This window comes from Mus musculus, chromosome 16, assembly GCF_000001635.26.
Source record: "Mus musculus strain C57BL/6J chromosome 16, GRCm38.p6 C57BL/6J".
NCBI classification, from domain to species: Eukaryota; Metazoa; Chordata; class Mammalia; order Rodentia; family Muridae; genus Mus; species Mus musculus.
This window is the reverse complement of record NC_000082.6, coordinates 45,086,575-45,138,381: the sequence shown is the minus strand read 5'-3', so window position 1 is coordinate 45,138,381 and position 51,807 is coordinate 45,086,575. Positions and strand designations below refer to the sequence as shown.

General features: G+C 41.7%; 1 protein-coding gene across 5 annotated transcripts; it reads right to left on the bottom strand.

Annotated features, from left to right (window-relative positions):
* Window positions 1-10,457: 10,457 nt before the first annotated feature.
* On the bottom strand, window positions 10,458-44,975 carry Ccdc80 (coiled-coil domain containing 80). 5 transcript variants are annotated; one of them, XM_006522500.2, is made up of 9 exons: window positions 44,785-44,975; window positions 43,957-44,353; window positions 41,625-43,510; window positions 33,846-34,002; window positions 22,000-22,136; window positions 20,133-20,281; window positions 15,432-15,535; window positions 12,180-12,260; window positions 10,713-11,218 (listed from the first exon to the last, which is right to left on the bottom strand). In XM_006522500.2, the coding sequence occupies exons 3-9, from the start codon at window positions 43,497-43,499 to the stop codon at window positions 10,872-10,874; spliced, it is 2,850 nt and encodes a 949-aa protein (XP_006522563.1). In that variant the 5' UTR covers window positions 43,500-43,510; window positions 43,957-44,353; window positions 44,785-44,975; the 3' UTR covers window positions 10,713-10,871. The 5 variants fall into 5 exon arrangements, with proteins under 5 accessions (NP_080715.2, XP_006522563.1, XP_006522564.1 ...); XM_006522501.2 differs by having other exon boundaries at window positions 44,824-44,923; XM_006522498.2 differs by lacking the exon at window positions 44,785-44,975 and adding an exon at window positions 44,513-44,770.
* Window positions 44,976-51,807: the final 6,832 nt, after the last annotated feature.

Sequence of the window (51,807 nt, the reverse complement as noted above, 5' to 3'; positions counted from 1 at the left end):
CATGATGATGATAGAGGACATCAAGAAGGACTTTCATAAGTCACTTAAAGAATTACAGGAGAGCACTGCTAAAGAGTTACAGGCCCTTAAAGAAAAGCAGGAAAACACAGCCAAACAGGTAGAAGTCATTAAAGAAAAACAGGAAAACACATCCAAACAGGTAATGGAAGTGAACAAAACCATACTAGAATTAAAAAGGGAAGTAGACACAATAAAGAAAACCCAAAGCGAGGCAACGCTGGAGATAGAAACCCTAGGAAAGAGATCTGGAACCATAGATGCGAGCATCAGCAACAGAATACAAGAAATGGAAGAGAGAATCTCAGGTGCAGAAGATTCCATAGAGAACATCGACACAACAGTCAAAGAAAATACAAAATGCAAAAGGATCCTAACTCAAAACATCCAGGTAATCCAGGACACAATGAGAAGACCAAACCTACGGATAATAGGAATTGATGAGAATGAAGATTTTCAACTTAAAGGGCCAGCTAATATCTTCAACAAAATAATAGAAGAAAACTTCCCAAACATAAAGAAAGAGATGCCCATGATCATACAAGAAGCCTACAGAACTCCAAATAGACTGGACCAGAAAAGAAATTCCTCCCGACACATAATAATCAGAACAACAAATGCACTAAATAAAGATAGAATATTAAAAGCAGTAAGGGAGAAAGGTCAAGTAACATATAAAGGAAGGCCTATCAGAATTACACCAGACTTTTCACCAGAGACTATGAAAGCCAGAAGAGCCTGGACAGATGTTATACAGACACTAAGAAAACACAAATGCCAGCCCAGGCTACTATACCCGGCCAAACTCTCAATTACCATAGATGGAGAAACCAAAGTATTCCACGACATAACCAAATTCACACAATATCTTTCCACGAATCCAGCCCTTCAAAGGATAATAACAGAAAAGAAGCAATACAAGGACGGAAATCACTCCCTAGAACAAGCAAGAAAGTAATCCCTCAACAAACCAAAAAGAAGACAGCCACAAGAACAGAATGCCAACTCTAACAACAAAAATAAAAGGAAGCAACAATCACTTTTCCTTAATATCTCTTAATATCAATGGACTCAATTCCCCAATAAAAAGACATAGACTAACAGACTGGCTACACAAACAGGACCCAACATTCTGCTGCTTACAGGAAACCCATCTCAGGGAAAAAGACAGACACTACCTCAGAGTGAAAGGCTGGAAAACAATTTTCCAAGCAAATGGACTGAAGAAACAAGCTGGAGTAGCATTTTAATATCGGATAAAATCGACTTCCAACCCAAAGTTATCAAAAAAGACAAGGAGGGACACTTCATACTCATCAAAGGTAAAATCCTCCAAGAGGAACTCTCAATTCTGAATATCTATGCACCAAATGCAAGGGCAGCCACATTCATTAGAGACACTTTAGTAAAGCTCAAAGCACACATTGCACCTCACACAATAATAGTGGGAGACTTCAACACACCACTTTCATCAATGGACAGATCGTGGAAACAGAAACTAAACAGGGACACAGTGAAACTAACAGAAGTGATGAAACAAATGGACCTGACAGATATCTACAGAACATTTTATCCTAAAACAAAAGGATATACCTTCTTCTCAGCACCTCACGGGACCTTCTCCAAAATTGACCATATAATTGGTCACAAAACAGGCCTCAACAGATACAAAAATATTGAAATTGTCCCATGTATCCTATCAGACCACCATGGCCTAAGACTGATCTTCAATAACAACATAAATAATGGAAAGCCAACATTCACGTGGAAACTGAACATCACTCTTCTCAATGATACCTTGGTCAAGGAAGGAATAAAGAAAGAAATTAAAGACTTCTTAGAGTTTAATGAAAATGAAGCCACAACGTACCCAAACCTATGGCACACAATGAAAGCATTTCTAAGAGGGAAACTCATAGCTCTGAGTGCCTCCAAGAAGAAATGGGAGAGAGCACATACTAGCAGCTTGACAACACATCTAAAAGCTCTAGAAAAAAAGGAAGCAAATTCACCCAAGAGGAGTAGATGGCAGGAAATAATCAAACTCAGGGGTGAAATCAACCAAGTGGAAACAAGAAGAACTATTCAAAGAAGTAACCAAACGAGGAGTTGGTTCTTTGAGAAAATCAACAAGATAGATAAACCCTTAGCTAGACTCACTAAAGGGCACAGGGACAAAATACTAATTAACAAAATCAGAACTGAAAAGGGAGACATAACAGATCCTGAAGAAATCCAAAACACCATCAGATCCTTCTACAAAAGGCTATACTCAACAAAACTGGAAAACCTGGACGAAATGGACAAATTTCTAGACAGATACCAGGTACCAAAGTTGAATCAGGATCAAGTTGACCATCTAAACAGTCCCATATCACCTAAAGAAATAGAAGCAGTTATTAATAGTCTCCCAGCCAAAAAAAGCCCAGGACCAGACAGGTTTAGTGCAGAGTTCTATCAGACCTTCAAAGAAGATCTAATTCCAGTTCTGCACAAACTATTTCACAAAATAGAAGTAGAAGGTACTCTACCCAACTCATTTTATGAAGCCACTATTACTCTGATACCTAAACCACAGAAAGACCCAACAAAGATAGAGAACTTCAGACCAATTTCTCTTATGAATATCAATGCAAAAATCCTCAATAAAATTCTCGCTAACCGAATCCAAGAACACATTAAAGCAATCATCCATCCTGACCAAGTAGGTGTTATTCCAGGGATGCAGGGATGGTTTAATATACGAAAATCCATCAATGTAATCCATTATATAAACAAACTCAAAGACAAAAACCACATGATCATCTCGTTAGATGCAGAAAAAGCATTTGACAAGATCCAACACCCATTCATGATAAAAGTGTTGGAAAGATCAGGAATTCAAGGCCCATACCTAAACATGATAAAAGCAATCTACAGCAAACCAGTAGCCAACATCAAAGTAAATGGAGAGAAGCTGGAAGCAATCCCACTAAAATCAGGGACTAGACAAGGCTGCCCACTTTCTCCCTACCTTTTCAACATAGTACTTGAAGTATTAGCCAGAGCAATTCGACAACAAAAGGAGATCAAGGGGATACAAATTGGAAAAGAGGAAGTCAAAATATCACGTTTTGCAGATGATATGATAGTATATATAAGTGACCCTAAAAATTCTACCAGAGAACTCCTAAACCTGATAAACAGCTTCGGTGAAGTAGCTGGATATAAAATAAACTCAAACAAGTCAATGGCCTTTCTCTATACAAAGAATAAACAGGCTGAGAAAGAAATTAGGGAAACAACACCCTTCTCAATAGTCACAAATAATATAAAATACCTTGGCGTGACTCTAACTAAGGAAGTGAAAGATCTGTATGATAAAAACTTCAAATCTCTGAAGAAAGAAATTAAAGAAGATCTCAGAATGGATTGGCAGGATCAACATTGTAAAAATGGCTATCTTGCCAAAAGCAATCTACAGATTCAATGCAATCCCCATCAAAATTCCAACTCAATTCTTCAACGAATTAGAAGGAGCAATTTGCAAATTCATCTGGAATAACAAAAAACCTAGGATAGCAAAAAGTCTTCTCAAGGATAAAAGAACTTCTGGTGGAATCACCATGCCTGACCTAAAGCTTTACTACAGAGCAATTGTGATAAAAACTGCATGGTACTGGTATAGAGACAGACAAGTAGACCAATGGAATAGAATTGAAGACCCAGAAATGAACCCACACACCTATGGTCACTTGATCTTCGACAAGGGAGCTAAAACCATCCAGTGGAAGAAAGACAGCATTTTCAACAAATGGTGCTGGCACAACTGGTTGTTATCATGTAGAAGAATGGGAATCGATCCATACTTATCTTCTTGTACTAAGGTCAAATCTAAGTGGATCAAGGAACTTCACATAAAACCAGAGACACTGAAACTTATAGAGGAGAAAGTGGGGAAAAGCCTTGAAGATATGGGCACAGGGGAAAAATTCCTGAACAGAACAGCAATGGCTTGTGCTGTAAGATCGAGAATTGACAAATGGGACCTAATGAAACTCCAAAGTTTCTGCAAGGCAAAAGATACCGTCAATAAGACAAAAAGACCACCAACAGATTGGGAAAGGATCTTTACCTATCCTAAATCAGATAGGGGACTAATATCCAACATATATAAAGAACTCAAGAAGGTGGACTTCAGAAAATCAAATAACCCCATTAAAAAATGGGGCTCAGAACTGAACAAAGAATTCTCACCTGAGGAATACTGAATGGCAGAGAAGCACCTGAAAAAATGTTCAACATCCTTAATCATCAGGGAAATGCAAATCAAAACAACCCTGAGATTCCACCTCACACCAGTCAGAATGGCTAAGATCAAAAATTCAGGTGACAGCAGATGCTGGCGTGGATGTGGACAAAGAGGAACACTCCTCCATTGTTGGTGGGATTGCAGGCTTGTACAACCACTCTGGAAATCAGTCTGGCGGTTCCTCAGAAAATTGGACATAGTACTACCAGAGGATCCAGCAATACCTCTCCTGGGCATATATCCAGAAGATGCCCCAACTGGTAAGAAGGACACATGCTCCACTATGTTCATAGCAGCCTTATTTATAATAGCCAGAAGCTGGAAAGAACCCAGATGCCCCTCCGCAGAGGAATGGATACAGAAAATGTGGTACATCTACACAATGGAGTACTACTCAGCTATTAAAAAGAATAAATTTATGAAATTCCTAGCCAAATGGATGGACCTGGAGGGCATCATCCTGAGTGAGGTAACACATTCACAAAGGAACTCACACAATATGTACTCACTGATAAGTGGATATTAGCCCCAATCCTAGGATACCCAAGATATAAGATACAATTTGCTAAACACATGAAACTCAAGAAGAATGAAGACTGAAGTGTGGACACTATGCCCCTCCTTAGAATTGGGAACAAAACACCCATGGAAGGAGTTACAAAGACAAAGTTTGGAGCTGAGATGAAAGGATGGACCATGTAGAGACTGCTATATCCAGGGATCCACCCCATAATCAGCATCCAAACGCTGACACCATTGCATATACTAGCAAGATTTTATCGAAAGGACCCAGATGTAGCTGTCTGTTGTGAGACTATGCCGGGGCCTAGCAAACACAGAAGTGAATGCTCACAGTCAGCTAATGGATGGATCACAGGGCTCCCAATGGAGGAGCTAGAGAAAGTACCCAAGGAGCTAAAGGGAACTGCAACCCTATAGGTGGAACAACATTATGAACTAACCAGTACCCCGGAGCTCTTGACTCTAGCTGCATATGTATCAAAAGATGGCCTAGTCGGCCATCACTGGAAAGAGAGGCCCATTGGACACGCAAACTTTATATGCCCCAGTACAGGGGAACACCAGGGCCAAAAAGGGGGAGTGGGTGGATAGGGGAGTGGGGGTGGGTGGGTATGAGGGACTTTTGGTATAGCATTGGAAATGTAAATGAGCTAAATACCTAATAAAAATGGGAAAAAAAAACAGTGATATGGAAGTTTAACCCAAATAAATATTTTCCTCCCCAAATTGCTTTCGGTCAAGGTGTTTGATCACAGAAATTGGTACCAGGATTGTGGAGTATTGCTGTGACAGACCTGACCATATTGTATTAGGGAGGGTTGTGGGAAGACTGAAACTTTGGCCTAGAAAAGTCATCTAGTGTTGAGAGCTCAGTGGACTGTTGGGTAGGAGCTTGGAAGATGAGTGTTGCAAGCAGTGTAGAGAGGGAAACCTGGCTTGTGAAGTTTCCGAGGGAAGCAAAGACTGTTTAGGGGCCATTTGTAGAATCTATGATGTCTGCTCAGCTGGAGCTGAAGAATTAACAAGAGACCAGAACCACTGAAGTGAAACCTTCATTTTACTGGAACAATTGATGCTGGTCATCTGGGGCTAAAGAATTATCTGTGATTAATAAGAAACTGGAGTCTTTGAGATGCATCTTCTGGAATGTGTTTCCTAAGACAGCACACAGAAGCTGTGTTCCAGAGGTAGCCAAAGTTGTACCTCATACTGGTGTTCCTATCTCATTTTATGTTTGGAACACCCAATCTTTATTGGTTATCCTTTTAACAAATAATGGGTTGTTATGAACTATAGTTACTCCACTGTAGTATAGAATATTGATGCCAGTTCTTTCTATGTCACTGTGTTTGGGTTCCCAGTTTCCAGCCACCCTCTATCACCCTTGCTACCACACAATTCTATTAGTTACCGTTCCACAAGCAGATCAACTTTTAAGGTTCTGTATGTGGAAGAACATGTAATTTTTTTTCTGTCTGACTTGCTTTGATCGCCACAATGTCTTCCAGATCCATTGACCTTGTGATAGGACTTTTTCCATGTCTAGATTATATCTATCACATATATAACCACAGTCCTTCAAATATCCCTCTGCCGATAGGCAGCCGTGTTGGTCTCATATTTCAGCTATTGTTATGAATACTTAAGTACAGTCCCTGATTTCTGTGTATGTGTATCCCAAAGTAGGATAGTTGGTCTATTTTTAGTTTTCCTAAGAGCTTGCTCACTGTTCTCCATACTGGCTGCGCAAACCTTTCCCTCTCCTTCACATTTTCATCAGCACATTTTGTGTTTTCTTTTGATAATGGCCATTCTGCTTTTGAAGACATGGTGAATCACCATTATCTGACAGTTGTTTCACGGCAGACAGAGGGAACAGAAAGAAGGACGAAGACTGTATAATGTCAGTGTCCATGCCCAATGGTTCATCCTCCAGCAAAGCTATACTACCAAAACCTTCCCTAATGGTGCCACCAACTGGGCCCTGTGTGTCCAAACACCCAAGCCTGTGGGTGGGGCTGGGAGTGAGGAGGTTATTTAATCCATCACTATAGGGAAGAGGAGGTAGATCTTGGGGTCCTACTCTGCTTCTTCAGTTTTTTAAACTTTTCATTGTACAAGTTTTTCATTCCCTTTGTTAGAGTTTATTCCACGATGTTTAATTGGGGGTGGGAGGTTCTGTGGATGGGATTGGTTCCTGATTTCTTTCTCATCTGTTTGTCTTTGGTATTTCAGAAGGCCACTGATGTGGACATGTTAATTGTGTTATAACCTGACTAATACACCTTCTCTGCGCTGAGAGTATTTATCAGCCTTAGTCTCCTGATGGAGTCTTTGACTTTTCCTGTGTTTAGATGCATGTCTCCTATAAATAAGGATGCTTTGGCTTCTTTTCATGTCTCCCTTTTATTTGCTCCTCTGGTCTCATTCCTCTACATAGGACTTCAAACAAAATATGAAAGAAGAAGCAAGAAGGCAACTAAGTAGCCAGTGTTGGCTCAAACTTCTGGTGTCTGACCCTGAGTAGGTTATTTTAGGTATACTTGAACACAGCACTATTTGGTGGAAACTTATTCTGGTCATAATTAACTTAATCCCACGTGCACAACCAAGCATACATAAATCTCGTTGAGGAACAAAGTAAGCTAAATACAGATTGGACACGACGACATGGAAACTGTTTACAAAATCCACAAAGGTAGCTTTACAGATTAACTGAGGAAAACAAGATTATAATAAAGGTCTGAAGATCTCATGCTGGAAAAGTCCCTAGCCACAGAGAGGGTGCAAAGGGCACTGGGCTATTAAACATGTTTGCTTCCAGTCTTTTGGGTAACAGGTTATACATTCCTTTGAGGGAACAACCCAATATAACCACTAGGAAAATATGGGGGCTTTTCATTGTTTTTAAATAGAACAGGATCCATCTATACCATTCCTGAAGGATTCCTACCCTTCTACAGAGACACCTACACACCCGTGCTTATTGCTGTACTGTCCTTGGTGGCAAGAAAATGGCATACTCATCGTAAGCCGTCTGTCTGAGGAATGAGTGTGAGTAGACTGTATGCAGCCAGAGAGAAGGTGAACGATGAGATGTGGAGAAAACGTGGTAAGGCAGTGTGGTGTGCATGAGGTGAGAAAGCTAAGGAAGGAAACCATGGTATGGGGTGGGCTGGGCTGGGCTGGGCTGGGCTGGGCTGGGTGAATGAATCAAGGGGAGACCCGGAGACATGAAGAAGGAGTAGGGAGGAAAGTCAGCCATCTTGTTTATATATTTATTATATTTTTAATATTGCTTATGATAATTAGAAAGCAAAAGAAAGCAGTAAGAAGAAAAGTAAAGGTTTTCTACCCAATGTAAATATTCACGTGTATAGGTTTGTTTGTACATGCAAAAAATATGCCTTTCCCCCCAAAGTGGGCTATTTTACCCTGCTGTTGAGCTGTCTTTTTAACAGGTCCCTTGTTTTCTGTGTACTGTAAACATAGCTTCACATCCCTGTTGAGCCTGCGATTTGCTCAACTGAATGTAGGAAGAGTATCTCTCATGGTGTCCCTCTTTGCTTGAATACCGTTTGATGGGCTTTGAGATAGATGCCTCAAAGAGGAAGAGGGGCAGAGGCTGTAGACTTTACAGTAGGGGCATGGTGGCTGGTTATTTTTCTTCTGAATTGGTAAAAACTCCCTAAGGCCCACTTCCACAAAGATAGCAGGAATGCCATCTACGGTACATGAGGCACCGTTTCACTTGGCTTTTACCTTTGCTTGTCTGTTTTGGAGTGAGCCCCCTGTTTTGATAAGAAGTCAATTGGGTTAAATGAAGTACCTTAGAGCAACTTAGCTCTACTTGGAGCTATAAAAACAATGACTAGAATTTTCAGACTTATATTTTATAGATTTTAATATTCATCGTGTGTGTGGTTTAAATAGAGTATGCAAAGTATTTTTGTATTTTAGGCTTAATACTTTCTATGTTTTGTATATAAAAACATTCCACTCTGCAAAGATTTCCCAAGTGCATATGTTGTTTTTGTTTGTTTACAGTGCCAGAGGTTAAAGAAACCCAAGGCTTCTGGCATCCTGGGCAATAGACTGTTCCCTGAGTTCAACTTTGATGAAATGGACTCTAATGTGCTTACTATTTTTCATTTGTGTTTAGTTCAAGAGAATAGAAGGCAGCATTTATAAATGAGTTAGTATTAGTATCTGCATCTTTCCTGGATATAAAACAAACAAACAAACAAACAAACGTTTTTAAAGCTGAGAAATATGTGGCCTTACCAGGGAAGTTGTGCCCATATTGTGAGGATTTAAAATCAATTGACCATTGACCATTGACCATGATGATGATGGAGACACCTGGCAAGATCATGGGAAACTTGCAGGGAAACCAGTGTAATCATCCAGATAACAACCAAACTGCAGTTCCACCTCATTTCTCCCTGGCTGGTGCATCCTCCCCTTTCTCTCCGTCTCATGCCTACCATAACAATTAGCCATCTCTGTAGCTGTTCTCTGCTTGTCTAGGTTTATGTATAAGGAGATGTATTTTTCAGTTTTGTGTGCTGTATTCTAGCAGACTGTATAGGAAGTAGCATAAATTGTTTTAATCATTCATTCTACATGGAGTCTAACCTTTAGGGTAATATCATGATTAAGAATGGTAATGTCAAATCATTGCTTGCCTAAGCCAGGTCTTTCAGTAAATCCCAACTTGGTCTTCTCAAATTTAGGAATGTTTCTAGAATGGGGCCCATTCATGTTCTCCTTTGTCTGTCTGAAGACAGTTCATGATGAGAAGCAGGCCAAAGGAGTTTATGTATGAAGTACCAATAAAAGCTACAACACATTGTGTAGCTGTGGTAGGACCATGTACTAGACAGAAGAACTAGTAAAGTTGAGTGAGCTTAAACCTGAGGAATCTGAGACTTGAGACTGGCAGGAATCAAGCGTCTCCCTACCCATTTCTGCACTTGCTCTAGAACATGTATCCATGACAACCCCACTGAGAAGACAACCCCTGTCAGTCACATAAGGAAACACTTGGAGTCCTTCCCCATGCAAATAGAGCATCACTAACATCTCAAACTGAGCCAATAAGAAACTCCTACCCCTAAATCCCACCCACTCCTCAGTGTTTATCATGGAATAAAGCTCACAAGTTATTTCATCAAGGATCATATGAGAGTGACTGTTTTTACTGAGCTGTAACACTTGGGGAAGAGTTCCTCTCCCAAAGCATTCATTGCTGGACCTTGGAACCACCTGGCTGGCCAGGCTCACACCACCACTGCTACCACTGATGCTGCTGTGGTAGGCGACTTGGGTGGGACCTTGGCTACCTGCCCTGCCCAGGCTACCCAACCTTCCTTCTTTGCTAAGAGCTGTGAAAGAACCTCATATGGCATAGAACTGTTGTAAACATTTTTAGGCTGACATTTCAAGTGTTAAGCCATCTGAAGCCAGCTATGGCAATTTACACTTTTAATCCCAGCATTTGGGAGGCAGAGGTGGGTGGATCTTGTGAATTTGAGACAAACCAGATCTACATATTGTGTTTTAGATCAGTCAGAGCTACACAGAAAGATCCTGTCTCAAAAGAAAAACTTAAGCCATCTGTTGCCTTTTGTGTCTATCCAGATGTTCTACGAAAACATTTGTACTGTGAGTTTTAATTTTTCCTTAACACAATTTTTACTTACAAATTGATAGAAATGAAGGAAAGATGTATAAACATTTTATATACATTTGCATATCAAATAATAGCCATTAGATAAGAAAAGAGATACTACCTTTTGTTTTTCAGTAAAAATTATTTAGCACCACACTTTTCTCTCTCCAGTTAGAGAGTTCTTTTAAATGTCTTAATAACAAGTCATGAGTAGGGGAAAGTTTACTATTTCTTTAATCTTGGAAGAACACTGAAAGAAAAAGTCGGGGTATGTAGAGTATGGAGAAATTCCCTTATGAAGCTGCCAGCACACAGCTTTAGCAGATGAAGGGGAAACTGGATGGGAATAAGGTTACATATTTCTGTTCAGTAAGGGTATCCATGGTGGTAACTTTCATGATGACGGTAGTCATCCTGGTAGCCATCCTGGTATCCTTGGTGATAACTATGGTAACCATATCCTGCATACTCATCTTCTGGGCAGCGCATCCCCAGAGACTGCTGAATGGCCATTTCCTGTCTCCGAAGTTGCATGGAATCAATTAAGTCATACACGATGACCATCGACCACATAGGAGAAGGATACCAAGATTTAACATTGCCATCTTTTCCAACTAGAAGCATGGAGAAGTACTCTGGGCTCACTTGAAAATAGTTGCGGATATCTTTGACCAAGTGGGCTGGCACATCTTCCCGCTCAACGATGGAGCTCCCTGGAATAGCATTGTAATGGTTGTTAGTGGATTAAAGAGTCAGAGTTCATAGATACAACAAACCAAGAGGAAATCACCGAGAGAGCAGAAAACCCACAAACCTGTTCTCTTTAGTTCAAAAGCCAGTTGTTTGCTAGGAGTGTCCAAATAGCAATTAAATGTTTGGTTGTGCAAGGTTGTTGTTGCCAAACTGTGGGACTATGGACAAACTCTGGCATCTCTTTTGAGAATATTACAAAATACAGAACCCATGCCTTAATTTAATCCTGCAACATCAACATCTGTAGCAATCTGTCAGGGACAAACAATGATGTTTCTATTTTTAGGTATGTTTCCAATTAGCTTACTTCTTTACATTCCAGTTTTCCCTTCAGTGGACAATGGAAGCTTGTTTTATTGTCCAGAGTGAAAACAATTATATTGAAAACCAATGACTGGATCTAAACCAGTAGTATGTGTGAAAAGAAAAGAAGAAATGAGGAACTGTGGCTTTCTGGGGGGTCTACTCTGGTGCTCAGCCAGGTATTTCCCACACTGGCATTTATTTCAAAATGAGGGTCTGTGGACGAAGGATGGCTCTGCCTTCTGCGAGCTCCAGTCTGTTAAGTCATTTTCATTTAACTTCTTTGAGCCTTTTATTGCATTTCCTTATCTTGTGAACAGAAATCAAGATGTTAAGACCTCATAAAACAATCATGAGATTAAATGATAGAGCATAAGATGCTTTGAAAACCTTAAAACTCATTATCGAACAAAAGCATGATTTTGATTATGAACGTGGATGGCTTTACTGTTGGTTTGAATGATGTCATATCAAGATCAAGATTAGTCCTTAGTCCAGCCCCTGCCCCATACACAACATGGGCACACAAGCTTGCTTCTGTTCACATACTAGTTCCTTAAGGCATACCCACTGAATGCATATAGCCAAAAATAAGGTTTTAAAATAAGTAACTATTACCATTAATTGGGAACAGTTCTAAAACTCCTCCAACTTCCTCTCCAACACCCAAAAGCTTCAGAATGGTTATATGTCGCAGACCTAACACAAAAGGAAAAAAATTACAAAATTAGAGGGAAAAAAAATCTGAAACTGTCTTTTCCGCCCATACACCTGACAACCGATGAATTTCATGTCACTTAAAGTCTGAAAGAAATATAGATCACAATAAACCAAGTAGAATAATCTGTCTTTGATATTTCTTTTTTTAATTAGGTATTTATTTCATTTACATTTCCAATGCTATCCCAAAAGTCCCCCACACCCTCCCCCATCCACTCCCCCATCCACCCACTCCCACTTCTTGGCCCTGGCATTCCCCTGGCATATTAAGTTTGCACAACCAATGGGCCTCTCTTTCCACTGATAGCCGACTAGGCCATCTTCTGATACATATGCAGCTAGAGACACGAGCTCCGAGGGGGGGGGCTACTGGTTAGTTTATATTGTTGTTCCACCTATAGGGTTGCAGATCCCTTTAGCTCCTTGGGTACTTTCTCTTGCTCCTCCATTGGGGGGGGGGGCCCTGTGATCCATCCAATAGCTGACTGTGAGCATCCACTTCTGTGTTTGCTAGGCCCCGCATAGTCTCACAAGACACAGCTATATCTGGGTCCTTTCAGCAAAATCTTGCTAGTGTATGCAATGGTGTCAGCATTTGGAGGCTGATTATGGGATGGATCCCCAGATATGGCAGTCTCTAGATGGTCCATCCTTTCGTCACTGCTCCAAACTTTGTCTCTGTACCTCCTTTCATGGGTGTTTTGTTCCCAAATCTAAGAAGGGGCAAAGTACCAGAGAAGTCACAGATTTTAGGACTTACAAGAATCAGGTGGTTTTGTGTGTGAGGCAGACGGACTGAAATAGATTTGCTCTTAAAATGATTCTTGCTGTAATATACCAAAATATGAAACTAGTGAAATTAAACATCTACCATGGCTTAAGCACAGTGTTGGATTTGGGGGGTGGAGGTGGAGGTGGGGGGAGATTAAACCTGAAAGTTTCATACCTTTTATGGATAACTCTTCCCCTCAGAGAGAAAACCCCCAGAAACCATCTAAGTGATGGGTACAGAGCCAGTCACAAGGGAGGTGCTGCCCTGGACTGACAGGTTCTGACTCATGCAGAGGATACAGAGGGGAACCCCAGGCAAGCGCAGCTAAGGTTTCAGCCAAGGAGGGAAGGTCATGCCTTGATAGCTTGTTGGAATTCTTTTGAAGATGAAAGGCATGTGAGGTGATTCAGAAAGAAAACAGCAAGATGAAGAGAGTCGGGGTGAGAGCTTCGAGCTAATGATAAGATCATTAGCCCAGGGAGAAAGTTAAAAGCTTCTATATGGGAGGGCTCCTTTAAGGAGGAGCTAAAATCAAGGCAGAATGACATTCCACACAGTTCTGTTTGGTTTTCTACCTTTATCTTTTCCCGGAAGGGTGAAGCATTCTATTCCAAATACTAGTGAGTCATATTTTCAGAAACTGAGGATCATGAACAAAATGACTCCGGGAAAGTGTGATTTGTTCATGTTTCCTTCGCATAGCAAAAGACTTTGCTTACACTCGCGTGGCACAGGCTTTCTGTACCAGTATTAAAAAACCAAACAACCCCTCCTGGCTCCTGAGAAGGTATCTACAGAAAGATAGCAAACCATGATAATTATTTGGTGTCGTTGTCTCTTTAACATGTGTCACACTCCACAGCCCAGGCTGGCCTGGGCCTCAAAAACCCCTAGTTGGAGTCTCTTGGTGCTGAGATGACACATATGTGCCACCAAAGTGGGATTTGTTTTGACTTACATTTCTACTGTGACTAAACCTTCAGTGCTCTAAGTATATCTTTCATAATCAGCACCATTGATGACTCTGAAGAGTTTTAAATACAATTCAGAATATTGACACAATCAAATATTGTATGTTGCTAGTTGTAAAGCATTAGCCATGATAAACGGAGTATACATGAAGGATCCCTGGATTGTCTTACTATTTAGAGCTTACTTGCTGCCTTCCTTTGCATTATTTCATATCTTACATTTGGAAAGTACTTGAGAAATAATTGAGATGTACTGGGCTGTATGATAGAATTGGGTCCCACCGATGCTTGACAAAACTCATGAACACCCTTCCTTCAAAACTCAAGTACAGACTTTCTTTTTTCTATTTTTTTTTAAATTTATTTTATTTATATGAGTACACTGTAGCTATCTTCAGATGAACCAGAAGAGGGCATCAGATCCCATTACAGATGGTTGTGAGCCACCATGTGGTTGCTAGCAATTGAACTCAGGCCCTCTGGAAGAGCAGTCAAGTGCTCTTAACCACTGAGCCATCTCTCCAGCTCCCAAGTGCAATTTTATAATTGTGCCATAATTATAGACAGACTCTTCCTACCCGAAGTATCAAAATAGTCTTGATTTGGAATGTTATAATGATGAATTTTTAAATCAGTGACAGGAAACCAGCCCTTCCATACATACATACCTCTAATGATTCAAACTGCTCGCCTCGGCAGCTGCACAGATCACACTGTCAGCTGAGATAGTAACACTACTGGCCTCACTGTCACCCCATGTCACACTGAACCTAGTAATAAGTTCTGTAGATTATGCAAGTATTTCTGTGGCCTGGTTAAAAATGATACTAGTGCTTTTAGTTAGCCGAGCAGAAAATGTTTAGCAAATAGGGTGACATGTTATTTTTCAAAATATTGAGGGATTTGCAACAAATAGACAAGAAACATTTTCTCCTTTCTGATTTGGCCTTAAAAGGTTCAGAACTAGACACAGTGACACACGCCAGAAATTCCAGCACACAGGAGGATAAGACAGGAGGATTTGAAGTGACCTAGTGATGTTCTGTTTCATAAAGAAAATAAGATTCTGTTTTATTAATTCCTAGAACAAGATCAATATATGGAGAATTACAATATATTAGTATCCAGTATCCAAGTATCAGATAAGTGATCCTGCTTGAATTTCATTAACTTAAGACATGTTTTTCAAAAATCAATTTCTTAAAAAAAGCAGTAAATACTTTCAAACACTTGGAAAGAATGCATAGTTGACTGAGACAGTACTTTGAAAGCAACTTCATATTCAATATAATAGAATATGTGTCCGGGAATGTGCATCTGAATTGGAGTATATTTGGATGTTCCATTTTAGAATCATCCAGGAAGAAAGCAGTATGGGAAAGCCAAAATAAGGTGCCTTCTACTCACCAAAATTGCATGCCTGACCGTTGAGGGCAGAGAGCTGTTGTGAATAGGCCCAGTCTTCATCATTAGGAGCAGAGATCACCAGCAACCTCCTCCTCCATCGGAACCTGGAAAAGATGCAGAGAGCCGCTATGACTGCTTCATACACTAGAGGCCAGTGTAAGAAAACGGAGCAACATCAACTGTTGGGTTTTCCATTCCCAGAATAAAAATCCCTGACCCATAGAACTCTTCCACAGTTTCTGAAAGCCGTTCAGCTGGGTTACCACATACTCTTACTTTTTCTGTTGTGCCTTCTGTCTGCCTGAATGATATGTTGAGTCATGGTCATCATGTCTGATGAGGACACTCAGAGTAAAGTGACACTCAGTTATAAGGTACAGTAGTCAAAACTGTAAAGGAAGCAATCATGCCAAGACGACAGAAGAATGATGAAGAGCCAAAGTCCCTGTAGAGCTCCCCCATGAGTTCAGCAGGGGCTGGGAAATGAGACTATAAACAAGAAAGGGCTAGAAATGGGCTGCCAAATTTTAAGCACATGACTGAAGCAACAAGAAGGAAAGTAAGAAAGTCACTAAAAAGCTTAAAGAGGATCCTAGAAAAAGAAATCTCCTTTTTTTCATTAGATGGGGGTTGTCATTCTAGAGGCAAATGCATGTTCTGATCTCTATCTTATTATCATTAATAAGTGGCAATGCAAACTGCCCCTATGAAGTCTGGGATTTTGATAAAGCCAGCTTCTATTGTTAGTATAGCTGTCGTAGTGGACTAATAGACCTTTTATCTTATACATGGAAACTTGAACTCAAGTTTGTCATTACTACTTTTTGGATGTCTTTGTGCATGTCACTCAGTTCAACTAAGTCTCAAATTTTTATTATTTCTGGAGTAAAAAGTATGTTAGCTTCTACTTCAAAGAGGTATAAAAAAATTAAACTCCCAAACCCAACAATGTATTATCCACATGATGGCATGGAATGAGGAAATCATGTCTTCATTTACAGCTGTTCCCTTGGTCATCATCCATCACGATAAGACATGACAACCTATTTGAGTGTGTCAGTATGTTGTTTTAAAGCTCATTTTCACTGCATAGTAAGTGTGCTTCACTAAGGCTCAAGAAAGCAAGCTGGTTTTCCCACACTTTATGAATGATAAGACATAAAGAAGTAATTTGCACAACTAGTAAATCTAAGGTGGTAGTGGTACCAAAATCCAGACTTAAGGATGATGATGCTATATTTGTGCTCATAGGGTCCCTAGTACAGTATGAAATAAATACAGTGGGCTCCTAGTGGATGGAATTATCTCAAACTGGAGAAGGAATGTCACTTTCTGCCTTAGGTGCAGGCAACCAGAAGGTATTAACAATCACGGAGCCAGCCATTTTGATTATGTTTTCGCTCCCTCTGCCCCATCTAGCCTCAGAATGAGTGTGAGCATTTTTAACCCCAAAGAAAATGGCCTCTTGGAGGGAAGAGTGGTTTGGGGGGAAGTGAAGGAATATAATAGTCTAATGAAATACAAGCTCTGAATGGATGTCTGTCTGCTAAGGCTTGCCAAGGATTGCTTGCTGTGACATTACATTCACTTCCTCTGCTTGTTTTTTCTTCAAAGGGAAAGGAAAACAAGTCTCCCCTGAGGATGGGAGATGAATGTTTTGGCACAGATAGAGGGAAAGGAGCATATGAGACAGTTCCAGAGGCTCCTGGGAAAGAGAACAGTGGCGGCTGCTGGGTCACAAGCTCCATCTCTGATCTCCCTGCTTCCTTAGGAGAAATGCCAGACCAGAGCTGGCTCCCAGCCAGCGTCTAACCAGGCCAGTCTCTCCGGCCTCCATGGAGCCATTGAGTTATTTTGGTGAGGTCTGTTTTAACTTGTTTACCTGTATGTGCCACTGAATGAGGTTTTGATGGAAGAGGGATGAGACGCCCTGTCACAGACACAACCCAGAGAAGGTTGCTTCCCATAAGGAATGATTGGACTTCACGCCCTGGGACCTAAGGCCCCAGCTCAAAGGCACTAAAAAAAAAAAAAAAAAAAAAAAAACCTTCCAGGGCCTGTGACAAGAATCATGACCCTGCTGAAGCCCCCATTTGGGCCAAATTATTCTTCTGTCATGTTAGCTTCTCAGGAAGTGAGACCCTACAAGCTCTGCATGTGTTTGCTTCATTTAACTGGCATCCCAAATTAGTGTGCATTTGCCCACTGTTTGGGGCTTCTGTCTCAGGAACGGTAATTATAGCCTAAAGTACAGTGCTAAAGAGCAGACTGGCTTCAGGGTCTGGTCAGTTGAAACCGAGCTGAGCAGTCTCACCAACCAGTCAGCAAATTTAAGGAAAATTCCCATTTAGGGACTGGCTTAACCATAGGATTTTTTTTTTTTCATTTTGGAGCTCTTTTCTTTTCCCTTTTTGTCTTAGCCCAGATATCAATTCTGAATGGTCTTCTGAGCTTCTCTCACCAACAAAGTATGTTGTAGGAGAGGAAAACTGCACTGGACTACTGTAATAGCATGTACGGATCATTTGCTTTGTACTAGGGCCTAGGCCAGTGTTACCTTTAGTATTAAGTTGCACTTTTACAATAATTTTAAGAGCAAGAATGCTTATTATTGCCATTTTGCAAATTAGAAAACTGAGTGAGAAAGAAAGAAAGAAAGAAAGAGAGAGAGAAAAGAGAGAGAGAAAGAGGAAGGGAGGGAAGGAGGGAGGGTAAGAGAGAAAGAGAGAAAGAAGAGGCAGAATTCCAACACAGGGCTATTTTATTCCTGCCTCTGAGTAACTGTTTATTCTGTTTAAAATTTTAAGATATTTTATTAGTTCTTTAAATATTTCATACAATATATTTTGATCATATTCTCAGCCTGCCAACTGTCCCAGATTTACCCTCCCCACCCACAATCTCCTACCAACTCGACTTCCAGTTCTTTTATTATTATTTTTTTTAAAAGCCATTAAATACAATTGCATTGTCCAACTACGCTTAGGAGTAGGGCCTGCCCTGGAGGGTGGTCTACCCACCAAGAGTCACCATTAAAGAACACTGGCTGTCCCTTTTCCAGCCACCATCAGTCTCTCTTAAGCTAGTAAGTGGGATTATGTGTCTATCATGAAAGATGATGTAGGGATATTTAAGTTCAGAGGCAGTGGATAACTTTAAGGAAAATGTTTTCTAGACAAAACTTATAAAGATCATGACTCCATCCATAAGACCTGTAAATAAATCTCTACACACACACACACACACACACACACACACACACACACGTAAAGTTAAAAGAGGTTGGCTTACTGACAAACTTGCAACTTCAAGTGCAACTGAAAAATTAAGAAGTTCAGCACAAGTTGAAATCTAAGTGAATTTAATCGGAGGAGGGTAGCATTTGAAAATATCCAAACACAAGAATTTATGGGCAACATTTTACATCTGCATGTGTAACAGGGGAAGGTCCTTGGTATCAGTATGGATGAGTATACAGCAACCCTGCGTAGAGGAAGGGTTCCTTGCTAGCATTATTTCAATTTTATAGTGGAGAGATTTTTAAGGCAGTTTAGTTAAGAAACATAAGGTCAACATGATGAGTGTGTTGTAGAGTGAATCTTCATATGAATGATAAATCTTATCTTCTTTAGATGAGTTACTATACCCTAAGAGCCCCAAGTCTCCTGAGTCTGCAGGAATTCAAGACACTCATGTATTAGTCCCTTATTTCTTGAGATCCTGACTAACACGAGGCAGCAAGTAGAGATCAAGCCCATCAAGACTCACATTTAACACTGAGCCTCCAGCAAATGTTTACTTCATTTCCGGAGACCCTCAGCCCTGAAGTACAGCTGGGGTAGTGCTTATATTGAGATCTCTGCGTTTTGATTTGTTGTGAGTACATTATTTAGTTTTGTCCCTCTTGGGAACTGACTCAAAGTCCCTATGAAATCTTCACCCAACATTGGGAAAGACTTGGAGCAAAGAAGAAAGTGTTATTTTGTTCTTCTTAAGCTGTTCTCCAGAGGATGCCCCAAGCCCTGATGTCAATGGGCACTACTCCCTAGAGGATTCCAGAGAGAGGTCAAGGGGATTCCTACTTCTAGGGTCTCAGTGTGGCTTTCGTTGTTTTGTTGTAAGGAAGTGGAAGGTCAAGTACAGTGTGTCAGTCCCATTTGGAAGTGAAAGAAGACTCATGCAAAACAAAATGTGATGTTCACAGCTTCTCAGATTTGCTGACTGCTTGAAACAATCCTCACAAAAGTTTTGGATTCTATCCGCAGTATCAAAGGAAAGAAACAGAAGAGACCTTTTCAATATCACAAAATCAATCTTCACAGCCAGAGTTGGACTGAGCTTTGCAACTCCAGGCCCACAAGACTAAGTGCCATAGCCGGAGTGCTCAAGAGATGAGTACACGTGAACCACTGTGTTTCTCTGATTCTGAGTCATCAACGTCAACCATTAAATTTAAAAAAGACAGACAGACAGGAAGGAAGGAAGGAAGGAAGGGAGGGAGGGAGGGAGGGAGGGAGGGAGGGAAGAAAGGAAAAGAAAGGAAGAGAAGAGAAGAGAAGAGAAGAGAAGAGAAGAGAAGAGAAGAGAAGAGAAGAGAAGAGAAGAGAAAAGAGAAGACAAAAGAAGAAAAGAAAGAGAAGAAAAGAAAACTTTCCAGGCAAAATTGCGCTAGCCTCATTTGGGAACACAAAGATGATGTACCTGGATAGGAAGTTCTCCAGGGACTGCCTCTTGTCCTCCTTGCAGGCAATGCCCTCCTTCTTCTGCTTCTCCATATCTTTGATTCGGGATTGGAAAGTGTCAATAAGATCAAACACGGACTTCATTGCTATTGGCACTTCGTAGTATTGCTGTTTAAGAAAGCATAGGATACATGCAATTTATACTTTCCAGAGAAATCTAGGAAAACCTTTTGATTTGGAGCCTAGAGGCAGTTTGTTTGTTTGTTTGTTTGTTTGTTTGTTTGTAATAGTACTATCTGCTAGTTGCTTGAAATTGGGACCCCCAGGAAGCAATTGGTACATTTAAACAGAATGATTCTGGTCTTCTTTTACTAAAAACAATTTATAGCTTCCTTACCATAAACACCTTAACTTTATTCCCATACTGCTGGCACTAATCTGGTTTCTATTTATGACACCACCAGAGAAGTCAGGGACAGTATACTAACATAGAAAAGCAAATGAGACAGCATTTTAGGGTTATTAACCTGACTTTCTTGCCAAATCCTGTTTTTTGAGTCATTTAACATTAGGTCATGTTTCCTTACATGTTCTCAGAAACAGGTAAAGACCCAACTTAAAAACAGTTAGATTCACATCCTTGGATTCCAGCTACCCAGACTTTCAAAAGTCACTTGATGTGGATATGGGCCCTGCTGAGCAAAACCAAAATGAGGGGCTGCCTGAGCATGGCTTCCAACTTTACCCCAGTGGGTTTTCACCGTAGAGATCATCTAGTTCAATTTCTTCTGTGAGAGATGATGTGTTCTGCATGTGCACAGCACATTAATGGAGTGATATCTCCCCAGAACCACAAAACCACTGCAGGTCAAGTCAGCTGTTCTGGTGGTGCAGATAACACCCCCCCCCATCCAAACAGATCTTCATGGAAGCTTGCTCACTGTCAGCATCCTAGAATGCTAAAGACTCCAGGACCTTAGCCTCTGTGGGGATGAAATCAAAGGCAAGCTGGATCATCTTGGATAAGCCACTTACCCATTATTCTGCGACTATATTTTTTTCTCTGCGAAACAAGAAAGATACTAGCATTTATTTTAGATCTTTAAGACAACGGTTGCATAGGTTTAAGCAGTTTGTTTGGGGCAAGGAAAGCACCCAATAAAGTGAGCTGTTTTGTCACTATTGTGACTGTGTAACTCAATTTTGGGAGGCTCACATATTTTGTTGCTGTAAAAGCAACTTAATGGAAAATTCTTGCAGCTTTTTTTTTTAATCTGGAGGCAAAATTCTAGACTAAAGCAATTATTCCCTACTTTAGTTCATTCTCTAAAGCAATGGTTATCAGTCTTCCATCCAAAGGGACCTAACTTCCTTCCAAAGGGTCCAATGTGTGACCCTTTAATACAGTTCCTCATATGGTGACCCACAACCATAAAATTTTGCTACTGCTATGAATCATAATGTAAATACCTAATATAAAGGATATTTGGTATGTGACCTTCATGAAAGGTGTCACAACCCTTAGTTGAGAGCCACTGCCCTAAAGGAACCATGGTAAGTATAAAGTTTCTTGAAGGAAGGAAGTCCTCTGTCCCTTTTAATTCCAGGGCATGGATCACCACAGCCATTTAACTAGTGTCTGATAAATTCACCACATTTATGTGATGGAAAATGATTTAGTCACGTAGCTGGCCTGTCCAAGTTCAGTCTAACCCAGTCCTTTTCTGAAGAGACCATTTCTGAGTGCAAACTCATAGGACAACTGAAATACTAGAGCTGTTTACAAACCTTGCCAGTAGGGCACCGTTTGTGGACTTATTGACCATAAGAAACCATAGTTTCTATTCCGAGGAATTGTACCACATCACTCACAGAAAAACGCATACCTTGACTCTCAGATCCACGTCTGTCAGCACCATGAAGAAGTCATCGTAGGTCATTCCATACTCCTTCCTCAGCTCGCTGATGAGATGTTGGTCCACCAAGTCATCATCATCCACCACACGCATGGGTTTCTCATTATCTAAAGAAAAACAAAATGTGCAGGAAGATGAGTATGGCAAAAGAGAAAAAATGTTGAATAAAGGTGAGTGGGGACCCTGAAGTCCACCCAGCTCAAAGCAGACCATTCTGTCTAGTTTTATAGTCTTACCTCACAATGTGTGGGAACAGTTTTACAGTGAACTAAATTAAATTAAAACTAGATGAATAGTGAATTCATCTAGTTTGGTACAAAGGTACCAAAGAAATACACAAACGACCATTAAAAACCACACCTTTAACAACCCATCTCTGCCCACAATGTTTGTGTGAATCAGAAGAGCCAGCATTAAGTTTGTCTAGCATTAAGTTGCTAGAAAACTGTCCATCCTGTCCGGGTACGAGGCTTTCCCTAAATTGCCAGGAAGCTAGACCAGACATGTTTGTTAAGGCTCACTTCCACTATAGATAATTCTGAGTTTGAAGGCTGTATCTGTTCCTTTTTTAGTGCATAATTAACTGTGGAGCTCAGTAAACATGCTCCATAGAGAAAAATAAAGAGTCTATGCTCAAAACTAGACCCAGGTTCCTTTGGGCTCCAGAAGAAGCCAGACAAATTTCTCAAATGAACACAATTTCAAGCAAAATTTAAGAGAATTTGGAAGGCTTTAAGCATTATGTACATTTTCAGTCAAAGAAATCATTATAATTCAGAGTAGTTCTTGAAGGTGCCACTGGGGACATGAAAATCATGAATATCCAACTGTCTTAGAGCTTCTTTTTTTTTTTTATTACGTATTTTCCTCAATTACATTTCCAATGCTATCCCAAAAGTCCCCCATACCCTCCCCCCCACTTCCCTACCCACCCATTCCCATTTTTTTGGCCCTGGTGTTCCCCTGTACTGGGGCATATAAAGTTTGCATGTCCAATGGGCCTCTCTTTCCAGTGATGGCCGACTAGGCCATCTTTAGATACATATACAGCTAGAGTCAATGTCTTAGGGCTTCTATTGCTGTTTTCAAACATTGTAACCAAAAGGGGCTTCAGGAGGGAAGGGTTGATTTCAGCTTATAGCTCCACAGCACAGTGCATCACTGAGGAAGACAGAACAGGAACACACACAGGGCAGGAGCCTGGAGCCAGGAGTGCATGCAGAGGTCATTGGGGAGTACTTCTTCCTGGCTTGCTCAGTCTGCTTGCTTATAGGACCCAGGACCACCATCCCAGGGGTGATGCTACAGGGACAACAGTGAGCTGGGCCTTCCCATATCAATCAAGAAACTGCCCCACATCAATCATAAATTAAGAAACTGCACCATAGGCTCTCCCACAGGCTGTCTGGTAGGGGCATTTTCTCAATTGAGGTTCCCTCTTCCAAAATGACTAGCTTGTGTCAAGATGACATAAAACTAGCTAGAATACAAGACACAAGTTATCTGTGGCTTTACACACAAGTTATATATCTGGAAATTGCTTAAACATTTCTAAGGACAAGACAGCTTTACAGACAGACTGTCACTAACTTATAGTTTGACTTAAAGTTTTCCAATTGCATGATAAGAGCGGAAGTGACATAATTTCAGTGAAGCTATGATTGGAATGTTAATCCTTTCCCAACATTCTCTCATGATGTAAAGGCTATAGAAGCCATTTGATCGTGGGTGGCCACTAACTCTGTAGGGTCAGCTGTATTGCTATGCTGTGCATCATGGTTTAGAATATCAGGTTAAATGCATTTTTGATTTTTACTTTTATGTACTTGTGTGTGCCAGTGCCACGTATGAGTTCAGCAGCATGGGTGTGGAACACAACTCTCAACAGTTAGTTCTCACCAGAGCCAGGTCTCCTCTGCCACCCAGGGGGCTCAAGGAACTGAATTCAGGTCATAAAGTCTTCGTACAAGAGCTTCCATCTCATGTGCCATTTTGTAGGCCCTAAATGTGTGCCTGTATCATAACATTCCAGGTCACAGTGGGTTTATTAGGTTACAACTCCATGGTCAATTAAAAGGTATCTATATTTAATTCCCCTTCAAAACAGATTAGTGTTTCCCTCAACCTCACCTAAAATTGTATCTTCAAAATAATCCCTCATATTTAGGATAAATGAAAAATAAAATTAGTGAATGTGAGACATCATAACTGTTAGCACAGCGAGTCTCAGTTATCAACAGGGACACAGGGAGCAGTACTAGGGACTATTTTGCAAATAAAAGATTAAAGCTGAACATATCTATTGCCTTCCCAATAGGAAGACAATTACAGTTAAACTGTTACTTCCATCCAGTTGATTATGCTAGTTGAAAAAATAGAAACAAGTAAATTGATTTCTACAAAACAAAGTGAAAAGAGAAAGAAACCTAGTTTCTTTTCCAAAGTCCTAATAGTGCTTCATGGAGGTGGTCCATAGACACAGGACCTAAGAAACTGTGTGAGGACCAAAAACTGTCTGAAAACTGGAGGAGACTATGATAGGACATATTACAAAGACCACATATCTAGTTTTTCAATTGTATAGTTTGTTGTTGATAAAATATATACTAATTAAAAGCTAATATGTTGGGGTAGTAGTTTTGCTTGTTTTTAGTATATCTTCTTCAGCATAGAAAGTAAGTTGCAGAAGTAAATGTGCAGCGTGATACTATTCTCAGTTCAAAACATTTTAAGGCAAAAGAAGATGCAAATAGGAACACACAACATGCAGCACCCATTCTGTAGGACACAGCTGTTCACAGTGATTTTCTCTATGGGACAGCAATGGCAACCATAGGTGGAGTAGTGACTTGTTACTCTCTATATCTATACTATTCAAATTTCAACAAGGCATAAATAATTCTGTGAATAATAACAAAGATTTAAAATGTCCTTAACTATCTGTCCATCAAACTACCTTCCAAATGACTGCGTTTGTGCCCATAGGATAGCACTGTTGTCAGCCTTTTGCATTGCCTCGTGGTAGCTCCAGAGACTCACTGTTGATCAAGGTATTGGGAATAACCAGTTGTGGAATTACCTACCATAAAGGAGACAGCTATAATGTTGCCTCCAAGGCTCAGGGAACAGGCCAGAGGAGGAACAGGAAGAGTGTAAAAGCTGGAAGAAGGCAGAAGAGATGCATGCTGAGTTCTAGGGCTGGCATGATGACATGGCTGTTGTACTTTTGACACTCCTGGCCAACATGCTTACCTATACAAGACGGTACCCATCAACACCTAGTCGCAGAATAAGGGGCGGATTGTAAGGCGCTGGAGCTCTATATAATGGTTGACAGGGAAGGAAGAAACCATTGTCTTCAGTGCTAGAGATGCTGATAATGTTCCCATGTTTCTATAAACAAACTCTCACCCTTGTTTCTGCTAGCAATGCTACAGGAGCTAATTGGTACACACACACACACACACACACACAGAAGGAGGGCTAACTGGGAAGAGTGATGACATCAGTGAGAATGGGAAGAGGCCAAGACAAGAAAACAGTACTAAGATGATCAAATATATTGTGAACTTGAAAGAAATGTGACAATAAAACCTGTTATTATGCATAAATAAAATGCTAACAGAACTATGAAAACTAAAAACATCCTTTGCAGTTAATATTCTAAATCTTTATAAACAGGTTTTATCTTCACCTAGGAATTATAACTTTGAGGGGTTTGTTGTTACCTTATATTGTTTACTTTTTAAGCAGGGTCTCATGTAGCCCAGGCTGGTCTAAACTCATTCTGTACCTGAAGATGGCCTTGACCTCTTTTATGAAAATATATATATTTTATTATCATTATTATCCTCTCTCTCTCTCTCTCTCTCTCTCTCTCTCTCTCTCTCTCTCTGTGTGTGTGTGTGTGTGTGTGTGTCCATGATGTGAGTAAGTGGGTGCTTGTGCCATGGTGTACATTCAGAAGTCAGAGGACAAGTCTGTGTAATCTATTCTCTATTTCCATCCTTACATGGGCCAAAGGGACTAAACTCCAGTTACCAGACTTTGAACGGTAAGTCCTTTTGCCATCTCACTGACCTGACCTTGTGCATGTACAATGGTAGGTGCAGCGTTGGGCAAGAATAATGGATATAAAAGCCATACCACTCACCTCCAAACTGGAAGCCCCAAGTGTTAGCCACATTAGAGCTCAAAACTCCCCTTCTGTCCATTCTTGCTCTCCTTTCCCCATAGGACTGGAGGAAGGGTGCTAACTCTCCATTTACCTCCTTACATTCAAAACTAGAGATTCGAGCTCTCTTCCTCAGAGAACACACTCTGTAACAGATTCTGAGGAAGAAAAAGAGGACTGACTTGCTCAAGGTCACACTGCTACTAGAAGCAAAATGGCAGCAGGACTCAGACAGCCTGACTTCCTCCCCTGGAGCCCTCACTGTACTATACACAAACACCTCCCAATCACTGGCCAAATGGACCATGGTTTAAGGCCTAAGACAAACTTGCTCTAACCAGCAAGAAGCTGATTTCACAGTCTGGTTTCAACTCTCAAGCAAAATGTTTTCAGAAGTAATTCAGCTAAACATTAGAAAGAAAACGTTTTACACTCTCAGGCTACTGAAATGTCTACATGTTTGGCCTGAGGAGAAAAATCTGCCCAAGGGAAACAATGAAGTCTCTGATCAAGGCTGGATCCAAGAAGGACAGAGGCAAGTACAGCAGGGAAGACTCCACTCCTGGCCAAGTTCTGAAGAAGGTGCATGTGAGGCCAGCTCCTGCCTGCGGCTGTCTACGCTAACCCCAGGTCTCGGCTACCCTCTGCATTCTGTGCAAATCAGAGCTGGGCTAATAGTCTTCAGTCTGGGAGGCAAGGCAGAATGTATGGATTCTTAATTTATCCACTCTGTCTGAGCACACTAGTCAGTCCTCATGGAGTTCTCTAAGACTTACAAGTAGACATTCTTTAAAGAGGTCCTATAAACTGTTAACTTTCTCCTAATTTAGCTAACATGACTCAAAGATCGATGTTCATTTTGTGAGAACAAGAATGGAATTATCAAGGAAAAGACTAGCCAGATGAGAGCTCTTTTTCACCCTCTTACAAATAGTCTGTGGGATGCTTGTCTGGTTTCTCATTATTTAGGAATCCCAGTCCCAAAATCCAGTGGCACATTTCTGGTTGCATTATAGTAAGTTTCTTCATGTATTTGATTGACTATAGACAGCACAGTCGCACTTAAAAATTAGCTTCAATTAGAAGCTATTAAACAATTGTATGCCAGCATTATAGTCAAAACCCCACTTGTGACTAGTTCCTCTCTTGGCATCCACAATTTCTTTTCCTTCCCCTAAATTCAAGCTGTGAACTGAAGTTCTCTAAGGGTGCCATATCTGTGCTGGAGAGTGTGCAGACAGACTGACAGACGACTGACTGAGTGACTGACTAGAATGTTGTAACTGTGGAGAGAGGGGATGTTGAAGATTAAGAGACAAAATTATCTCGGGCTATCTTTAGCTTTCTTAAGATCCACTCACTCCCAAACCATGTCTTTGACCTCACCATCTTTCTGACTATTAGTAAAACCTTTGGAATGTGCTACTCAGCAGATCTCCACCAGCCCTAAAGCTATGAATGTTAAAAGATAACATCTGGGCTGAGGCGATGACTCATTTGGCACAGCACTTGCCACGCCAGCATAAGGAGCTGAGTTTGGATCGCCAGTCCCAACATAGAAAGCTGAGCAGGGGAATGTACTAGCTACTCAATCTAGCCAATCAGCAAGCTTCAGGCCTAGTGAGAGACTCTGTATTTAAAATGAGGTGGGGAAGCCAGGCATGGAGATGCACACTTTAATCCAAGCATTCTGGAGGCAAAAGCAGACAGATTTCTGTGAGTTTGAGGTTGGACTGGTCTACATACAGAGTTCCAGGCAACCTGGTTACACAGTGAGACCCTGTCTTAGGAAGGAAGGAAGGAAGGAAGGGAGGGAGGGAGGGAGGGAGGGAGGGAGGGAGGGAGGGAGGGAGGGAGGAAGGAAGGAAGGAAAGAAAGAAGATGAGAAAATGGTGGAGTGTGATTAAAGAAGAAATCTGACATCAACGTGTGATCATTACACAGAATGGCACATAATAGAACATACAGACACAGCATGGACACACATACACACATAGATACACACGTAGACACACATACAAACACACAGAGAAACACTCAGACACACAAACACGCACATAAATATATATACACACACACATACACATAAAGACTCATACAAACACACACACACAGAGAGAGAGAGAGAGAGAGAGAGAGAGAGAAACATGACATCTGAGAGAGAGAGAGAGAGAGAGAGAGAGAGAAACATGACATCTGAAAACTATAGAAGAGATTGCCCTGATGTGTTGTACCTCACCAACCTGATCTCCCACCAATGTATTTGATTTATGAGTTTTCTTTTTGTTCTACCACTATGAAAGCTCATACAACCTCTTCCACTTTAGAGCATGCCATTCAAGGTGACCCTAATCTTTGTTCACAGGCCATCATGATCAAATCCATTATTTCCTTGGAGCAAGCACTTCGTGGTGCATCTATAAAGCCCTTCACCAATGCTGGGATCATTTCACTGTCTCCTGTTGCTGCAGCACTTCATCACTGGCTTTTTCTAAAGAGTGGAATTTATTGCCAACTTTCATCACCGTCACAAGAAATCTTCCTATTACAATCTTTGGATCCAGACCAATCAAATTAGATTCACTCATGGTAAGACCAAGTGAGCTGCATCCAAACAGGTTTCCTAGCTAATTGTAATGCACTCAAAGGACAGAAAGTCCCTCTCTTACAGAAGAAAACCTGAACTCTTATCATAGCATATAAGGCCATTAATGTTATCGACCCAGTGTATCTTAACTAATCTATCTATTAAGACAGAATACATATACTATGCTCGAGATCTCTATTTTCAATTGCTGAAACTATGGCCTCTTTCAATACATTTGGTGGTGCACATCTGGAATCCCAGGAGGCTGAGGCAGGAGGATGGCAAGTTCAAGGCCAACCTGGACTAGAGAGTGAGTTCCAGGCCATTCTGGGCAACTTAGTCTCTCTCTCTCTCTCTCTCTCTCTCTCTCTCTCTCTCTCTCTCTCTCTCTCTCTCTCTCTCTCTCTCTCTCCCCTCTCTCTCTCCTTATATATGTATGTGTGTGTATATATGTGAGTGTTATATATGAAATATATATTTATATATAACAAATAGAAAATAGATATTTGTATGTCTATAAAGAAGCACAAATACATATTATTGCCTGCAGAGAGCAGGGAGTAATAGATAAAAGAATCAGGCATAGATTCAAGAACCTTCATTGTACAACTTCTTATATAAATAGTATAAAATGTATCAACAACAAAAGTTAAAGATAAAATATCTCAGTTTTCAAAATTAGAGTAACATAAATTTTATTTCCCAAGGCTTCTCCATTAATAAACCCACTATTTATGCCATTTATGGTGTTATCTTTGATTATGGTAGTTGGAAGAGTCTATCTTTTCATGAGTACACATACACACATACACATAAAAGTTTAAATGTAGCTCCTGCACATGAGGGAAAATATTAGCTGTCTTTATGAGTCTGGTTTCTTGTGCCTAGCATGATTTCTAGTGGCATCCATTTCCCCACATCCTCTGGGTCGATAGAGCATGGTTTTTGTATTTGCTCATCTTTTGACAAGGAATCACTTGTGTCTCCTCCACAGTGACTTGTTTTGCACATTTGACCTCTGTACTTTTGTCCCCCTGATTGTCCAGGGTTGATGCTAACAGTGATACATTAGATGGTAAGGACAGGGGCTGGAGTAAGATGAGCGAAGGGATGCTCGACTTTGTAGCCCATTTACATAGTTAATCATCAGAGACTGAGTACACAGGAAACACCGAGACACTGTGGACACCCGCTTACCCAGACTTCCTGCCTCCCTCAATAAGGGTGGAGGGGTCTAGGAAGGGCAGTTGGCAGGTGCTGTCACCACAGATGAAAGCAACACCTGGAGTCAGAGGACCAGGTTTTCTGGTCTGGCTCAAAGGGGAAGCAGTTTGGGGGCATTATTATGGGTATTGATGTGAGCTTTACCATATAACATAATTCTCTTCAGGAAAATCGAAGACAAAAAAAAATAATGTAAACTAGAATGTGTTCTGTCATTCTTATTTGTAAATGTTACTTTAAAATTCATCTCTGTGCATTCCTTGTTTATATAAACAATGTTGTCACTTCTTATACTGTATCCCACATCCATCAACTTTTCTACCTCCTTTTTATTAATGACCCTTAAACACCAATTGCCTCAGAGGAAGCTATCAGAGCTGGGGAGATAACCCAGTGAGTAAGAGCACACACTGGGGTGGGTGGGGGACTTCAAGTATCCTTTGAGTTTTAGTACCTAGTATGTGGGGATCAAGACAAATGTAAAAATATTTATCAAGTTCATGGGTTTTTTTTAGGGGAATCCAATTCCCACCTGCTGTATTCTAGCTCCTTCTCATTTGATCCTTTGGTAAGGAACCAGTATACAGAAACTTCTTCCTAACTGACCAATTCTTTGATCTTTCAACTCAACATAAACACCAATATTCTTATTCTAGATTGGCATTTTAAATAGAAACAACAGAGAAAGCCTTTATATGTGAATCCATTTTAGTATCTCACATATAATATCCTTCTATGTTGGCAAACCCATATGGGCACTGGAATTTGCCCAAATCTTGTGACTTTTTTTAGATGAATGTCTGAAATCTTAAGTTTAATTTCCTAGTGTTTGTAGGCCCATAGATCATGTTCTAACTATTGTCAGCAAGATGGACCAGCTGATGGGTGCATCCACATTGTGTCTGGTTGTCAGTGTTCGCTTTCAAGGGCCAGTAAAACTCTGGAGAAATACAGAGTATTTACTTCATATTTAAAGAGAAGTAAAACTACTGGACAGATCTCAGGCTGAAAATCAGACAAAGCTGGGATTTGGTTTACTAAGACTACAGCTCATGCCAAATTTTATTTTCCCATAACTGAATCCCAGTCTTGGCTGAAAGAGCTACAAGCCTTTCTCATGAGGGTAACCTGGGACACAGGGAGGGAAGGGCCTTCCAGGAATTAAGTGAAAGAAAAAAATCATCCCCCTCTTTCAAAGCAGGCCAGTGCTGTCACTCTGTGAGACAAAGATACAAACTGTAAGACCTGGTTTTCAATAAGTCAGAAAAAAGAAAAAGAAAAATCCCTCCATCCCTACAGTTCAGATTCAATCCAGATTTCTAGAAAACACCAGAATAATGCTAAAAAAGTTTCCAAGGCGGTACCAGATGCTTATAATAGGACTATACCAAGACTGATGGAGAAGATATAATGACTTTCCCAAACTCCTCTGAGCTAAGGAATGAGAACACTGTGTGGAAGAGTTGGTAGGTAGCACATTTGACAGAGAAAACCTGGCTGCAGAGGACTTTTATCACTTGCCAGCACCAGTCTCTGCTGGATTGAATGTCTGTTTCCTCTCTAGACATCTGGAGTATCATGAAGCCGGAGGCTCAAGCTACTATGTGAAACTCTAGGAAACAAATGGTTTGAATCCTCATTAACCTCTAAATATTCCTTTATGCTTTTTAGTCTCTTGGGCTTCTCATTGATCATCCAGAGTACTAGTACAATCTTGCAATCTGACCAGAAAGAGCACTTGCAAGTCAGCATTCTGTAATGAGCAGAAAGCACTAGCAATTGTTTTCCTGGTGGCAATGGTGACAGTTCCTTTGATCTCCAAACTACTTGGATCAAACTACATTGCTCACCAGACCCAGTAGTGGTGATAAGGATAGCTATAAGAATAGTGCCCATTGTCAGCAGGGGTTGTATAGTCACAATCTTATTTCATCAGGAGCACAGCCTGCGAAGAAGGTTTGATTTCTTCTAAGACTTAAGAGGTGGGTTGGAGAGATGAGTCAGCCATTAAAGGCTAGACTCACAACCAAAAATATAACCTGTCTGAGATCACATAACAAATAAATTGTAACTCTAGATGTAGACCTACTGGCCTCCCAAACTACTTCCCCCTGCCATTTTGGTTTACTTGATTGTTGTTGTTTTTACTGGTTTGAGGCAGAGTCTCACTTTGTAGACCAGGCTGCCCTCAGACTCACAAAGATATGTCTGCCTCTGCCTCCCAAGTGCTGGGATTGAAGATGTGTGTCACCATACTGGGCTGTTGTTGATTAAGGACATTATTCTCTCCCCCAGACAGGCACATAGCAGAGGAATAGAGTTTACAAACAAGTTACTAATATGTGGTAATTTATGATGGGGCACAAGAAAGGATGTTGTTTGTGTTCCCCTTGCAGCCACCTCAGGGGATGGTGAGCTAAGGAAGAGAATGTGTAACTGAAAATGTATAGCCATGTTCTAGAGAGCTGCTGTGTAACGCTGTGCCTATGCTTACACCACTACAGTTTACATTACAAGATTTATGAAGACAAGAGATAGTATGCTAACGATTGTTGTTACAATTAAATGTGACTAGTTTAAAAAACTAGCCTATATACAAATCAAGCTGACATAATTAGGACAGATGGGTCATTTGCACCAAGATCTTGCATCAGAAAGATCTGAGCAAGGTTATATTATTTTGTGTTAGTATTAATTAATAGGGGAAATGGCTTTCTATATTTTCTGATATTTTCAGAAAAAAATGTATTTTATGAAAAATTATAGAGGATAATGAAGATAAAGAAGAATAAATCCGGATAACTTTAATTATAGCTAAACAACAAAAGCAGTAAACTTAAGAAAAGGTTTTTTTTAAAAAGAAAACTTGGTGGGAAGAAGAATTTCAGTGGGAGAGGGAGGGATATAAGAGAGGGTAGTTGGGGTAAAAAAAAAAATGACCAAAATTGCACACACACACACACACACACACACACACACACACACAAATTGTAACATGGAAAGTTTTATAGATTAAAAAAAACATATAAAAGAGATCACTGCCTCTGTTCCAGCCTTCTGAGTGTGAGACTGGACTAATCAGTAAATCTTGCAGCACGATCACAGGAACTGCTACACATCACACCTCAGCTGCCTGAGGCTGAGCCGTGCCTCATGCTCTTCACACATCAGTATGAAAACTTGTGAAAACTCTAATGTTCAGCCAAATTCTTCTGCTCTCTAAAAGGACTTGGGAGAAATCCAATCTATATTTTCACTGGCTTTTTAGTTAGCTCAACAGTTTCTAACTCGAGATAATTCCCTCTTCAGGCTTGCCAGCATCCAGGGGTCTGGCAGGTCCTCATGCATGATGAATCACCAGTAGCATTAAGTCTGTAGTCATGTCAATTGGTGTGGCTCACAGGCAAGAGGACCCAGGAACCAGGAGCAAAGGGCTGTACACCTCTCTGATTACCCCCAACCATGTAACATTTTTTTCTCATTTCCTACACCTTTCATATCTATTGTTTTAAAATGCTAACATCTTAAGCCAGAATGTTCCTGGTATGGTGGGATAGGCAGGCGGGCATACAGACAGATAAATGATAGATAGATAGATAGATAGATAGATAGATAGATAGATAGATAGATAGATAGAATCTCTGTCCCCACAACCAGAGGACCCTCCAAACATCCCATTGTTTCTTTTGACTTCCTCCAATCACCACCCAAGACCTCTCCCATAACAACTGTCCCACCATAGATAAGAGGCCAAAAAAAACAAAAAACAAAAAACAAACCAACCCCAAACAAACCATAAACAAACAAAAACAATAAAATGCTGAAGAGCACCTAGCTGGAAGTGATCAATTTTCATGGAGCTGTTGTTGACAGGACCAAAGATGGTGACCACAGAGATCCTCCTGGTGGCCATCTTGCAGAAGCTCTCCAGATATTCATCCCGCTGCTGCACATACATATTGTTCTCAGCCTTGGGAGTGGTGATCAGCTGGAGGCATGGAGGAGAAGCATGTATTAGTTCATAGTGCTCAAGTCATGATGAGGCCAAATCCAGCAACAACCAAGAGCAGAGTGCACTTAGACTGTTAACTGCTTTCTTAGGCAGTTGCATAATCAAGATCCAAACCATTTTGACAGTCTTTTTCTTTTAAAGTAAAATAAAAACTAGTCCAAGTAGTTTAGATGTCTCTATTCAGTTCTCTAATTTACCTTCACTTCCTGTGTACCATGGTTTTCCTATTTGTGGGCACTCAGAAATATTTATTCTTCAAGTCTTTCACATTCCACAAATATCTGACGTGCAATAATTATCTGCCTTTCCTCATCTAGATCTAGCCTAACTAACTAGACATTGGATAATTCAATCATTTTTCTCACTTCCATAATGTTGGGAGAGCTTCATAGCCAGGCCTTTCACACTATGGAATAGAATTTTTATGAGGTAACCTTGCGGAGAGTTTTTATGATGGCTTATGGGGTCAGATTTTGCCATATAGATGATATTCATTGTCACACTGAGCCCAAGGAGAGGGTTTTGATACTAGAGCCCAGCTCTGCTTTATCCAGTGGCTTTAATTGTTTTACTTTAGCCTCCTTTATACAAGACCTGGAATCTTTTCATTAATTGTTTTACTTTAGCCTCCTTTATACAAGACCTGGAATCTTTTCATCCATATTTTGTGACTCTTCTCAAGAAAAGACACTCAGAGATATTTTGATCGCTAGTCATCTGAGAGCTATATTTCATTTTGTTTCGGTTAAAATGAGTAGTCTTTCTTTGTGAATTCTATTTATGGATATATATGCATTACGTGTTTATATATATATATACACACATAGATATATGTGTACATGTATGTACATTATATGAGTTTGGTTAATTATTTAGGTTCTTTGTATTCTCTAAGAATGTCTTACTGTTTTGAATCTACCCTAACACAAGAGTTTCTCTGACCCTCTGGTCATTTTAGTTGTCTTTTTTGGAGCCTTCTCCAATGTCACAGATTTTCCAAGCCAAAACCAAAACTATTGCCCACACTCTGAAAATGGCATGCTGCTTCCTTTGGTCGTGGGAAGCCATGAAGTATTTTCTGATGATGGTCAGATTCTTCTCAACCCTCCTGAACCAGGAAAACTCACAGGGCAGGTGTCTGCAGTGAGGCCTGACAGGCCCACTTGTTGGCTCACCCCTTGGCTTAGAGATATTTTCTTTCATTTAGCCATGTTCAAATTTAACAGTCACTTTTCCATTTCCCCATCAGAAACATGTAATCTCTTTCTAAAGTCTGTGTCCACACGGTTAGCGTTTTGTGTTCGGAGGAGTTACTATATTGTTAATCTCTGTCAAGTATTTTATCAAAAATGGCCATTAAATTTGGCTCTGAGTTTATCTTACTCATTATTTTTCTCCATCAGAGTTGTTTATTGATGCCTCCTAGAGTTCCCCGACGAAATTTTTGTGCTTGACAAAATACTCCCTCTGGGAATGTAAAATGCTTCTGAAAGCCCATGAGTGGAACATTAGCAAAATTTTTTGATTTTGCTTTTTAAAATGTTTTTTTCTTAGCTCATCATTTAAAGCAGATATGATCTGGTTAATTTTGATTTTCTGTTTTACTCCTGTTCATAATGGCCAGGAAATATGTTTTAAAAGATGTAATCTCCATGAGAAAGTTATAAAAATTTCCCACACTCTCTAAAATGTATTCATTGATTCAGGACTAGCCTTAAGAAAAAAAATTAGGGTGGTTCTAAAAAAATATGGTGATCATATTTTTGGCTGTTGTTTGTTTTTAGTTAGCTATGTGTTTTGAGAGGGATGGATGAATTTTGAAATTTTATTTTAACTTGACATATTTTAGATTTTTCTTTTTTGGCCTGCTTTTTTGCTTATAGTAGACCATTTGGAATGAACAAAATGCTGTTTAAGTGACAACATAAAACAGTGAAGACAAGGATAAAAAGATCGACTGCTCATGATTTTGGACTCCCAGCCCATATTTAGGATATATTCTAGAGAGTTCGAAAGCACACTTCCCAGACGCTAGACGAGTGATAATTACTGTTCTCTCATATCCATACACAGGCATCATTTCTTTGTCTCATACTTTGTCATGGAGCCCTGTGGTCCGTGGTGACCATATTTTAAGAGTTCTCAAAGTCTCCTCCAGTCTTCTCCTCCTGGGCATGTATAATTAAGAATTTCAGACAATATGTAATCTCAGAGATGCCCTTTCTCCCCTGCATGGCAGCTTCTCCCACAAATGTACACAGCAGCGAGCACTGGGCCATGGGAGCCGAGTAACAATCTCAGAGAAATCAAATCCTTTCTGGCTTATCTAGAGCTTTGCCCAGGAATGTTTTAACTCACCAAGGAGGTGATGCTCACATTGCACAACCACCTCCTGGCTTCTGGCCTTTGCAGGCTCGCTCTCTCTCTCTCTCTCTCTCTCTCTCTGATTTAGGTTCTCTTATTATCAGACCAATCTCAATCGTGAAATAAAAGCAACTTTAGGTAGAGTAGCACAGAGGAAAAGGTGATGCCCACCATCAAAGTGGGAGGCCTCAACCCCTGGATATCATGTGGCCTGTCAGCCTTGCCATGGAACAACAAACTACACAAACATGCACATAAATACTCACACAGGCTACACATCCAAGCACATTTATTGTCTTTGACTAGTTCACCCTGTCTCCTCCTGCCTGTGTTTGTCCACGTCCTCCAGCCTCTTACACTCTCACTACCACCATAGCTCAAACCCTCACTGCTTTTCATTTCAGTTCTAGAAGCCTTCACAGTTCACATGGGATTTTTGTATCATTCATTCATCTATATCTATATCTATATCTATATCTATATCTATATCTATATCTATATCTATATCTATATCTATATCTATATCTATATGGCATCATGTTCCTTAAGACACTGAGATCTCAGACTCTGCCCCTATCTTGTGATCCACACTAGCTGGTTCACATTCCTCAAGCTACAGAGATCAGTCCATCCACACCAGAGGCAGGAAAAACTCTGAAACATGAGGACCCCGTCTATGACTATCTAGGCAGAGCCCATAAGCCAGATGGGAAAACCTTCTTCTTACACTTAATCTGCGGATGGATGGAGTTTGCACAGAGAAAGGGGAGCAGATGATCACCTGACATGTCAGAGCCTTTCCTTGTGTGTTGACATCTCTGTCACATCCACTTTCTAGCTTGGCAGCATTTCCAACTGTGCTAAAAATGGAAACTGTTTCCAGTTTCCTCTTCCTAGAAAGAGCTCCACAGCACTCCCCCGTGAATGGTCCTATCTTATGGCCTCTGGCCAGCTTTTCGGTGGTAACTCAGGGTATGGGTCATGACTTTAAGTGTGCAAGATCTTATTTGTGTTTCTATTTCAATGGTGTGTTGGGCCAGTGAGTCTCAGAGGAGGATGAAGCCTGGCTGCATAAGTAATGGGGGCAAACAGGAACCAGAAGATACTGGGAAAGTTTTGGAAAAAGATAAGTCTCCAATTATCCATTCACTAATTTTCTGCCTTACAAAACAGAACCTTAAATCCTTCACAAAATCTAAACCATGTAAGCAGATTGCCATCTTAATACCTAAGTCTCTGAAGTAGTGTTGAAAATATTAAGCTGGATGTGGTGGCACATGCCTTTAATCCCAGCACTCCGGAGGCAGAGGCAGGTGGATTTCTGAGTTCAAGGCCAGCCTCGTTTACAAAGTGAGTTCCAGGACAGCCAGGGCTACACAAAGAAACCCTGTCTCCAAAAAGAAAGAAAGAAAGAAAGAAAGAAAGAAAGAAAGAAAGAAAGAAAGAAAGAAAGAAAGAAGGAAGGAAGGAAGGAAGGAAGGAAGGAAGGAAGGAAGGAAGGAAGGAAGGAAGGAAGGAAGGAAGGAAGGAAGGGAAGGAAGGAAGGAAGGAAGGAAGAAAGAAAGAAAGAAAGAAAGAAAGAAAGAAAGAAAGAAAGAAAGAAAGAAAGAAAGAAAGAAAGAAAGAAAGAAAATATTAACCCATTTGGATTATGGGAGATTTCATTGCCAAAGAAAGCTTAAGAGGGGAGCCTGAATCCTTGTAGTTCAGAATATCGAAGCTCCCTGTGAGCTGACAAGTAGGGGATCTCGGAGCCACCAAATGATGTCTGTTAGCTGTCCTCCAAAAAGTTTGTCACGTTTTTGTGATAAACAGCTGTCCACCCTCTCTGTAGGCAACCCCAGATGAACAGCAAGCAGTCTGAAGGAATGGGAAAGTGAATTCAGTCAACTGTTCTTCACCAACTGTCTGAGAAGTCAGAGTCTAGAAAGCTTGTGTAGAAAAGGCAGTACCTCCACATTTGCACTTCTTACAAAATTCGACTGTTTCTTCACAAGTCTCAGAAACTCAAAAGTTCAAAATGAAGTTTTAAAAATGTATATTATTAATTATTATATGCGGGGGCTGTGGGTGTGTGATGTACATGGAAGCCAGAAGACAACTATTGGAGATTGGTTCTCTCCATCATGTGCAGCTTGGAGGTTGAACTCAGGTTGTTCAGCTTGGTAGCAGGCCCTTTTACCTGCCAAGCCACTTCACTAACCCCAGAATAAAGCATCAAATGATCATATTTATTAACAAGTAGTTTTATTCTCCAATTTCCCATTTTCTTTGTGGTATATGCCTAGAGAGGCTGATACCCAATGGAAGTGAGGTTGGAATGTGGATTGAGTTTGAAGTTGAAAAGACACAAGGTCTTCATTACATAAAAGCTACATGCCTTGGGTGAACATCTCAAGCAATTCAAATTTCTGTTTTGTTCATCTGGGAAAGAGGGTTAATCAATCATTCCTTGTAGGAACTGAACGAACTAAACCATGGAGCTTCAACAGAGGTCTCAATTGTAGAAGCTGCTCTTTTTAACAAACTCAAATGCAGGTGGATTAAAGGATTGAGCTCTGGCCTGAAAGTGGGACACCTGGATCTATCTGCAATACACTTGGAGGTCTTGAAGGAGCAGTTTGCTTAACCACGACTTAGACAGTTGCTGCTCGGGTTTCCCTGAGTAATTGGTTAACTAGCAGCTATGGGATGTTTTTGCATCTAAAGCATGGTATGGTTGAATTCAAAACACCAGGGGTTTTACGATAAATTTGAGTCAGGGATCCAGTTACTAAAAAGCTGGAGGTATGAGGAAGAAAGCGCACACCATTTCTGGGAATGCAACCCCACTCATAAATTGAGCACACCTGGTTAAGCTGAGGCTAGAAGTAAATGTTCTCCGCCATACTTTAACAGCTCTGAAACTGTTAAGCCTTAATGAATGCTAATTGACTCACTACACTTCCTGAATAACGTCAGCAGAATTGGATGGAAAAGCGAGTTGGAAGGGATTCATGCACCAGTGATGCCTTTCACCCAGAGCCATGGTTTTGATATCTCAGTAGTTCCATCTCTCCTTTCTACTCCATTCTTCCCTCGTACATCATTAGCGCTTCAGAAAACACACCAGTGATATGATCAGCTGCTCACACACAGGCCTGACAGACTGAACCTTATCCTGATGGGATTTTCTTTCTAATAACAAAACCCGATTCTCTGGCTAGCTCCAAAGAGCCAACGTAGACAGAGACAGTCCCAGCTGGTTTCTGTTTTGCCTCCTATAACATCATCAGAAGCTGTCCTTTGAGATTTATTTGATAACGATTTACGACCAGGGATCTCTGTTAAAAGTAGAGAAGCCCCAGCTGGGCATTCCGATCTGTAACATAGAGAACAGGGAACAGGCAAAAGAAATCGAAGGCACAACTGACATCAGGGGTGGAGTATGGAAACCCCTTTCTTTTGACTTAGCTGTTTAGGGCAAAGAGGGTGTTTGTCAGGCGAGTGCACAATTACAATTCTGACATTTTACCCTTCATTACTTGTTTCTGTTTAAAAACCTAGCTATGAGAAACACTCTGCCTGCATTGTTGGCCAAATGGACAGAATTGGGTGCGAGGGTGCTTTAGTGGGCTGGGCAAAGTCCCAGGTACTCAGAGAGCAAAACAGACAGCCCAAGTGTTAATGCTTTCCCACGCCCCCAAGAGAGCAGCTTGGCTCCATGGATCACAGACAAACATTCAGGAACCTGCTAGAGTTCTACTTTGAAATCAGTGATTCTTATGTCACTAACTGTATCATTTGCATTTCGGTTTATGAATTCTGGGTATACACAAGTGGCTGTTGGTGACTTTAACAAATAGCCTATCATATGATAACCTAAATTTGTACAATCACTTGAAAAATATCTGATTTGAAATGCCATCAACCTACAGAAAGTACCAAAGGGGGTCTCTTCCCTTTCTTCTCTCTCTCTCTCTCTCTCTCTCTCTCTCTCTCTCTCTCTCTCTCTCTCTCACACACACACACACACACACACACACACACACACATAGAGTAAGCTTAGGTTTCGTTCTAATCTCTAACATCATCATTGATGGAAATTAAAAGAAAATCTAGGACATGTTCCACCCAGAACAAATTCCACAAAAGCATCTGCCCTGGTTAACATTTCAAATGTGCAAATTTTTTGAAGCCACTGAAGGTATATAATCATCAGAGTCTCTCTCTACGCGATCATTAATCCAGTTTAGGCCATATTGGACAAACCAAAAGTCTTTTGAGAAACACCCTAGAGAAAAGTGCCTGTCTGGCTTGCAAGATGGATGCAGGCCAAGAGTCAGCTCCTGTGTTCAGAAGAATGGGTGTGGTCCCATTGGCCTGACATGGCTCCTTCAACCAATATCTAAGAAAAGTCTCACCCAATATGAACTTGCTGATCTATTGTTATGTATTTTGAGTAGCATATTAAACCTTTCTTTGGCAGCCTGGGCAAATACCATGGTGTTAAGAAGCCAAGGTTAGGGTAGAAATCTTGGAGTTCTGGGTACAGGCAGACGGGGTCATAAACAGGAGAAGCTGTGGTTCTTTCTTTGATGGAGAAAGACCTTCCATTTAGGATTGACTTATTCCAGTCTAACCCCCTTTTTATATTTATCTAGACCCTTTTACTATTTCATAGACAGTGGCGAGGAATGCCCAAAGAGAAGGTTCCTGATTTGAATGTACACACTCACCATTAGTGGTACTCACAACACCAGGCAAAACAGAACCCAGGGTTGAGTATCTCCTTTCCCCAACCTGGGCACACACGCCCGTTTCCAACACAGGCTCAGAAGAAACTGACAGCTGACTCCAAACTCATACAAACCTCTGCGGACTAGAAACCAGAGCCAGTAACTCAATCCAATGCCACCCTGAGATTCTGTCTACTCTTTCTAGTAACTGGGACAGTAAAGGAGGAGGCAGCCTTCCTAGAGAAAAGATATCTGCCCACGTGTCTCTGAGTTTCACAACCACCAACTCACTATGGAGACCAGACCGACCTTGAACTGACCTTGAACTCACAGAAACCCATCTACCTCTACCTCCCAAGAGCTAGTATCAAAGGCATGAACCACCATACACTGCCTCCAAACCTGCTTGAACATGAAGCCTCAGTCCGTCGTCCAAGAAGTGATTTCGCATACACAACAAACACGTCAACGCCCCCACCTCAGCACACAGAGGAAAATGCCAAACAGGTTACTTACGAGGAGTCTTCGTTTGCCTTCGAAAGACCCCAACAGGTCGGCCACTGACTTCTTGGGACTTGGAGCGAGATGTTTTGCGGTGGGCTTCTGATTGTCATCCTGCTCTGTCTTACCCGCCTTTTTCTTCTTATTCTTGTCTTTCTCCTGTTTGGTCTTTTTCTCAGCTTTCTTCGCTTGCTTTTCACTCTTGAGTAACTTGTCTTGTTTTGCACTCTTCCCTTTTTTCTTCTTCTCCTTCTCAGGTTTCTCGAGCTTTTCAAGCTTTTTCGACTCCTTGGCATTCTGCGAGGGAACGCTATCCACCTGCCGCTCCTCCTCCCCCTGAGAGGAGGTGGGCTGGCTGAGGTCATACTTGTCTTCATATTCGTTGCTGAGAATTCTGTCCTTCTTTTTGGGCAGCTTCCCCTTTACTGGCTTGTGAGGACCTGGCACCGCATTTGGGTCCTGATGGCCATGTTCCCGTTTGTCTGTCCGGTTGTCCCGGAAACGGCTTGTGCCCACAACTCTTGCGCTGACCTCCCAGAGGGTGGGAGGTGGGGTGGCTGTGAAGCTTCCATAGTTGGTGGCTTTGCTGGGCCTCCTGGTGGCCTGTGGCTTCTCTCTCTGTTGCTCCTTCCGAGGTAGAGGGTATAGCTGCTCTGAGACGGAGGGGCCCCTGGCAGTGGTCACCTCTGCTGTTGCAGGGGGCCTGTGGGAGACTGAGAAGGGATGCAACCGGGATGTCCAGGGCCTCTGGGTAGCTGGATAGGCAGTGGTGGTTGTAGGTCTTGCGGCTATTGTCACTACCCGGGATGTGGCCCGAGTGGCTGTCGTGACTGGAGCAGGAGGAAGGGTGGTGGCCCTTGGAGTTGGGGGAGGCTGAGGAGTGGCTGCCTTGCTGGTGGCCTGCTTTCTCGGAGCCTCTCTGGTGGGGTGGACTTGTGTTCTCCTTGGGTCCTCTTTCCTCTTATCACCGCCCAGGCCTGTACCTCCTGCTCCTCCACCGCCCTCGTTTCCTTCCTGGACTACATGGCCCTCTATGCCCGAGGCCTTACACTTTTGGACAAAACCCTTCTGCCTGATTTTCTCGATCCTGCGGATGGGACCTTGATCAATGACCTCATACATGGCTTCCAGCCTGACCGGGTAAGGGTAGCGCTCCTCCACCTGCAGAGTCTTTTTTAACAGCACCATGCTAAACTTGCCCTTCTCCAGTTTCAAGAAGCTCATCAGCTTTGGGATGAGATTGGGGTCCAGAGGCTGCTCCAGGATCTGCCCTTCATTGGTGATCCTCCGTACCTTGCCCCCTTCCTCGCCTGCCTGGTGGAAGAGCACAATCTGTTGGATGTGCCTTTCTGCCAGCTCACAATACACGTCGTCCTTCAGGAGGCTCATCATGAGGCGGTAGTAGCCCTCTGAGGCGTGAGGGGCTGAGATGACCCATACCCTGTTCTTTCCTGCAAAGCTGGCCAGGATATTGGGAGAGCTAGATCCAGAGGGGAATCGCAACATTCTTGTCCGAGCAGAAGACCCCTCATCTCGGACCATCTCACGCGCCGAGCTCCTAGCTATGGGTCTCACCTCAGGTCTGACTGGAACTCCATTGATACCTGAGGGGGGTGGTCTCATGGTCGGGTGAGCTAATCTCAACACTGGTACACTCTTCCTCCTTTGGAAAGGCTGAGGATTTGGTTCTTCCTGGGTGGATTTCTCAACTCCACCAGACCTCCCGGTGTGCCTCAGATACCGAGCTGACCTACTGCTGATTGGAGAAACCAAAGGTACTTTCCGTCCAGTGTGGCTGTCGCTATCCAAGGCAGGAGAATGAGATGCTGAGCCACACACCAGCCACATGGCCAAGAGCGTGGTGAAGTGGGGTCCCATTTTCCACATCATTGTATTATCCACTTGGGGACGCAGAGGGGGTATAATACAAAAATGAAAATAACATAAAATGAGAAGGGAGAAAAAGAAAAGAAAAAAAGTCATTAATTGCAAGCAGAGCTGGGCATGATCTCTTTCTCTAACTTGGCCAAAAAGAAAGGGCAGGAGATAGTTAAAGAAGAAAAAGGAGGGCAAGCAGAGGAGGGCAAACAGAGAGAGGGCTTCTCTTAAACTGCTGCGATTGTCAGTGCTTAGCAGAGTCAGTCTTTAAGCAGGAAATCCAGCTTTGATTTACAGGCGGCAGGCATGAGGCACGCCTGCTCTGCCTCAGCTGTGCCCAGATGCACCAGAGACTGTGTAAACTGAGCATGCTAATTATGAATTCTAACTGTGAATGTGCATTCACACTTCATGTCTTCAAACAAGCAACAAGGAAACAAACACCAGAGAGCAAGGTTGGCACACTTACACAGTGGTTCATGGAGATGCTTGCAGAGGCTTTCCAGAGAAACGTGAAGGTTGGTCCCCAGGACAGTTTCCTAGGTGAGATCGGTTCCTTCCTGCTCTCTGTCTCCTTGTCTGTCTGCAAAGCAGCCCCAGGGAGCCCAGCCTGGGCCGATTCCTTTTGCTGGCTGTGTCTTTTACCTTCTGGTCCAGTGGGAGGAGGTGAACGCTGCTGTCCTTGGGACCGTTTGTATCTCCATTTGTCTGCAGTTTCTCCTGGGTCTGTGTGTGCCGGTCCTTGGTTGCCACAGGGATCTTCCTGAAAGTGAAGTCCTAGTGATTTCTGAATCTCGCTCTTCCCTTCTGTGGAGTTTTCCCAGAACTTCTTATCACCCTTCCCCTCCTGCAGTCTGGCCGAGTCCCTTTGTTTCCGAGCGTAAAAAAAAAAAAAAAAAAAAAAAAAAAAAAAAAACACCAGGATTAATATGTTTTCCAGGCTGAGGGAAAACAGAGAAGCCTGAATGTGAAAAGGGACAATTTCCCCCTTCCCTTCCGTCTCTCCTCCCTTTATTTCCCCCCACCTTCTCTTCTCCCTTTTCTCCCCCTTCTCCTTCTATTTTTTCCTCATCTGGATTCCATCCCAGAAATGTCAGGGCTACTTCAGGTTTGCTCCAAACCAAACTCAAACAACAGCACTGGAAATCAAGAAAACTTCACTAAGAATTTAACAGATCAGCAAAACACGCCTCCTTCCCCTCTCAGTACATGGAGAGTCTGTGAACCTGGAGAGGAAGGAGAGGGCTGTGCTTGGGCTGGGAAAAGTTTTGAAACTCTACACATCATTGTAAATCACCTCAGAATAGGATGACTGAGGACTTAACCCCTTCCATACCGAGCCATGGGGCGGGACCTTCCCCCTCCTGTGGATTCTCACACTACAGTTTGAGAAGGGGAAAGTCCTCAGGTTGCTCCATCTGACTGGGTTCCCTAGAGACAGCTGCTCACTTGGGCCACAGATATTGGCATTGCATTTCGAGACAGTATGCATCTATTTATAGTTCCACGTGTATATTTTTATCTCTTTCTGCCTGCTTTATGCTTTGAGTTCTGGGTTGGAAAAGCCCATGGAAAACATGACTAAGTTGTTTTTATATTATGCTAATTGGGGCTCAAGTTACTGTGTTCTCGGTCCTTATTTCTCCTTGGGATGGGGGTGAAGCTGGTAAAAGGTTAGCAATGCAGGCAAAGGCTGCTGTCTCCTGAGACTGCAGTTGGACATTACATCAGGGAATGGGCATTCTGGCTCCCAGCTTCTCTAGAAATGGTGAGCTCTCTCTCTCTCTCTCTCTCTCTCTCTCTCTCTCTCTCTCTCTCTCTGTGTGTGTGTGTGTGTGTGTGTGTGTGTGTGTGTTACAATATTCAGCTCTCCAGATGCTTTAAGAACCTAAAATGCTTAGTCAGTCCCTAGAAGTAGATGTATGCTTGGCTGGGAAGGTGCCTCAGCTGGTAAAGTCTTTGCTTCTCGCAGTATGAGAGCCTGAATTCAGATCCCCAGCATTTACAGAAAAACTGGGTACTGAGGCTGTAACTCTGGCACTGAGGGAAAAGGAGCAGAGGCAGGTGGGTCACTGGAACTCACTCCTCAGCCTTTCTAGCTGATACAACCAGCTCTAGGCTCAATGGGAGCCCCTGTCTCAAAAAAGTAAGGTGGAGGCGCTAGTCGGACTCACTGGTTAAGAGCATCAGTTGCTCTTGAAGAAGACTTGGGTTTGATTTCCAGCACCACATGGTGGCTCACAATCATCTGCAGCTACAGTTCCAGGCAATATGGACCGTTCTGACTTCTGCAGTCACCAGACATTGCCTGTGTGTGTGTGTTCATGAGCACACACACACACACACACACACACACACACACACACACACACACACACAAAGGAAAGGCTTTCATACACATTAAATAAATAAGGTAGAGAGTGGCTGAGGAATATAACTGACATCAGCATCTTAACTCCACTCCCTGCAATGTGTGCACGCATATGAATGTGAACAGATGCACATAAGACACACAGCCACACAAACACACAAAGAAATAGTCATATAAGGCTCTACAGGAGAGACTATGGCAGCTTTCCCACTCACCTTCTGGGTCTGTCATGAGGACTCAGCGTTAGGGGAGAAGAGAAGACATCTCAGGTCCCGTGGGCATTTCTCCCAACCTCTCCAAATTTATATTAACTGTCGACAACAGTGGCAGCCCAGGCTCCACCAAAACCCGGTGAACTAAGCCATACAAACAGCTCCCCTGGATGGGTGAAAACCTCATCCCTAGTTGCATCCATCCCACAACCAGCTCCATCCCTCCCAGTTACAGGCGTCTTCCCTGCACATAAAGAAAACTCTGAGCACAGAGTTGAGGAAATTCCTGTAGGTGGTGTTGGATATAGCACTCTTATGTCATTGTTTAGAGTGCACAGGATGCCAAACAGGAATGATGCCCACCATGCTCCACTATGTTCATAGCAGCATTATTTATAATAGCCAGAAGCTGGAAAGAACCCAGATGCCCCTCAACAGAGGAATGGATACAGAAAATGTGGTACATCTACACAATGGAGTACTACTCAGCTATTAAAAAGAATGAATTTATGAAATTCCTAGCCAAATGGATGGACCTGGAGGGCATCATCCTGAGTGAGGTAACACATTCACAAAGGAACTCACACAATATGTACTCACTGATAAGTGGATATTAGCCCAAAACCTAGGATACCCAAGATATAAGATACAATTTCCTAAACACATGAAACTCAAGAAAAATGAAGACTGAAGTGTGGACACTATGCCCCTCCTTAGAAGTGGGAACAAAACACCCTTGGAAGGAGTTACAGAGACAAAGTTTGGAGCTGAGATTAAAGGGTGGACCATGTAGAGACTGCCTTATCCAGGGATCCACCCCATAATCAGCATCCAAACGCTGACACCATTGCATACACTAGCAAGATTTTATCGAAAGGACCCAGATGTAGCTGTCTCTTGTGAGACTATGCCGGGGCCTAGCAAACACAGAAGTGGATGCCCACAGTCAGCTAATGGATGGATCACAGGGCTCCCAATGGAGGAGCTAGAGAAAGTAGCCAAGGAGCTAAAGGGATCTGCAACCCTATAGGTGGATCAACATTATGAACTAACCAGTACCCCGGAGCTCTTGACTCTAACTGCATATGTATCAAAAGATGGCCTAGTCGGCCATCACTGGAAAGAGAGGCCCATTGGACACACAAACTTCATATGCCCCAGAACAGGGGAACGCCAGGGCCAAAAAGGGGGAGTGGGCGGGTAGGGGAGTGGGGGTGGGTGGGTATGGGGGACTTTTGGTATAGCATTGGAAATGTAAATGAGCTAAATACCTAATAAAAAATGGAAAGAAAAAAAACAAACAAAAAAAAAAAAACAAATCCCATTTCATCCAAACCGCAAAGCTCATTAGTTCCTCGTGCCTGGTAATAGAGTCTCTGTGTTATTTTCATTATTTCCCCATATGTTTCACACTACTCTTACTGAGCCTTCTCCTCTTATTTGTTGTTGCCATTTTCTTCTAGTTTTTCCCCTAATGACAACAGATATCAGTTTACTACGTATTTTCAAGGGCTTGGCACTTTAGTAGACTCTGTTATTTAACAGACCTGGGAGGTAATAGGATGAGTCCCCTCCTCAATTTATAGCTTGACAGAGGCCTGGAATGTTTCAATACATTTCTTGTTATCACACAAATAATTAAGTGGGGTGGCGCTGAAGTTCAGACGTGATATCCTGCAGTGAGGTTGCCTGCCTTCATTTTCCATTTTCTGCCCACACTGTTCCTTTTTTAAAATATGCTTTCAGTTTCTTTGTGTTTCCCGTTTTCATAAAGATTTCATAAAGGATCTCTCGTTGATTTGTTCAGCCAGAGCAAAGTTATCCTCTTGGAGCTCTGCTTTCTAAAACAATCGTGTAGCTTACCTTTCGCCTTTCTCGGTAGTTCCTTAAATATCTCATCCTATTTCCTGAATTCTCATGTATTTCATGAACCCTCCCAAACAATATGAACAGTACTGGACACCCGTGCTCCGTGAGGGAGTAGAGTTGAGAGCAGTTATAACAGCAAGCTGGCCGTGGGTGTCCAGAGGGGAAGCCACCGACCACAGACCACAACAACCCTGAGCTGCCTTTCTCTTCCTGGGATCTCAGGCTCACCTTCTAGTCTCCGACACCATGTCAGTAGGTGGCGCACTAAACACACGAGCAGGAGCAGACCTTTCAGGGTCTGCCCCAATCAGGGGCCAACTGGGATTTCTCCTGCTTGCTCAGTTTTCCATCTTGCTGTCTAAACCCTAACTGGGTCGTCAGAAAAGCTCTTCAGGGATGTCTGGGATGTGGGCGTTTACGAAGAGCAATTTATAGAACAAGTTCACATCTACCCCTTTATGGGGGGACCTAGAATGATTTGTGGCTTATGAGGATCTGAATTTCTAGTTTTGACAGTTTCTCATCTAGACCAGCCCATTTTCCTGCAACCCAAGAAAGACTTGTATAGGGGTGGGCAGATCCAGAGGAGATACTGAGGCTGGGTGATGTGTGTACTCAGCCAGAGGGAAAACTATACATGGATTAATTTAGAGGGGTTGTTTGATTTTGTGGTTGGTCTTTTGAGACAGGGTCTCCTTACATAGCCCTGGGTATCCTGGAACTCATACACAGACCAGACTGGCCTTGAACTCACAACGATTTGTCTGCCTCTGCCTCCCAAGTACTGGAATTAGATGTGCACCTTCCAGGCCTCAATCAAGAGTAAATGTTGTAAATGCTAGCTTGGAGATTTTGTGAAGGGAAACTCTCTGGTTTTGATTGCTTAGTAATTGAACAGGAGGGAAGGAAAGGTTTATGTGGATTGCTTAAGAAAAATGAGGGTAGGAGGTTGTAGTGGTTTGAGAGACTATGATCCCCATAAGCTCGTAGGGAGTGGCACTGTCAGGAGGTATAGCCATTTTGGAGTAGGTGTGGCATTGTTGGAGGAAGAGTCTCGGTATCTTACTGCTGCCTGCAGATCCAGATGTAGAACTCTCAGCTCCTTCTCCAGCACTATGTCTGCCTGCATACCCCCATGCTTCTTGCCATGACAATAATGGATTAAACCTCTGAAACTGTAAGCCAGCTCCAATTAAATGATTTTCTCTATAAGAGTTGCCACAGTCATGTCTCTTTCCAGCAACAAAACCCTCACTAAGACAGATATGGTTATCTAATGAAAGTAGAAGTGGATACAAAAAGAAAGGCCACTAGCTGGCTGGGCCAATATTCATAGAAATGTTCTGTTTCAGACATACCAGAGAACCCAGAATTTCTATCACCTGCAGAGAGCTCTCTTGCACAAAGTAATGTTCAGTAGATACCACTGAACTGAATTTGAAACACTCTTCTATCGCTTGGGAAGTCATTTGTTTAGAAGGAAACAAGAAACAAAGAGTGAAGAAAACAACCCAACTCAATGTTATGGGACAGGGAGCAAAGAGGAAAAAAATAACCTGGCATATCAATGTCATAGGACAGGAAAGCCACCTCCTCTGTTCCAGGATTCCTTTATCACCAGCAGGAAGGCTAGCAAAGTTATTTGATCATACCTTGAGGTACATACAGTATAGTCACACAGTAGACATGGCTGTGGTTTCTCTTTCCACTCTCAAACTTCGATCAGATGTTCTTAGGCCACAATTGTGTTCTTCAGCGTGCAAATGATCTCTCCTTTCTTGGTATTCACAGTATAGGAGGAGATAAAGGGGGAAATAAAAAGATATAAAGGTCAAGGGAAACCCCACCATGACCATTAACTCAGGATGCCGAGGAAGCCAAGAAAGGTTCTCAGAAAAGATAACCCCAAAGCAAATAAACACTTGAAATTGATCTCAAACTATCAACCAAAAGCTGCACACCTAAATTAAACTTCAAAACAGTGGGTGTGTTTTTTCAAAAAAGAAATGGCTGCCTAAAGAAGACCTGAAGAAGTACACTACCAATAGGCATGCTGATATAAAAGGGGAGAATATCAAGGCACACTACCCTTAGGCAACCAAGGGATGCTGAGATCAGTAGAGATGGTCTTCCCCAAGGATGAGACCCCTAATTGATTATCTAATACCAAGTGTTCAGCTCTGAGCACATAGAAGTACAATTAACACTAAGTGAATTGAGAAGGTTATATTTATATAGTTGTGTGTGTGTGTGTGTGTGTGTGAGAGAGAGAGAGAGAGAGAGAGAGAGAGGCTTCTGTATGTAATAACAATTAAAGAAAACATGGTCATGATTTTAAGACAAATCAAGGCAGCTACATGACAGGGATTAGAGGGAGAAAGGGGGATGGAGAAATGATGTCAATACATTTTATTTAAAAGTTTTTTTTAAATTGGGTATTTATTTCATTTACATTTCCAATGCTATCCCAAAAGTCCCCCACATGCTCCCCCACTCACCCATTCCCACTTCTTGGCCCGGTCGTTCCCCTGTACTGAGGCATATAAAGTTTGCATGACTAATGGGCCTCTCTTTCCACTCATGGCCGACTAGGCCATTTTCTGATTCATATGCAGCTAGAGACAAGAGCTCCAGGGGGTACTGGTTGGTTCATATTGTTGTTCCACCCATAGGATTGCAGATCCCTTTAGCTCCTTGGGTACTTTCTCTAGCTCCTCCATTGGGGGCCCTGTGATCCATCCAATAGCTGACTGTGAGCATCCACTTCTGTGTTTGCTAGGCCCCGGCATAGTCTCACAAGAGACAGCTATATCTGGGTCCTTTCAGCAAAATCTTGCTAGTGTATGCAATGGTGTCAGCGTTTGGAAGCTGATTATGGGATGGATCCCTGGATATGGCAGTCTCTAGATGGTCCATCCTTTCATCACAGCTCCAAACTTTGTCTCTGTAACTCCTTCCATAACTACTCAGCTATTAAAAAGAATGAATTTATGAAATTCCTAGGCAAATGGATGGACCCGGAGGGCATCATCCTGAGTGAGGTAACCCAATCACAAAGGAACTCACACAATATGTACTCACTGATAAGTGGATAGCCCAGAAACTTAGGATACCCAAGATATAAGATACAATTTGCAAAACACATGAAACTCAAGAAGAACGAAGACCAAAGTGTGGACACTTTGCCCCTTCTTAGAATTAAAAGTTTTAATTAATTATTTAATTTTTAAAAATATAATTTAAAATAAATTAAATAAAGGAAAATTAATTTTTTTTAAATGTTGCCTGAAAAACTAATGACTAAAACTCTCAAGAACAGTTCTGGTTTTCTTTTTTAAAAGTTGACCTAAGTACTTAAGAGTTTTTAAGGGGAAGTTTAAGGATACTTAAGAAATAGATTGATCTTACAACTAGGGAACACTGAAGGATTTTTACCCTAGCAGAAATTAGTGATTGGCTTCTTTTACTTCTTTCTTTCTTTCTTTCTTTCTTTCTTTCTTTCTTTCTTTCTTTCTTTCTTTCTTTCTTTCTTTCTTTCTTTCTTTCTTTCTTCCTTCCTTCCTTCCTTCCTTCCTTCCTTCCTTCCTTTCTTTCTTTCTTTCTTTCTTTCTTTCTTTCTTTCTTTCTTTCTTTCTTTCTTTCAGCTACTTATTTTTGCTTGAGTGTTTGTGTGTGTGTGTGTGTGTATATATATATATATATATATATATATATATATGTTGCAGTTACAGACAGTTGTGAGCTGAGGTGCCCTGGGGCTCTTGGAAACTGAAAGGTAGATCTTCAAGAGTAGCAAGTGCTCCTAAGCACTGAGCCATCTCTCCAGCCTGATGGCTCTTTTATTTTTTATTTTTATTAGATACTTTCT

Bases quoted from the DNA above. Each gene is read 5' to 3' on its own strand.
- Ccdc80 (XM_006522500.2), bottom strand. From the start codon at position 43,499: ATGATGTGGAAAATGGGACCCCACTTCACCACGCTCTTGGCCATGTGG. The intron at 20,282-21,999 runs GTATGCGTTTTT...TTTCTTAAACAG, and splicing joins ACGTGGATCTGAGAGTCAAG to CAATACTACGAAGTGCCAAT. The intron at 15,536-20,132 runs GTACATCATCTT...CATCTTTTCCAG, and splicing joins CTGGAGAACTTCCTATCCAG to GTTCCGATGGAGGAGGAGGT.